The following is a 72,089-nucleotide window of genomic DNA, read 5'->3' as shown; positions in this document are numbered from 1 at the left end:
CGTGCTTTTTCCTGAGCCTCATACTGTAGTTTGGCCAGACGCAACTTAAATCTGCTGTCTGCCATTGAATCGGACGAGGCAGGCGATATCGGATCAAAGGGCGGTAGTGCAACCTTAGGTTCAACCTCCGCTTTCACCCTCAGCTGTATCACTATCCTGCCCTGTATCTGTCCGCTCAGAAGCACACGGTCTTTCAGTCACACTGAGAGGATTCAACTCTTTCTGAGTCACATTACCCACAGCAAAACCCCAGTTCGACTACCAACCGATCATAAATAACATTCGAATTTCTCTTTTTAAGGTTTTGTTTGCTTATTACAACTTGATAATGTTCAGCAATTTGAATTAAGTCATCTTTGCGACATTTATCAAATTCCCCAAGAGTCGGACTCCTAATAAATGAATCCAAATTAAACATGGCCACACCTAATACAAGGAAGCGTACTGAACTAGAAACAAATTTGCCTTAAGCAATAGACAACGCCCCCTCTACGAACCCTATAACTAGCTCTACAAATGAAATCGCTTTGTCAACCGTGTTGAGCCCAACCAAACCAATGCCCACAAAGAAAAAACTCGGACTTTTAATATCCCGGACGAGCCCCCAAAATGTTCACGATCCCACGATGGACTAGGGGTGTGTGGGTCGCACACTTAAATTTAAGGGACGTTGGTAGGCTGAATATCCAACACTGGTTACAACCAAAGCGATGACACGAGACAAACGAGATGCTGAATGAGGTGATTTATTTACAATGAATATGAAAGTGCAAAAGAAATAGTACTAATTAAAGAAATATTTACATAAAGAAAACATTTCAAGTGAAAAGCAGAACAGATAGAGAGACTGGCTATTGGTGCGGCTGAAAATAAACCAAAAACCACTCTAACTACAACCAAGTTCCCTTTAAAACTGACCTAAGAAAAACAAAAGAAAAGGAAAAGAAAATCTTCAACGTCCAGGACGTCCTAAACTACTCTTCTTAAGAAATACATAGGTTGGCACACACCACCTTACCTAGTGTATCTCTAGACAAAGAATCACCTATATGTTGCGATGTAAACCACGTGGCTTGCTTTCCTTAGCCAGTCTTTCTGCCACCAACAATGACAACCATTTACAAAATGAGTCTCAAACAAAAGCCTTCCCCCATCAGTCTCTAAACTAGGCTTTTAAAACCCAGTTGAGAATGGCGATTGGTTGAAGCCTGAGCAATGGACCACTATCTGCACAAATCAGGAGAGCAGACTGACAGGATTGGTTGAAATGCTGGCATGTGAAGCAACCAATCAGGGAAGCAGGACGACAGGATTGGTTGGACGACGGGATGAAAGGCAACCAATCAGCAGCGACAAGGGATAAACTGAAATAAAGCAGAAAACAACATACAAGAAAACCCAATAACGTTCCGTAACGTAACAAAGATAAACATGGCATTGAGTGTGAGGGCGGTATTCCTTTAATTAGCATGGAGATTTGAGAATTAGAAATTTCGGTTAAAGGAGCCCCATACAACTTGTGAAAAAACTGTAAACCGCTTAGGTAACCTTTAATGCACCCAACTGGGAAGCCCTTGGCATGGTCAAGAAAGAGATAAATGAGGTAATTGAGAGGAAGGAAATGTCTGGAAACTTCACATAATGAGAGATATAAAATTATTTAAAACACTTCCATGCGGTGACGTAAGATTGGAGGGTTCTGGGTGAAACTGGAGAGGTTTTAATGGATGATTTATGGCAGTGGTTTTCAACCTGTGGGCCGCGGCCCCCCAGTGGGCCGCAACGGTATTAATAATAATATTGCTAATGTACGTAAAAATGTGTAGTAATAATTAAATATCATAATTAATTAAAAATTAATGACCTATTATGCACATTTTCTGGTTATTCAACATTACCCGTTTATTCAATAAAGACAGTTAAAAGTCATGCTTCTGCGTACTCAGTTACTAACCCGACACAAATAACAGGTTCATTAAAATTTTTTTGCAGTGGGCCGCGGAAACATATGTGTTTGGTTGTGTGGGCTGTGAGTTAAAAAAGGTTGGGAACCACTGATTTATTGGAATATTCCAAATTCTAAATAATGACGTATTGGGGTTGGGAATTGTTCCGCCTCTGGAGCCAGCGTCCTGAATTTCTGAAACAGAAAGCGAGACAGAAAAGCAGCTATTTAATTTTCAGCAATGGGAACATGTTTGGCAGTCATTACGAATTGGTCACAAGCTGAGACCCATATTAAGCATCTCAAGAATGCCGTGAGGTTGGGAGAACGGGAGCGGTCATTATTAATGCACTAAACGACTGCTTCGTTCTCACAATGCACTAAGATGCCTTTAGAATACTACTCGTTCCTCCACAGAAAGGCTGCTACCACAATAGGGTACAACTCAAAATGAGCAAGGTGAGCATTTCTGATTCTCTTGCAGCAGGGGCAGGGTTTTTCTGTCGCGAAGAAGGATCTCTGTGACCTTGCATTGATTACAAAGGATTGAACGGTAAAGAATACTTATCCTTTGCCTTTGATGTCTTCAGCTTTCAAGAGGTTGCAGGGAGCATCCGTCTTCACCAAGTTGGATTTGCGTAATGCTTACCATTTCGTTCACATTAAGAAGGGGATGAGTGGACAACCGCTATTAATACTAATACTGGGCACGTGAAAATATTCTAATGCTGTTCGGATTATCAAATGTCTGCGGTTTTACAGGAACTTGTTAATGACGTGAGAGATATGATCGATCAATTCATATATGTCTACCTGGACGACATATTGATATTTTCTACTTTCCAGAAAGTCAGGCGAGTGCTCCAGAGGCTGCTAAAGACTGGGCTTTTTGTCTAGGCGGAGAAGTGTGCGTTTCATGCTCAATCTGATCCTTTTTTGGTTTATGTCATGTCGCTTGAGGGGTGCACATGGATCTTGATAAGATAAGATAAGGCTGTGGTAAATTGTCCAAGTCCCGCAAGGCCCTGCAGAGGTTTCCCAATTTTCGCCAGCGTTTCCCAATTTTTGCCAGCATTTAATTCGCAATTTCAGCCAACTAGCCCCACGTCTGACTGCCTTAACCTTCACTTAGATGTGAACTCTGAGTAAATCAGGGCTGCGAGCAAGAACCCCCCAGTCTGTTATTGACATAACTCATAGTGAACGGCAGACAGGGAACTGGTGCAACAGTAGCATTACAAAGTAGCATACACGTTATTGTAACTGTAGCAGGGAGGCAATAGTTTAAGCGACAACAAATTTGAATATCTACTTTTTAAATGTGCTTTTAATGATACACTTAAATTCATTTGTCCAGAATCAAATAATGGTTTGAATTTAAATAATAAAAAATAAAAATAATAGTGCTTTATTATTGTAAAAATAAACAAATACAATGAATTCAGCTGACAATGCTTTTTTATTATTATTTATTCTTTTTATTAATTTTTATGGATTCAAGATTTACAATTTACAAAAAGCAAAAATTTTGGCATTTAAATAAAGGCATAAAACGTTAACAATTTAACATTTTAAAATACATTTTTTCAAAATAAAAATAAAATAAAATCTAAATAACTTTCAAAAACTTTTCAAAACAAAAGCTTTTTTTTTTAATTGAAAATTTGATTATTTGTGCTTATCATAAAATTATGAAAACAAAAATCTCTCTATATATTTTATATAATAAATATATATAAAAATTTATATAATTATTTCTCCCGTTTGTTAAAATTTGGTTCAAATATGTGATTATGGCACCGTTTTAAATTGAGGTATGCAAAAATCTCAAAAATGCTGCTGAGCTCAAAGGGTTAAGTATTATTTTAGGGGAATCTGAGGTAGCAAAGTTGTGTTTTCTTCCCAAAAGATGAACTATTCTTTCTGTTTAACAGAGACATTACCTGTGCACTACATTGGCTGAATGCACAAGATTAAACATTTGATTAACATTTAAATCTAATTAATATTTTTGTGGGAATTATTGTTTTTTAAATAAATCTTAGTAAGTCTCAAAAAAAGTGTACATTGTTGATGCTCTTACCAAGTTGTCACAAGTGGACTTTTTTTTTTTTGTATGCCATGTGACCTACTTTTAGTTAATGTCTTATTGTGTTCAGCTGTGTCTCGTTTACTAAGTATTTACGTTGTGTATTTAAGTCCTGTGGTTTCAGTTCTGTTTGTCCCATCTCGTTGATGTTTTAATGTGGTTTAGTTTATCTGCCTGTCTGCCTACCTGCATGAGGTATTATTTCTGTATATGTGCATAATTAACTTTATATTCTCGTTGAGTGCTCCTTTTCTCCAAACCACACCGTGACACAGGTAGTGGATAAGTTGAATTAATAATATGTCACTATATAACTTAATTCTTATAATTAGTTGCAAATAATTATGTGGCAATATTTGCTGAGAAAAAGCTCAAATAAGATTAATCATCCTTTTAGACAGTGATGTAGACAAAACACAATAAAAGTGGCCTTTCAAAACATTTTAATTCTATGACATTCGATGCATTCTGATTGGAACATGTTTCTAACCTTTGCATCACATCGTTATTAAAAGTGATAGTTCCCTCAAAAATTAAGATGTCGTCCCAGACTTTCTTTCTACAGATAAACACAAGCAAACATTTTTTAGTCTGTTAATGCAAGTGGCAGGACCACTACAAAGCACACAAAGTAAACACAACAGTCAAGTTTAAAATATAAGTATTTGTAATCATCTTATATATGCCTATTGTGTCATATTCACTTTGTAGTTTTTGAAGTGTCATTTTTGGATATTGTTTTACAAAGAAAGATGATTTAGTTTAGATGATTTAGATCTTAGTTTGTGTTCATCTGATAAAAATAAAAGTTGTTTAATTTTGATTGCTGCACTCCATTTACATCTGTGTTTGACCTCTGCCATTGCTTACTGCTGTATGCCTGTCAGAAAAAAATACTACTTTTTTAATACTTTAGTATAATTTTAAGTTTTTTTAATCAAGTAAATTTGACTTTTTACACTGATTTTCTTCACACTGATATTCTCCTTTTGTCCAATATTTTGAATTAACAACGCAGCATTTCCACATTGTTTTTTTTAACGACGTTCGGGAGGAGCAAGATCAGACGATCTGTCAATTAGGCACAGGTGTAGCTCGTTTAGCTAATCATCCTAACTAGCTCATTTGATCTCAGTCATTACATCGGCCCTAGTTTTCTTGCATTCCTTAGCCATTACATCGGCCTTAGGTTCACTCCTTCACTCAACTCAACCGTGCTTGCCAACATCCTCCAATTGGAAAGTGGAGAGTATTTTTAGGTTAAATTGAACACTCCTAAATCCAGTCCAGTCGCCAGGGCAGCCATTAGATCTACAAAGCCTTGAGCTCACCCTCACTCAATATCTCAGTTATCCCGCACAAGACCCGGCTCACTTCCAGCGTAGGGTCGCAGCAACAGGCATCAAACAAGCCCCAGTTCTCACTACACAGTAAAGCCTCATTCACTTTTCCAGCTCTTCCGGCCACAAAGCTGCATGTAGTCGGGTCTCTAGCTCTCGTAGCAGTCACTAGCGGAATAAGGTGTGCTGTAAATTACATTTTAAACAAAAAAGCAGGCTGTTTGTTGCTTAAATTACATTTATTATTATTTCCTGTATTCTAAATTGCATTGTACTCAGACAAAGATAAGATAAAGTCGAGAAAATAAGTCCAATAAAATGAACAACTAAAGTGTATCATAATAAACTATTACAGAACAATAGGAACTAGCAACCTAATTCTCACGTGCTGCTTGATAGCTGATTCAAAACATTCTTCCTTTCATGGTTAAATCTCTCCATTTTTAATTCACTGTTTATTAAAAGTTATTAAAAAATGTTTAAATACTATTATGGCTAAACTCATTGCTAGCACTATAAATAAACAGCATAACCTGTTTTGAAAACCTATAAAATTCATACTGACAGCTGAAGTTCCTTCCACAAGACCATTTTACTGATCTAAAACAACCAATCACAGTTGTTCCTTTTTCTTTCCAGTAGCCTCCAGCTCCCACAGCAGACTCTAGCCCAGAAGATGATTTAACCCTTTTGCGTGAGGCTGCCTCCACAAATGGTTATGGCTCTACAATATAATTAAACTTTTCTTTCCAATCTAAACTTCAGTACACTTTTCACAGCGGTTTGACCGAATGCCACTCTTGAACCAATCCCTGTGATTAATATCATCTAATAATTTAATACATTTTTTTTTTCAAGCTTAAATATTTATTTTCTGCCCTTGTATTTTTGAGGCATACATCATTTTTTAGATTATTATTTTTATTGTGGTTTTTGCAGACAAGAGAAACAAACAATAACAGACAGACAAACTCTTCATAACAAGAGAAACATCGGGAAATATGTAAAATGAAGCACAAAAATAAGACAAAAAGGAGAATGGCGTGTACAAGACCAGCATATCCTACCAAAAATAAACTGCAAAAATCGTATAAAAATTAAAAAAAAAAATTAAAACATCATTGGTCCTTGTAGCTCAAAAGAAAAGTAAACACTGGTTTCCACATTTTATCAAATTCCCAGAGATAGAATATTGGATTCTTTCAAGATGTAGAGTAGAAGTAAGTCCAGTTAACCAGTCAGAGAAGAGAGGCCTAACATTTTTCTTCCAAAAAGCTAAATAATTTTTTAGCTACAATCATACCATATTGGATAGGTGACCGTACCTTTGGACTGAGCAACTCAAGCAAATCTGACCAACCAAAAATTGCTATCACTGGGTCAGGAGTAAAACACAGTTATAGACTTTGTCAAAAACTGAAATATTTCTACCCAAAAACTCAGATGTGCCACGGTACCCTCAGCAACTTTACGCTTATCACAGATTGGAGAAACCAAGGATAGAATTTGCTGAGCTTTGTTTTAGAATAGTGAAGTCTGTGTAAAACCTTGTATTGAATACTTCTTACAGCTTTGATGCCTCGAATTTATAAAACATGAATAAACAGATAAAAGACATTTATCCCAATCAAACTCTGTAATCTGAATTCCTAGGTCTTCTTCCCAAGCAGTTTTCAAATGAAAGGAGGAAAAGTTAATTACATCTTTAAAAGCATTAACAAACAAAGAGGGGAATTTGAAAATAAATCAAAACTTTTGTTTACTAAAGGCAAAACTACAAAATCAGAAAAATGTAAACGAACATAATTCCGGACCTGAAGATATCTGAAAAATTAGAAGAAGAAAGATTGAAATTTCTCACTGAGCGGTGAGAAAGAGGCAAAAGAATTACTAATGTACTTTAACACTGAGAATTCCTTTATCTTGCCATTCCTAAAAACTTTATATGTAAGAGAGGGTTTAAATGCATGATTGTAACAGATAGGAGAAAATAAGGAAGTATTTGGTAAGTTAGTCACCTTTCTAATTTGATACCAGATTCTAATTGAGTTATTAAGGATTAAATTATTTTTGGGAACCTCTTTATTAGACAGGGAGCTGAAAAAGCAAAGCAGAAAGAGAAGAATGGAAGGAACTTTGTTCTATTGCTAACCCGGGTGAGTGTCTGCTTAAAAATGCCTGGAAAAGAATCCTGCCAATACATTAAAGCTCTGCAATTTGCTGCCCAGTAATACTGGTGAAAATTAGGCAAACCCAAACCGCTCAAATGCTTAGGTTTCTGCAAATGAATCTTACATATACAAGCATTTTTAAAACCCCATATGAAAGGCATAATAATGTAGTCAAGAGTTTTAAAAAATGATTTGGGTAGAAAAACGGGTACATTTTGAAAAAGATATAAGAATCTTGGAAGGCTCACCATTTTAACTGCATTGATACGGCCGATCATTCATATGGGGAGTGATCTCCATTTTTCTATATCCTGCTTCAAGCTGTCTAATAGCTGTGAATCTGTGGATGATTTCTGATAGCAATTGCTAAAGGTTCTATGGCAATAGCAAACAGCAGGGGTGAAAGTGGACACCCCTGTCATGTGCCCCTATGCAGCTCGAATCGTGGCGATCTATCAAGGTTAGTTAAAACAGATGCACATGGATGATGATACAACATATTGACCCAAGAGGAAAACCTATCTCCTAACTTAAATTCTTTAATAGTAGTTAGGCAAGGCAAGGCAAGTTTATTTATATAGCACATTTCATACACAATGGTAATTCAAAGTGCTTTACATGAGAGGAAGTAGGTGACGAATCACACGACAGCAGCATTGACAGTATGCCATGTAATGTAAATGTTAGACCCGAGAGTATGATTACCCACATAGAAACTGTGTCTGTCCTGCGAAAAATCAGATATATCAGTAAATCCCGCACAGGCCTTAGAAATAACCTGATCACGATCAAAACAAAAGCTAAAACCGGTCAACAGCAGCAATATTTAAGGTTTGGTCTCCTAAACATCCGATCATTGGCGCCGAAATCTCTCATTGTAAATGAATTAATTACAGACAAAAGTTTTGACGCGCTCTGCCTGACTGAAACATGGCTGAAACCTAACGATTACATCACTTTAAATGAGTCGACTCCATCAGGGTACTTATATAAGCACGAGCCCCGCCGGTCAGGTCGAGGTGGAGGTGTTGGAACTATCTATCGTCAGGAGCTAAATGTTACTCAGAGAACTGGAATTAGCTATAACTCTTTTGAACTGCTTGATCTTAATGTTACGCTTATGGATGCAACAAAGAAATCTCTGTTATCTCTTTCTCTTATCTCTGTGTATAGACCACCAGGACCTTATGTAGATTTTCTTAAGGAATTTGCTGATTTTATTTCAGACTTAATAATTAATAAAGACAGAGCACTTATTATCAGTGATTTCAACATTCATGTAGACGACCCAAATAATACAGTAGGAGCTACTTTCACAAATTTATTAACATCTTTTGGGCTAAAGCAAAATGTAATCGGCCCAACTCACTGCTGTAAGCATACATTAGATTTAATTATTTCGCATGGCATCGATGTTTTAGACCTAGATATCTTACCTCTAAGTGACGATATCACTGATCATTTCCTTATATCTTATAAACTTTCTGTAAGTGAGATTAACCAAGCCACACCTCGTTACCAACTGGGTAGAACCATTATCCCAACCACTGTAGATAAATTCACAAACAACCTACCAGATCTATCTGACCTGCTCCGCAAACCTGAGAAAGCAGATGATCTTGAGCAAATGACCAGCAGTATGTGCAGTATCTTCACTCGCACATTAGATACTGTCGCTCCCATCAAGCTAAAAAAAATTAGAGAGAATAAAAGTGTACCATGGTACAATAGTCATACACACGCTCTAAAAACAGCTACTCGTTCACTCGAACGTAAGTGGAGAAAGACTACACTAGAGGTTTTTAGAGTTGCCTACAAGGACATTATGTGCACTTATAGACAGTCACTAAAAGCAGCCAGAGCCAAGTACCTCCGTAAACTCATTGAAGGCAACCAAAACAATCCTAGATTTTTATTCAGCAATAACTTCATGACTTCATACAATTCTTCACTAATAAAATAGATAATATCAGACTTAAAATAACAGAAAATCAACCCTTAACTTTGTCCTATAGTCCAGCCCTACTCAGTACCCAGCAAATTCAGTTACAGTGTTTGGCAACCATAGGACAGGAAGAGTTACATAAACTAATCACTAAGTCTAAATTTCTAAATAACTAAATTTCTGAAAGATATATTACCAGCCGCTGGTGAACCTCTTCTAAATATTATTAACTCCTCCCTATCATTAGGTCACGTTCCCAACCCATTCAAATTAGCAATTATTAAGCCTCTGATCAAAAAACCACAACTTGATCCTAATGAACTAACTACAGACCGATATCAAATCTCCCATTTATATCAAAAATATTAGAAAAAGTTGTGTCAGCGCAGTTATGCTCCTTCTTAAAGATGAATGACGTCTATGAGGAGTTTCAGTCAGGTTTTAGACCGCACCATAGCACAGAAACCACATTAGTTAAAATCACTAATGACCTGCTCTTATCCTCCGACCGAGGCTGCGTCTCGCTACTAGTTTTATTGAATCTCACTGCTGCATTTGACACTATAGATCATAATATTCTCCTAGAGCATTTAAACACCGCTGGTGTACAGGGACAGGCTTTAAAGTGGTTTAAATCATACGTATCAGACGGTTATCAATTTGTAGATATAAACGGAGACCACTCTAGTATAATGCCTGTAAAGTGTGGTGTGCCTCAAGGATCAGTTTTAGGCCCCTTACTGTTCTCGATATACATGCTGCCCCTGGGGAACATTATTAGAAAGCACAGGGTTAATTTCCACTGTTATGCAGATGACACACAGCTATACATTTCATCTGAGCCTGATAAGTTATCAGAAATGTCTAAATTAACAGAGTGTGTTAAAGACATAAAAGACTGGATGACTAGAAATTTTCTTCTATTAAACTCTAATAAAACAGAGGTGCTTCTTATCGGCCCAAAAACATGTTTACAGCAAATTTCTGAGCTCAAACTACAATTAGATGGATGTGATATAAACGTTACTCCGACAGTTAAAGACTTGGGTGTGATATTGGACAGCAACCTGTCCTTCGAACACCATATAACTCATGTTACAAAATCTGCCTACTTTAATCTTAGAAATATTGCTAAACTCAGACACATGCTCTCTCTCTCAGATGCAGAAAAGCTAGTTCATGCGTTCATGACATCTAGACTGGATTATTGTAATGCGCTGCTCGCTGGTTGTCCAGCATCTTCAATAAACAAGCTTCAGTTAGTGCAGAACGCAGCCGCTCGGGTTCTTACCAGGACAAGAAAATATGATCATATAACCCCAGTTTTATCCTCCCTGCACTGGCTGCCTGTTAATTTCTGAATTGATTATAAAGTACTGTTATTGACCTACAAGGCCCTAAATGGCTTAGCCCCCATTTATCTGACCAGCCTTCTGTCTCGCTACAACCCGTCATGCTCTTTAAGATCTCAAAACTCAGGGCTCCTGGTAGTTCCTCGAATAGCAAAGTCCACTAAAGGTGGTCAAGCATTTTCACATTTGGCACCCAAACTCTGGAATAACCTTCCTGCTAATGTTCGGGGATCAGACACACTCTCTCAGTTTAAGTCTAGGCTAAAGACATATCTTTTTAGCCAAGCATACTCATAAAGATTCACATAAACCTATGCTACAGTACATTGTGATTCCCAATAGTATGAATGGCCGCTACGCTAGTTATTCTTTTGTCTCTACCTCGGGATGCACATCCCGAGGCATCTAGGTACCGAGCCTCTCCAGTGGACCCCGTGAGGAGATGACCTTCCTGCGATGACGTCGAGGAAAACTTAACCTTCCGTCTGGATTAATTCTATCTTGAATTTTCTTGTATTGTAATTCATCCTGTTGTGTAATGATTTGCTTTTGTGCAGCTGCTTTGGAACAATAGCCATTGTAAAAAGCGCTATACAAATAAACTTGAATTGAATTGAATTGAAGTCTACCTGGAAAATGCAACAGCCCCGAGACATCGTGCTAGTGATGTTTGCATACCCATAAACAAATCTATTGCTTCCTCTTCCCCTTCTAATAAAAGAAATTCTGTATTTTCAACCATCAAGCCCTGATTCAAATACCTTTTAAATCTGTACATCCTTACATGCATCTCAAACCTCTTCAGAGGGTACTATTCGCTTTCTTCAAATTTTAAAAATATAAAGAGCCATTGCAATACAGTGTGCATATTAGTATTATATTTTATTGTTCAAATTCAAATTATTTTGTGACATACACATACATACATGGTACAACATGCAGTGAAATGTTTTTACAACCGTCCAGCATCGGAATGGAAAACAAAATATATAATATAATATATATATATATATATATATATATATATATATATATATATATATATATATATATATATATATATATATATATATAGAAGAAGTGTACACAAAGTATTATAAAATAAAAATAAAATAAAGTATAAAATATAAAGTGTAAAGTGGCTGTGTGAATGTCCAATGTAAAGTGACTAGTGCAATATTGTCCAGTGTAATTGTTCTTGTTTAATTATAATAGATAATCTTTATTACTGAAGAGTTGGTTGGTATCTGCCTTCCCTCAAGCAGTTACACTTCCTGCCTCTTGAGCCTATGCCTTTCTTCTGTCCTGCTTAAACCAAGGATGTTCTAAAATGTTCTCCAACGTTAGTCTCTTGGTTTGATGCCTGGCCAGACACTGCTCTATTAGATCTCTGAACTCTGTACAGTTTTTTAAAGAGGAAAAAGCTGGTTAGTCATGCACTCTCTTTAATGACAGCACAGCACCTGAATGTAATGTAGGAAAATGTATAAAAAAACATAGTGTTTAGTATTGTATTCAGTTTTAAATAAGGACAATCTCCTGTGTGTTACACTTTGTTAATTTGTCATTGGTACTGTAAACACTCTGATATTGTACCAAGACTTAATGTGTGTATTATTGATGTGTGCTGTAGACTCACCACTGGAAGTATTTGGCATCGAAGGATGATGTGCATTGGAGAGAACACTTCTGGACCGGCTTCCACTTACTACTTCCAAAAGTGTTGTAGCCAAAGACCAGACTGTTGATCTGACTGCATATTTATGATCTGTATTGGAAGCAAGAGATAAAAAAGAGAGTTCTGTCAATTTATTTGTTAAAGTCTTGCATGAGCCATTAGTCTCCTTTGAGATAATAAGCTTTGAATCATGTACAATATTTGACATATTATGGGTCGGGTCAACTCACCTTCAGAACAAGACATGTTAATACGTTGACTACAGCTAAAGTCTATTAGTTTGAGCTGCAGTGTCTCTGTGTTGACCAGCATGTTGTCCATCTTGATGTCATTGTGGACAATACCGCGTTCAATGCAGTGTTTGGCTGCAAGCACCGCTTGCCGCATTAAGCCACGTGCCACAGATTCATCTAGGCGATTTCCATGGCGCACGGTAAATGCTTGCAAGGTCTCACATGGATGCGGATATTCCATAACTATGGCGAACTGACTTGGCTGATCAAACCATTCGATCATTTGCACAATGTAGGGGCTTTTTGGAGGTTCATGCACGATCGCATTTATAGCCACTTCTGACAGTAGTTTTGTAGATCCAGGCTAGAGAAATACAAAAGTAATACTGACATTGAGATACATCAAGAACAATATTGGAAACTTTGGAACCCAAATGTGCGTTGAATGTAAATTTACAATACTTATTGTGTATAATGTATTGTTTTGCTAACTTACCACATTAATAAATTTGTTCCTGGACTCCTTAGGTAGAAATTTGATAGCAACCTGCAAAGAGACAACAGTTTTAAACATGTTTGATAAAAAATAATCTGCACAAAAAAAGGGAAAATGTATGTAATACTACTGAGAACAAAACAAAGATAAAATAAAAGCGACAAAATGTTTTGCATGAGTAGCATACCTTCTGGCCACTGGATTTGTGAGTCCCCTCATACACAGAACCAAAGCCTCCTTCTCCCAGCTTCACTCCCACATCATAATAAGACAAAAGTGATGCTGAAAAACATACAAACAAATGAGCGCTACTTTCTACACACCAGCAACATAAATTATATGTAGGGAAAAATAAGAAAAAACTATTTACAAAAAACCCTAAGACTAATAATAGAAACAAACTCACCTGCAGTTGGCCAAAAACCAGTTAGTATTGGGACAGGTTTTTGTTGAGAACTGTCCAGATCAGTCTCAGGTGTCAGCCTGCAGCTGGATGATGGCTGAAGATCAGTCAAATCCACAGCAGGTTTCAGAACAAGAATGGAACCTGGAATGGCCTCAGGAACATCCAGACCCATGTCAGTCAGTCCAAAACTGAATGAAAATGGGATGGCTTTTGGCTCTGAAACATTCAAACCCATGTCAGCTTGAGACTGTGTAGACTTGAGACAGACATCATCTCCTCACTAGATGGTCCTGTGACAGTCATCAACTCCACTCTGCTGGACCTGGGTCATGTGTTAAGTGTGAATTGAGGCTGAACGTACCTTGCTGGGAATCAGGTGGGTCCTGGTTAGCTGTGACTGTCACCTCAAAACAAGATGGAGGTGGATCATGTAAAAACACCCTCAAAGGACGAGAGAGACCTGGCTGGATGTCCACTGGTTCAACCCGACATGAATCTGGGGCCAAGGAGGGAAACTTAACAGTCCTCCATATTGGCTGGAAGAATGCTTGGATGTCTTTCTTCTTCCTTTTTTTTTCTAAAAAGAAACAAATAAAGAGAAAAAGAAAATAAGTCAAATACTGAGGCTAGACATCATGAACAAAGAAGAACACTGGGTGAATACAATTCGGCAGGACAATTGCTAAAGTGGTACACTTAAGCTCAAGCATCTTGCTAAAGATGACATTTAAATTAATTCTAAACTTTTATATGGAATGTTTTAGCTCTAACATTGGGGACATGTCAGGCCATGTTTTTGTATTTTGTCCCTTAGTAAAATATTGTATATTAATTAAATTATAAAAGTAGCTCCTGACATGCTATATGTAAATACTGATAAATTTCAGGAACATAAATGCAAACTCGACACAAACGTAAATAAACAGCCAAAAGGAGAAGTAAAATTACAACTATGATAAAAGTGGTGACAGTACAATAATAATGACGTAAACTTACCAACAGGCTCACAACCAAACTGATGTGGGGCAGGCATTGGCTTTTTACTCAGTCTGGATGGGCCTGGGTCATGACGATGATGGGTCAGGTGATAGTTCAGGTGATGGGTCAGATGATGGGTTAAATGACAGGTCAGATGACGGGTCAGGAGCCAGGAGCCACTTTGTTGTCCCTTTGGCAGCAGAGGGCAGCACACTTAACAGCCCTCCATGTTCTGCAGAAGAATGCAGAGATGCCTATCTTCTTCCTCTTTGCAATTGTTCTACAAAAAGCAAGAATTAGAAACTGTAAGTCAAATACTGAGTCTAGACATCATGAAGAAAGAAGAACACTGGGTGAATACGGATGTTAGATGAGACAACAGGTTAAATGGGACACGTATGTTTAATCATCTTGTGGATTTCTCATAATGAAAGAATATACATAAAGTTCATTCTAAACTACAAGGCTTGATGCAAAGAAAAATTGTGTTTACATTTTTGATTCAGTCTTCACACTACTTTTTCCTTGTCCTTTAAAAAACTAAATACAAAATAAATATACAAGAAAAAATCCTAAAATATTAGAACTATCAATTCCTCATGCTAAATGAAGAATGTTATAAAAGGAATTAGACAGAAGCATAACATTAATTAGGCATAAGTGTAAAAGAGCAGACAATTACGTAAAATTAAAGTCCCAAAAGTAGATAATAATTACAGTAGACTTACCAACAGCTGCCTCAAAATCAGATGAACCTGGGACAGGTGTTATCTCAGAATCCAGTGTGAATGGACCTAAGACAGATGACGGCTTGGACTCGGTTGGATCCACATCTGAGTTCATCTCGATACTGGATAGACTTGGTAAGGTGTTACATCAAGAGTTAACTTTAAATCAAAGCTGGATGGACCTGGGACAAGCAATGGCTCCGGATCAGCCTGATCACTGTCAGATGTCACTTCAAGACTGGATGGTCCAGAGACCGATGTCACCTCAGGATCAGCCGGATTGGTGCTAACTGTCAGCTCAATACCAGATGGACATGGATCGATTGATAACGCCCATTCAAGGCCAGATAAACCTGGCTGGAGATCTGCTGGATCATCGCATGGAAATGGGGGCAATATGTTGTCCCGCAGCAACATAGGGTGCAAAGCTTTATAGCCTTCCCCTATTCGCCGGAAGAATGCACACATGCCTTTTTTTGCTCTTATTGATTTGTTTTTCTAAGAAAAGGACAAACAAAGAAATAAAAAGGTAAAAGAAATTACTAACACGAAATGTATGTCAAATTCTGAGGCAGAAACCATGAAGAACAATACAAAAAGGTTTCATGACACAGATGTACTGCATTAGATTAAATTATCTTCAAAAAAGTTGCATATAGTTAATGTTGTATGCTAATTGTTCTAACCTGTTGGGCTGTTCTCCATAGCGGCTGCTGCAGGAGAAGCCTCTTCTTTTTCTGAAGCGCTTTTTTCTCTAGCTGTCTGTGGAAAGTCACTCAACATCAGCTGATCATCTGCTGACACCAAATTGCTGGAGTTGAGCTCCATGGACTCAAACGCGGGAGAAACGCGTGTTGACTTGCTGTATCGCTTCGCTATCAAACTTGCGAAAAAAATTGTCGACTGTCTGAACAGACTTCGAAACTCTGCTCACGCGATCGTCTTCGCTCGGATTTTCACTGAACTAAAGTGATCTTTAGAGCGCGCGGGAGTAGTTTTTACATTGTGACGTCATAATGCACCGACATTCTCCCTGGGGGGGAGGGGCGCTTCACGTGTATTACTCACGTGTAACACTGTTTTAGCGTCTCAGCCGGAAGCCCGTACCAAATATGGATTGGTGGCGATTACTATGACTGACTGAAATATTTGATTTTGACAACTTTTTAACAATTTTTACATATATTGTATTGGAAATATTTAAATAAACATATTTCCCTTGTATGTATTAGACTATGCAAATATATTAAATTGCAACATTGTTTAATATTTGTTAACACATTACATTTCCGTAAATATTTTAATTATTCTGAATATAACTTAATTCATTCAGATATTTAATCAGTGCAAAATTTATTTTACGTAATTTGCAAATACACTTAAACATGTTTTATAAAATATATTTACTCAATCTTTATGCAAATAAATAAAATATCCATGTGTTTTCATTTCATAGATTATAATTTGCCCCTTCCCAATCAAACAGAAATTGGACACTGAAGACAGAAAAATGCAATTTAAAAAAAAGTTACAATTTAAATGTACTTAATATAAAGAATACATTTATTAAGACCAGTTGAACACGAACCAACAAAAATTATAAATGCTCATGATATTTCTGACACAAAAAATCTTGTTACACCGAAGGTTCTGACTGCCTTAAAACAAGTAAAAAATCTAATTAAATAAATTGAAATACTTCAACTAGATTCAAGTAGTACGTATGTTCTAAAAACAATGCAAAATTAGTCAAACCTTTAGTTGGTATTAAACGTGCTTTATTAACTCTTAACTGTACGAGTAACAAAAATGACTGTCCAAAACTGCAATCCATTGCATTAAATATAAATAATTATAAGGCCTAGAAACAAAGCCTTGTTGATGTAAAGATACATCAGTGAGATGAACTGAGATGAACCACAATGAACTTTTTCCACTCAGAAATTGCATCATGTTGATATTTTGCATCACGGCCATGGATTGCATCTGAAATCACTTCTGTCTGAAGCACAAACAGGAGAGTTGTAACACGCTTTGGGTAAATCAAATGAAATGCATAATAGTAAGCCATAAGGTAGAGCACACCCTCATGGAGGTCTTCTTTAGGAAAAGCTATAGCAGGCGTTGCACCAATGGCCAGCATGGAGTTGTTATCAGACACAGAACGAGACAGGAGAGGGGTCTTTTCTTAAAGGACAAGGTTTCAGTTGGCTACAAACACAAAGATAAATAAGCATTGCATAACCACTCCTCTATGTACTCCCTCTGTTTTAGATGCATAAAGTTAATACACGTCTTACTTCAAGGATGTGCAGCATTGCTTCACTTGCTTGTTCCCATCTTTTTTAGTGGAGCTACAGGTGAGGGGAACATCTCTGGAAGAGTGTGGAGTGTTTCATTATTAAGGAAAACAAACAGTCATATATATAATTTACTTGAATGAGCATGCCTGTTGGCAAGAGATTCACTTTCCACCTATTCTTGATTAATTCATATACAATTTTGCATTAAAAATAATAAATGTAATTTTTTTTTTCCCAATATATTTTATTGGGTTTTTCTCAACATTAGAACAAGACATCTAACCATCTGAACATCACATCAAAACAGAACTCAAGGGCAACAAACAAAATTGACAAAAAATAAATTACTTAATTTAAAAAAATCAATAATAATAATAAAATAAATAAATACAAAATAAAATAAAAATAAATTAAATTAATTAAATTACACATATACACACACACAGACAGAAAAAAGGGTTAATACAGGTTATAGTTATTTACACACAATATCAACAGTAATTCACAATTTAACCTTGATATTTTAAGTTCTATTCTGGTGTCAGGTCCACTTGGTCGCAGAAGTGTAGAAAGGGATTTCAAATGCTATAAAAGTCTTTTAACTTCCCTTTGATGATGTATGTCAGTTTTTCCAGAGCAAGATTACAGGACATTTCCTTGATCCATTGATTAGAAGAGGGTCTTTGAGTTTCTTTCCATTTTAATGCAATGATGCGTTTGGCCTGCAGCAAACTAAAATCTATTAGTTTGCGCTTCTTTGTATTCACAACCAGAGTACTTGGGTACATATGAAATAAACACAGTTTGGGGTCAAGAGGAACATTTTCCTCTGTTAATTGACAAATCAAACAAAGAGTCTCCTTCCAGAATTTCTGCATCTCTTTACATTCCCACATACAACGATAGAGTGTACCGATTTCTTCTCTGCATTTTGTACAACAGTCAGGAATATTTGGATTGAATTTATTTAGCTTTACTGGGGTAATGTATGTTCTAAAAGGCCATTTATACTGCAGTAGTCTGCATCTTGTATTGATGCTATGGGTTTGGGCAAATAAACATGATTCTTCCCATTCTTCTTTTGAGATATTTTCCTGGAGATCATTTTCCCATGCAGATAGGTAAGATAGAGAATTTTCTTTTGACCCCTCAAGAAGTAAATTATAAAATGAGGATAAGTTACCCCTGTTGTTCAAATGCTTTAAAGTGTCATTTTCAATGGTTGACAGTGGAGGTTCTGTATAGGTTTTCATTTGGGAGTACACAAAGCTCCTAACCTGTAAGTATTTAAAGACGTGTTTCTGAGGAAGGCCATCATGTTTCACCATTAACTGAAAGGACATCAATGAACCTTCTTCATACAAGTCTTTAATTTGACTAATGCCTTTGAGCATCCAGTTTTTAAATCCAATATCTTTTCTGACAGGTATGAATACTGAATTACCCCAAATTGGTGAAAGACCCCACAATTTAATTCCTTCGTTTAAAAAAGTATGCGCTTCGTACCATACAGATATGGTATTTCTAAGAAAAGGGTTTTTGGTATATTTTTTTAGAGTTTTTATTGGGGAAGAATAAAGATAAAGATCTGTAATGAGAGTGTTGTTTCATGGTTTTCCAGATCAATCCATGCCGGGGAGGTGTCCGTATTCTTGAAATAATACATGGCTGTACAAAGTTGGGCTGCCCAATAATAAAGTTTAACATTTGGTACTCTAAGTCCTCCCCGGTCATATAGCAGATAAAGAAGGGACAAGCGCAATCTAGGTCGTTTATTATTCCATATGAATTTTGTAAATGTTTTATTAAGTGTGGAAAAAAAAGAGGCTGGTAGCGGAAGTGGGATTGACTGGAAAAGATACAAAAACTTGGGCAGAAATGACATCTTTATAATATGTATGCGTCCAATAATAGAAATGGGTAATGCATTCCACCTCTCAAGTGAGTCTATGATTTTCTTTACTAATGGGTCATAATTAGTCGCAATAATCTTATTTATATTGGGAGTTATCTTATTACCTAAATACATAAATCCTTCAGGCGTATTAGTAAATTGTCTGTTATACATAGAATTTCTGCTTTCAGCTTCATTTAAGATTAACAGGGCACTTTTATTATTGCTAATTTTATAACCTGAAAAACCTTTAAATTCTGATAGTATGTTGCTAAGTGTTGGAATAGATGTCTTCAAATTTGAAAGAAAAACTATAATATCATCAGCAAACAAAGATAGACAGTGTTCCTTTTCTCCTACTGTTATATCTTTGATACCCGGACTATTACGAATCGTCATTGCAAGAGGTTCAACTGCAAATAAAAATAATATGGGGGACAAAGGACATCCTTGGCGTGTGCCTCTACTTAAAGTAAATGGCTTTGAAATTTGGTTATTTGTTCCTACTTCTGCCTGAGGTTCTGTATGAATTAATTTGATCCATTTAAGGTATCCATCTCCCAGTCCAAATCTTTTAAGCGTTTCAAATAGATAGTCCCACTCAATCCTGTCGAAGGCCTTTTCGGCATCCAACGACAGGATTGCGTGGTCTTTGGCATTCTGTTTTTGTGTATTATGTTCAAAACCCTGCGGGTGTTATGAAAGGCTCTGCCTTCCAATCACAAACCCATTTTGGTCATTCATGATGAGGTTGGGCACCAGTGTTTCGATTCTATTAGACAGCACTTTGCAAAGTATTTTCGTGTCGCAAGACATTAAAGATATTGGCCTATAAGATGATTTATCCTTTGGAGGTTTTCCTGGTTTTAATACAAGAGTTATTAGTGCAGATCTTAATGAAGGTGGTAGAACGACTCGTTAAATACTTGTGGGGCATAAGTTTCACTGCAAATTGTTTTGAAATTTCTACACCATCAGGCCCAGGAGCCTTTCCGCTATTCATACATTGTAATGCTTCTTGCAGCTCTTCAATACTTAAATTTCCCTCCAGTTTATATCTATCCTCATTTGATAAAGTAGGGAAATTAAGTTTATCCAAAAAGGAATCTTGTCTTTCTGAGATGTTTGTGCATTCCGATTTATATAGATTCTCATATAATATGCCTTCAAAACATTATTAATTTCTTGTGGATCTACAATATTCTCTCCATTTTTATCTATAATTGAATTAATTGCTCTATCAGTTTGAATCTTTTTAATTCTCCAGGCGAGTAATTTCCCAGTTTTTTCGCCCTGATCATAATAAGATTGTACTATCCTGCTACTAGTTAATTCATTATATTGGGCTTTTAGGAATAATATTTCTTTTTGTTTCAGGGGATCATATCTGTTAAATAGTTGTTGCTCTACTACTTTAATTTGCTTTTCTAGATTTTCAACTTGATTAAAATATAATTTGGTTTCATGCCTTTGTATAGCTTAGAATCTCCCCTCTTATAAAGGCTTTAAAGGCCTCCCATTTCACAGATGCATTTGTCTGGTCCGTATTCACTAGAAAATACTGATCTATTTTAGTGTCCATGAAATTTACCAAATCGGGATCTTGAAGCCATCTTGCTTGAAATCCGAATCTAAAAGGGGAGAATGAGAGGTTATTAATTTTGATTGTTACTGTAATTGGGGCATGGTCCGAAAGTATAATACTATCATAATGACAATTAACAACTTTTGAAATTAGGCTGTTGGAAATAAAAAAATAATCTATTCTAGAAAATGTTTTATAGGTACTGGAGAAGCATGAGAATTCTTTTTGTTAGGTTAAGGTACCTCCAGATTTCAAAGATGAAGTTACTCCTTCCAGTTCTTTAACTATGTGCTGAAGAGCTGTGACGTCTTCCTCGGTATGCGAAAAATTCTCTCCTCAGTTTCCCCTATTCTTTTCGACTGAGCCACCAAATCGGATTGCATGCTTTTATGGCATCTAGCATTTCGGTAGATTGCTTAGAAAAATCCGCCCTCAAAGAGTTAATTGCACTTAAAATTACTTTGTTTCCGCCGCGTTAGCCGCGCTCTGTACCTCATCGCCCTGTTTGCTAGTATGCTCTCGGCTATCTCCTTCAACTTGAGTCGGTGACTTTCGGTGGCATTTTGTCCCGTGTATGTTTTAATATTATTTAAATCGGTTACATACAGGTTTGGGTGTATTACAAGAATTTATTCAGAGATTTGGCAGCGAGCTCTCCTCGTGCGTCCTACCAGCGGCGTGCCATAACCGGAAGTCCAGTAAATGTATTAATTAATTAATAATTCAAAAGTACTGGACTTGTTTTTAGCAATGACTTGTTGATAATCATGGCGTATTTCTGTGGACAGCTATTAAAATTAACTACCTTGAATCACTAAAGGAAACATGAATTACACTCTTTCATTGATTTCATAAGCCTGCCCCTGAAACTGCTGCTGTTTTGGGTGACACTGTAAAAAGATGACAGGAACGTTAACATTATAGAAACTGCAGAAAAGTTTATGGCAATGGGGCATAACGTCTCCGTTCCCTCTACCCACTCTGACTGTGGGGAGTGCTGAAGGATGCTCGACCAGGGTTCGCTATCAGAAAGGCATGGTGGTAACCTTCAGCACGTATCCAGGCTGGGGTCTCAAGACAATGTGAAAGTAGACTGGCCGAAAACACTTGCAGGTGTGCTACCGGAGGGAACGGCCAACCACTGCATTGTGATGTGCTGCAATAGCAGCAACATACACTTTCAAAGGGAAAGGTGACAGCCTATGCTCCAACTTCTCCTGCAGGAAAGAAAGCACTACTTCAATTCAGCATCTTCGGAGGGGGTCCTCCACTTCAGTGCATAGGCCTGCCTCGTAGAAGGGGCGCTAGCCTGAGCTCAAGTCTGCCGAGTCCCATCCAGGAGCCACAAGTGGAGGTTCCACAGATTGCCAGAGGGTGCCGTACCCCTGAGAGAGGAGGTTCTTCCTCAGAGGTATGCACCAGTGAGGGGTTGTCGTGAGGAGCATGACTTCCGAAACCAGGTCCGGTGAGCCAGTATGGGACTACTTTGTACTGCCAAGCTCGACCCTCAAATACAAACTGAAGAAACGGTCTGTATCAAGGAAGAATCAAGACATGGAAGTAAACGTCCTTCAGGTTGACCACTACAAACCAATCCTGGGGCTGAACACATTTGGTAATGTGTTTCTGTGTTAAAATTTAAGGTTAAGAACTGTGTTAACATTACATAAAATCTGTGAGGTGTAGGAGCGCCTGGCCAGAAAGGCTCTAACCTTTAATTTTCCAGTGTGCTACACTGCTTCGGGCCGATGGAGGAGCAGCAGTGTGAAGTGGCGGAGGAATAGACCTGAGATGCTATTTTCGGCCTTGCCCGTCGCCCGATTTATGGGACTATTCCTAATTCTAAATAATGAGGTATTGGGGTTGGGAATTGTTCCACCTCTGGAGCCAGCGTCCTAAATTTCTGAAACAGAAAGCGAGACAGAGAATCAGCTATTTGATTTTCAGCAACATGTTTGGCAGTTACTACGAACTGGTCACACGCTGAGACACTCACACTCAAGAATGCCATGAGGGTGGGAGAATGGGAGCGGCCATTATTAAGTGAGAAGGATGTGCATATAATTGATGATCTCATGAACATGATGACGACAAGATGTTCAGATGGTGTGATATGTATGATCGTTACAGCTCTGTAAAGGTGAAATTGTTCCAACTTGAACCCAAATGGAATATTTGTTCCATTGCTCCCAAGACCCAAAACCAGCTCTTATCTCCACCCACATATTACAACCATTAAACAGCCTGCAGAGATTGGAACGTTTACTACATTGATTTTGGCCATGTATATATATACAAATTATTTCTCCCGTTTGTTAAAATTTGGTTAAAATATGTTTTATGATTATGGCACAGTTTTAAATTGAGGTATGCAAAAATCTCAAAAATGCTGCTGGGGTTAAGTATTATTTTAGGAGAATCTGAGGTAGCAAAGTTGTGTTTTCCTCCCTTAAAGATGAACTATTCTTTCTGTTTAACAGAGACATTACCTGTGCACTACATTGGCTGAATGCACAAGACTAAATGCAAATAAAATCGGTGATTTAAATCTAATTAATTTTTTTTGTGGGACTCATATATTTTTTTAAATAAATCTTAGTAAATCTCAAAAAAAGTGTACATTGATTGCTTAATTGTAATTTATGTTTGTTGATATTCTAACCAGGTTGTCACACGTGGACTCCTTTTTGTTGTTGTTTTTGTGTGCCCTGTGACCTACTTTTAGTTAAATGTCTTATCGTGTTCAGCTGTGTCTCGTTTATTAAGTATTTACGTTGTGTATTTAAGTCCTGTGGTTTCAGTTCTGTTTGTCCTCGTGCGCTCCCTCAGTGCCCGTGCCTCGTGCGCTCCCTCCAGTGCCCGTGCCTCGTGCGCTCCCTCCAGTGCCTGCGCCTCGTGCGCTCTCTCCAGTGCCCACGCCACGTGCGCTCCCTCCAGTGCCCACGCCACATGCGCTCCCTCCAGTGCTCGCGCCTTGTCCTGGACTCCACCTCGGCTCGTGACCCTGTCGGATCCCCTTGGCTCTTAGCTTCCTCCTCTCCACAATGGTCCATCAGTCCACCAGCTCCGCAAGGCTCCATCGTCCCTCCGGCTCCACCTTGGTCTGTCGTTGACCATCCGTCGCCTCAGGACTCCTCTCCTCTGGCTTCACCTCGTCCCTCCATCCTCTGGCTCTGTCAAGCACCTCCATTCTTCCGGCTCCACCTCCGTCCTCTGTCGCTTTGGCTCCGCCGCATCCTTCTTCGTCCCCCGTCTCCGCATCGGTCACCGAAGCCCGCTGCGTCGCCTAGATGTTTGAGTGCCTCTGTGTCACCCTGGCTCTTCGGTCTCTGCCTCCTTCACCACCTGGTCCGTCGCCGTTGGCCGGCCGCATGGAGTCGATGGCCATTCCTCCTCCATGGCTTCTCCCTCTGTAGGCTTCATCTTCTGGATCTCCTCCTGCTCCGGACTCCTCCAGTCTTCTCCCTCTGTCTGCACCTCCCTGGACTCTGTCTGCCTACCCCTTCTGGGGCCCGTCCTCCACCTCGTTTTGTTTTTTTTCGGCGAGAAGGCAGGCACCTTCCAGGGCGATATGTCACATATGGACTCCTTTTTGTTATTGTTTTTGTTGTGTGCCTGTGTGACCTACTTTTAGTTAATGTCTTATTGTGTTCAGTTGTGTCTCGTTTACTAAGTATTTACGTTGTGTATTTAAGTCCTGTGGTTTTAGTTCTGTTTATCCCATCTCGTTGATGTTTTAATGTGGTTTCGTTTATCTGCCTGTCTGCCTACCTGCTTGAGGTATTATTTCTGTATATGTGCATAATTAAAATTGTTAACTTTATATTCTCGCTGAGTGCTCCTTTTCTCTAAACCACACCGTGACACAGGTAGTGGATAAGTTGTATTAATAATATGTCACTATATAACACATTGAGTAGGAATTTGGACTCTCAATTAATATGTACATGGTTTTCTCATTAATTCTTATAATTAGTCGCAATTAATTATGTGGCAATATTTGCTGAGAAAAAGCTCAAATAAGATTAATTATCCTTTTAGACAGTGATGTAGACAAAGCACAATAAAAGTGGCCTTTCAAAATATTTTATTTCTATGACATTCCATGCATTCTGATTGGAACATGTTTCTAACATTTGCATCACATCGTTATTAAAAGTGATAGTTCACTCCTGTTCATTTGTTCCTCACGCTGCGTTAAGCTCCGTTTTCACAAGCTCATCAAAACAAGAGTGGTAAGTGAATCTCACGGTGAGTAAATGGCTTCTCCTGCATCGTCACTTGCATCGTCTGTCACATGTATAGCTTATCCTTCTCTGTTAGCGATCAGGGATTTACGTGTGATAAATGCAGGGAAATTGCTAGGCTGACAGAGAAGGTTTTAGAATTAGAGGCACGCATCCAAACTTTAATTGAGGACAGTAAGAATGCGAGGGCTGTAGATACTGCTTTGGATGCGACTAGTACAGTGAATCATGAACATTGTTCGGTTCCAGCTTCAGAGCCCCTGCAGCAGGGCAATTGGGTGACCGTAAGGCGGGCTAGTCGCGGGTCAAAACACCACTCATCCGTTCCGATCAGAACATCAAACAGGTTCTCCCCACTCAGTGATGCACCCACTGAGAAACCTGATCAAAGTGCCCTAGTAATTGGCGATTCTATTGTACGGAACGTGAAAATAGAGACACCAGCCACCGTAGTCCAATGCTTACCGGGAGCCAGAGCGTCTGACATCTTGTCAAATTTAAAAGTGCTGGCTAATGCTAAACGAAATTTCGTAAGATTGTTATTCACATCGGCGCTAATGATGTTCGACTTTGCCAGTCGGAGATCACTAAAAATAAAAATAAAGAGGTGCGTGAATTTGCAAGCACGATGTCGGACAATGTAATATGCTCTGGTCCCCTCCCTGCTTACCGGGGTGATGAGATTTACAGCAGACTGCTGGGTCTCAATGGCTGGATGTCTAAGTGGTGCCCGCAGAACAACATAGGCTTTATAGACAATTGGATGAGTTTCTGGGGCAGACCTGACCTGTTGAAAAGAGATGGTCTTCATCCCTCCTGGGGTGGTGCCGCTCTTCTATCTAGAAATATGGCATATAGTCTTATAGCTCCAACATGACCAATTAGTGCCCAGGTCCGGAAGCAGACAGACCGGCTAAACCGACCGTCTGCTAGCTGCCTCACGTCACAGAAGGCAGTTAATTCTCAGCACATAGAGACTCTTTCACCTAGATATCACACTATAGAGACTGTGTCTGTTCCCCGAATTAGAATATGCAGAGAACGTCCAAACCAAATCAAAAGCAATAATTTAATTAATGTCCAACAAATTAAAACTACCTATAATTCAAATAAGCAAACGCTAAAACTTGGCTCGCTAAATATTAGATCACTTTTCACAAAAGCACTTTATATATATGATTTGATCAAAGATCAGAAGCTAGATTTGCTTTGTTTGACAGAAACCTGGCTAAAACCAGACAAATATATTACTCTAAATGAATATACCCCCCAAAAATATTTCTATAAAAATGAGCCACGTTTAAAAGGTAAAGGGGGAGGTGTTGCTACAAGGCAAGGCAAGGCAAGTTTATTTACATAGCGCATTTCATACACAATGGTAATTCAAAGTGCTTTACATGAGAGGAAATAAAATAATTACAAGATTTAAATAACAATAAAAGAAATTAAAATAAAATAAAAACACTGATTTAAGATAAATTGAATTTAAGCAAAAGGAGATTGATTTAAAACAGTTTAAAATAAAAGAAGCAAACAGTTCGGACGCAGCACAGTGCTCATTCTGTAAATGCACATCTAAACAGATGAGTTTTGAGTCTGGATTTAAAAGTGACTAATGTTTCAGCACATCTGATCTCTTCAGGAAGCTGGTTCCAGATGCGAGCAGCATAATAACTAAAAGCAGATTCTCCTTGTTTGGTGTGAACCTTTGGTATTTCTAACTGACTTGATCCTAGTGATCTGAGTGGTCTGTTAGGTGTATAAATAGTGATCATATCTGCAATGTATTTAGGTCCTAGTCCATTGAGTGATTTATAGATGAGTAAAAGTGCTTTAAAATCAATTCTAAATGTCACTGGAAGCCAGTGTAAGGACCTGAGGACTGGTGTGATGTGCTCTGATTTTCTGGTTCGAGTCAGGATCCTGGCAGCAGCGTTCTGGATGAGCTGCAGCTGTCTGATGGTCTTTTGGGAAGGCCAGTGAGGAGACCATTACAATAGTCCACCCTGCTGGTGATGAAGGCATGGACTAGTTTCTCCAGGTCTTGCCTGGGCACAAAGCATCTGATTCTTGCAATATTTTTAGGTGGTAGTACGCTGATTTTGTCACTGCTTTGACATGACAGCTGAAACTAAGGTCGGTCTCTAGAATCACACCAAGATTCTTGACTTGCCTTTTGGTTGTTTGACCCCTTGAGTCAAGGTATGCATTCACCTTGTGAACTTCATCTTTATTTCCAAACGCACTTACCTCAGTTTTCTCCTTGTTTAACTGAAGAAAATTTTGGCACATCCAACTGTTGATTTCATCAATGCATTGGCAGAGTGAGTCAATGGGGCTGTAGTCATTTGGTGATAAAGCTAGGTAAATCTGCGTGTCGTCAGCATAGCTGTGATAGGCAATTTGATTCTTTCTCATTATTTGACTTAGTGGGAGCATATACAGGCTAAACAAGCGGCGCAAGAATTGAGCCTTGTGGGACTCCGCATGTCATGGACGTCCACTTAGACTTATGCTCTCCTATACTCACATAATAACCCCTCCCCTCTAAATATGACCTGAACCAGTTTAGAGCCATTCCAGAAAGCCCGACCCAGTTTTCCAGTCTGTCTAGAAGAATGTTATGATCGACAGTGTCAAACGCAGCACTAAGATCTAGTAGTACCAGCACTGATATTTTACCAGAATCAGAGTTTAGACGAATATCATTTATTATCTTAACTAACGCTGTCTCTGTGCTGTGGTGCGGTCTGAAACCAGATTGAAAATTATCCAGATAACCATTTGAGTTCAAGTAGCTGTTCAGCTGATTCAGAACTACCTTTTCAATGATCTTGCCTATGACCGGAAGATTTGATATCGGTCTATAGTTACTCAATATGGTGTTATCAAGATTTCTCTTTTCAGGAGGGCTTAACAACCGCAGTTTTCAGGGAGTTTGGAAAAGTCCCAGAAAGAAGTGATGTGTTCACCACTTCTAAGATGTCAGTTTTTAAACAGTTAAACACACTTTTGAGAAAGGATGTGGGAAGTGTGTCAAGACAGCAGGTTGAGGATTTTAGGTGCTGTACTACTTCCTTCAAAGTTTTGCTATCAATTGCTTCAAAAACACACATAGTGACTCCTTTTTGAAATTGTGGTTGAATCTGACATCTCTACATCATCTGATGTTTTAATCGCCTTTCTGATATTTTCGATCTTCTCAGAAAAGAATGAGGCAAACTCATTGCATTTGCTGTCAGAAAGCATTTCACTGGGAATCTGACTTGGGGGGTTTGTCAGTCTCTCAACCGTAGCAAAAAGAGTGCGGGTGTTGTTCAGGTTACTATTCATAAGGTTTGAGAAAAACTTCTGTCGTGCTGTGGCTAATTCCACATTAAAAGCATGCAGGCTGTCTTTATAGATGCTATAGTGGATTTCAAGTTTTGTCTTCCGCCACATCCGCTCAGCCTTTCTGCATTGCCTTTCTATGATCTGCACTGCTGTTGATTTTCTCCAACATGACTTTTGTCTGCCAGTCTTCTTACTGACTTTCACAGGTGCAATGTCATCCATGACATTCTTAACTTTTTGAGTCAAAGGACTCCAGGAGAAGATCAGCGCAGTCGGCAGAAATGCTTGGCATTGAAGAAACAGCCTTCATAAATAGCACACTTGTGTTCTCATTAATGGATCTCTTTCTGACAGTGACAGATCTGGATTCAGTGGTAGCAGAGATCAATACATCAAAGAAAATACAGAAGTGATCAGACAGTGCTACATCCTTGATAACAATGGACGAAAGCTGTAAACCCTTACTGATGAGTAAATCTAGCGTGTGCCCATGGTGATGTGTAGGTCCATGCACATGCTGAATCAGCTCAAAAGTGTTTAAAACAGTTACAAATTCTTTTGTAGTTTTGATTTCTGCATTTTCTATGTGGATATTAAAATCCCCTGCAATCACAAAACAGTCAAACTCTGAACAAATCATTGATAACAATTCTGTGAACTCTTCAACAAAGGCTGGAGAATATTTTGGAGGCCTGTAAATAATGATAAACAGGATGCGTGGAGCACCTTTCAACACAATCCCTAGATATTCAAATGACAAGTACTGACCAAATGACACTTGTCTGCACTGAAAGACATCTTTAAAGAGAGCAGTAACCCCGCCCCCTCTCTTGTCAACTCTGCAAACATTCATATAAGTGAAGTTGGGAGGGGCTGTTTCATTGAGCACTGTTGCACTGCAGCTTTCTTCAAGCCATGTTTCATTTAGAAACATAAAATCAGATTGTTTGTAATTATTAAATCATTGATCACAAATGATTTGGTTTTTAGTGATCGAACATTTAATAGTGCTAGCTTGATGGTAGTACTTTTTGTTTCTATAGCAGTCTGAGTTTGTTGTCTAATGGGCATAGATTAGATTTGTCAGCTGTACGGCTTGAGAAGGCCTTAGACTTTCTATCCTGTAATAAGACGGAGATAGTGAGAGACACACTGGGTTCCCACTTGTTTTCTAAACATCCCTGAAAGTTTTTGCTGTAGTCGCGGGGACCCGAAACACATCACTGAGAGCTGTTATCAGTTGTTTTTGCTTTACCAGCTGCAGATGGAGGAGGGATGGCCTGGCGTTGTCGCAGCGGCCGAAGAGCTCTTGCTGGAGGAGGGGGAGCTGGGCCCAGCGGCCTTGGAGGTGGTGGTGCCCGCCGTTTTGTAGTTGATAACTGGGGGCTCGCAGCAAAGGAGTGGGAGAGTCTGGTTTTAGCGTACACCAATTCCTCCATTTTTTGTGAGAAGCTGAGAAGTGGCGATGCTGGAGAGAGGGATAATGTCTCTGGTAAACAGAGCATTGGTGTTTCCGGTGGCAGAATTATGCTGTCCTGGCTTCCCTGGCTGATTACCAGAGAGTCGTCCTTCGGCTCTGAGTCCTGGAGCCGTTGTTGTGCGTCACATTGTGTCTGTGATGGGCTCTGCGGGCGGGGCTCAACCGTGATAGTGTCCACAAACAGTGCTTGTTGTGGCTCTGTGGTGTTTTCAGTGTCCTTGTGGGATGTGTCGACCAGATGATGACTCCGAGGCTGATATGAAGTCCTGTCGTCATCCATACTTTGTCCAGGTGTGTGTGTGCCATTCATGTTGAGTGGACTGGCACACTCTGCTGATGGATGACGGAGTGAAAAATAGATGTTGTCCTTTAACACTCTCGCACCAAGTTTGTTTGGGTGAAGGCCATCCAGTTTAAACAGTTGTCTGTGTCCCCAGAACAGATTGAAGTTGTCGATGAAGTTGACTCCTTTTTGGCTGCAGGTTCTTTGTAGCCAAGTATTCAGTCCAAGCAACCGTGAAAACATGTTTGTTCCCCTTGCTGGGAGTGGTCCACTGATGAACGACTGGACTTCAACTCTTTGAAGTGTTTCGATGAGTTCACTGAAGTCCCTCTTCAGGAGTTCTGACTGCTCCTTACGAATGTCATTCTTCCCACATGGATGATGATTCGTTTTGCAGTCTTGTGCTTCATTAGAACGTTCTGAAGTCCATTGTTTACATCAGAGACGGTCGCTTGAGGAAAGCAGCATGTAGTTGTCGTTTTGCTCCTGACATTTCTGATAATGGAGTCTCCGACTATCAGAGTTCTGTGCTCGGCTGCTCCGTGATCTGAATGCCGCTGTCTGCTCGACCTTGAGCGCCTGTTTGTAGCGGTGTTAGCTACTCGCTAATATGACTCCTGTTCAGTCACTTTCGGGGATTCCTCACCCAAATTCGTTAAAGATTCAAATCTGTTCTCGAGCTGTACAGGGGGTGGTAAAATACCAGTTTTTCAAGCCTTCTCATGGCCATGTCTGGGGAAGATGATGCCACGGCAATATGAGATACTCGTGACAGTCTGATGTCTCGAGTGCCTTTGGGTCTCGCTCCCTCTCTTTGCCACTGATTTGTGTGTTGATCAGCTTTAGCTTGATCCGCTACATTTGTATACTGTCGAGATTGATTATATTCACAGGACTCACCGGCTGTAGGTTGAGGGGGTCCGTGATGATCTGCTGTGTGATCTGCTTTTTTAGGAGTCCAGCAAGTAACTTTGTTTCAAGAGCCACAATCCTTTGTAGAAGTCTGTGGCAGTTTGAGCAGCAAGTAGAATCCAGAAGAGGCATTTTCTTTCTTGTTTGTTGAAGATAGGAAGCTGTGTTTTCCCGTCTCCGGAATGTAAGCTGCTAGCAGCGGGAGGCAAATAATCTAGTTCTTCTTAGTAGCTATTATTGCAATCCTGAAAGTTTTTGCCCAATATGATTTATTTTTTTAGCACTGTGCTATATGCTGAAGTTAAAACTTAGTAAAATCTGAAAAAAAAGTAGATAAAAGTAGATAAAAAGAAGCAAAGCGCGGAGCAGTAAGCAAGAGCGTCCGAACAGTCGCAAGCCGGAAGCCAACAACTTATAACAATATTCTTAGTACTTCTCAGAGGGCAGGCGTCAAGTATAACTAATTTGAAGTTTTGGTGCTGCATATAACATTATCTAGAGAATCATGTGCTAGTGATAAATCTTCTGTCATGTTTGTACTGGCTACTGTATACAGGCCACCAGGGCACAGCACAGATTTCATTAAAGAATTTGCTGATTTTCTAACCGAGTTAGTACTGGCCGCAGATAAAGTCTTAATTGTTGGCGATTTTAATATCCATGTTGATAATGAAAAAGACGCATTAGGATCTGCTTTCTTAGACATTCTGAACTCTGTTGGGGTTAGAGAACACGTCTCTGGACCTACTCATTGTCGAAATCATACTCTAGACCTAATACTGTCACATGGAATGGATGTTAAAATGGTTGAAGTTCTGCGGCAAAGTGATGACATTTCAGATCACTATCTGGTCTTGTGTGAACTCTGTATAGTTAAACCTGTAAACTCTGCACCTTATTACAAGTATGATAGAACCATCACTTCCACCACAAAAGAAAGCTTTCTAAGTAAAATTGTAACTATGCAGCCGTCAACTACAGTTTCACACCAGATAGTGAGCTTTAGATCCCCTGAGGAAAAATTACACTCTTTCTCCACTATAGGAGAAGAAGACTTGTACAAACTTGTTAAATCATCTAAACCAGCAACATGTATGTTAGACCCTATTCCATCTAAACTATTAAAAGATTTGCTTCCAGAAGTCATAGATCCTATTTTGAACATTATTAATTCATCATTGTCATTAGGATATGTTCCCAAAACCTTCAAACTGGCAGGAGTTAAGCCTCTTATTAAGAAACCACATCTTGATCCCAAAGATTTAGTAAATTACGACCTATGCTTTCAACCTCTAATGCAGAAATATTAATTCATGCGTTTATGACCTCGAGGTTAGATTATTGTAATGCTATATTGGGTGGTTGTTCTGCACGCTTAATAAACAAACTTCAACTAGTCCAAAACGCAGCAGCCAGAGTCCTTACTAGAACTAGGAAGTATGATCACATTAGCCCGGTTCTGTCAACACTGCACTGGCTCCCTATCAAACATCGGATAGATTTTAAAAATCTTATTAATTACCTATAAAGCCCTGAATGGTTTAGCTCCTCAATACTTGAGCGAGCTCTTATCACATTATAGTCCAGCCCGTCCGCTGCATTCTCAAAACTCTGGCCATTTGATAATATCTAGAATATCAAAATCAACTGCGAGCGGCAGATAATTTTCCTATCTAGCACCTAAACTCTGGAACAATCTCCTAACTCTGTTCGGGAAGCAGACACACTGTCAGTTTAAATCTAGATTAAAGACACATCTTTTAACTTAGCCTACACATAACACCCCAACATACTTTTTATTATTCAAATCCATTAAAGGATTTTTTTAGGCTGCATTACTTAGATTTGCTGGAACCGGAACACTACTCGTAAAATCACGATGTACTTGTGACATCGTAAACAGAATGGCATCTACGCTAATATTAGTCCTGTCTGTTTTCACAGTTTGTATCCAGACTAGATGGTGGATCAGCACCTAGAGATTATGTTCATCAGAGACCAGAAAACCTAGATGCGCCGTGGACAGATCACCAGATCTGATGCACACACACACACACACACACACACACACACACACACACACACACACACACACACACACACACACACACACTCACTCTCTCACTAGTCATTTACACTATCTGACACAGCTGCGTTTAAAATTGAACTAGAAGTTAAGTGCTGGCGTCCGTCAGAGAGAGAACTGACCCCAACTGAGTCTGGTTTCTCCCAAGGTTTTTTTTTTCTCCATTTTGTATGGATGGGGTTTTGTTTCCTTGCCGCTGTCGCCTCTGGCTTGCTTTGTTGGGGACACTTAACTTCTAGTGATTATCGTCGAATTGATTACAGAGACCGCATTTAATAACAAATTGGTCACTTCGCCATTATTCATCCCTGTCATTGTACTCTTCTACCTTATACTGTACAGTGCTTTGATGCAACCTGTGTTAAAAAAGCGCTATATAAATAAAAATGATTGATTGATGAAATTTTTGTTTTAGTGGAAGGATGTTCATATAATTGATGATGTTTTCTCATGAACATGATGACAAGATGTTCAGATGGTGTGATATGTATGATCGTTAAAGCTCTGAAATTGTTCCAACTGGAACCCAAATGGAATATTTGTTCCATTGTTCCCAAGACCCAAAACCAGCTCTTATCTCCATTCACATTAAAAAGCCTGCAGAGATCGGAACGTTGTTCCTATGGAGACCATGTCTTCTATGTTTGATGATTACCCTACGCCTATAGATATAACACCGACAATGGATAATGCTTGTTCCAATCTTATGGAGCCCCACCCACAAACCTATGAGAACAAATGGCTAGATAAGTTCCGCATGGAACTGGGCTACCACAATCTGATTTCTCCCAAAACCATACAACACTAGCAGTACAATAGCTGGAGCCTGTGCTGGTGTTAATGGCAGCAGATAGGTGTATCCCAAGTGATGCGTTTAAAATGATGAAAGCAACTATCGTGATCATTCTGGAGCATCAAGAAAGGGATGATTTTTGGTCGCAATACACTTCAGGGCTTTGTTGTCACACTTCTTGGGTTCATTATCTCATCTATGCATTGTGTGTGTGTTGTACTAATTAGCGGAGTGTGTCTGAGCTGAGCGTGGATGGGCTAATTGAGGTCAACTACAGCTCATTGCGCTCGCTACTTGTGTCTGCGTCTTGTTTTTATCAGTTCTCTCAGGCCATAGTGCTCTGTTTCCGGGCTCTTGATCTCCTCTCCTTCGCAATGCCACATCGCGGATGCCATTGCAGTCCTTGCGCTACAAATCCAGAACCCACTTGCCTCTTAAAAGCCTGATCAATGTTTCACCTTGAATCCTCTAGCGCCATGACATTAGGAACAGACCATTTTGGAATTGCTCCGAAGCCACAGACTGCAAAACTTCACAGTTAATTCCACGGTTTGCATGGTTCAACAGGACGGACAGATCCTGGCTACAGGGTGGAGCAATTGAGGATTTGGTGGTCATGGAGTGTCAAGCTCTTTCATAAATACAACAACTAAGAATGCCACTGCGCCACCACGGTGCTAGTACCCATGAAGACTGCAGTTGGACTGAGCATGTGGTAGATGGGCGACATGTGACCAAACCCTTATCCAGCACTCTTCTCCTGTGGTAATGGTGGCCCCCAGAACTATAGGGCAGCACTCTCATCGATTCTGAGGCGAAAGTAATTTTGGACACTGCACTCATGAACACAGCCACATTCCCATGCACTTCCTGAATTCGACAGATCTCTGTCAGAGCACTCAATGGACAGTGTCTACCCAGGCGAGTGCTCCAGAGGCTACTAAAGACTGGGCTTTTATTCGCATTTTTGTTAAGTGTCGTTTCATGCTCAATCTGATCCTTTTTTGGGTTATATCATGTAAGCAGGGTGAACATGGATCTTGATAAGATAAGATAAAAGATAAGATAAAGCTGTAGTAAATTAGCTAAGTCCATAAGGCCTGCAGAGGTTCCCAATTTTTAGCGTTTCCCAATTTTTGCCAGCATTTCATTATAATTTCAGCCAATAGCCGTCTGACTGCCTTAACCTTCACTTAGATGTGAACTCTGGAGTAAATCAGAATGAGCAGAGACCCCAGTCTGTTATTGACATAACTCATAGTGAGCGGCAGACGAGAACTAGTGCAACAATGAAGTAGCATTACAAAGTAGCATACACGTTATTGTAACTGTAGCAGAGGAGCAATAGTTTAAGCGACAAACAATTTGAATATCTACTTTTAAATGTGCTTAATGATACACACTTAAATTCATTTTTGTCAGAATCAAATAATGGTTAAATTTAAATAATAAAAAAATGTAAATAATAGTGCTTTATAATTGTAAAAATAAAAAGAAATGCAATGAATTTAGTTGGCAGTGTTTTTTTTTTTACTATTATTTATTCTTTTATTTACTTTTTATGGATTCAAGATTTACAACAAATGTATCCTTAAAATTGTGACATTTAAAGGCATAAAACATTAACAATTTAATATTTTAAATACATTTTCCAAATAAAATAAAATAAAATCATTTAAAAAAATAGCTTTTAAATTTAAGATTTGATTATTTGTGCTTATCATAAAATTATGAAAACAAAAAATCTCTAAATATTTTATATAATAAATAATATTTTATAGATACACATTTATACAATTATAATTAAGTTAAAATATGTGGTTATGGCACCCGTTTTTAAATTGAGGTATACAAAAAAATCTCAAAATGCAGCTGAGCTCAAAGGGTTAGAAGTATTATTTAGGGAATCTGAGGTAGCAAAGTTGTGTTTCCTCCCAAAGATGAACTATTCTTTCTGTTTAACAGAGACATTACCTGTGCACTACATTGGCTGAATGCACAAAGATTAAACATTTGATTAACATTTAAATCTAATTAATATTTTTGTAGGAATTATTGTTTTAAATAAATCTTAGTTAATCTCAAAAAAAGTGTACATTGTTTGTAATTATAATTCATGTTTGTTGATGTTCTTACCAAGTTGTCCCACGTGGTTTTCCTTTTTTTGTTGTTTTAGCCGTGTGATTGGTTGCAAATAATTATGTAGCAATGTTGTGAAAAGCTCAAATAAGATTAATTAATGAGCAGTGGTATAGACAAAACACAATAAAGTGGCCTTTCAAAACATTTTGAATTCTATGACATTCGATGCATTCTGATTGGAACATGTTTCTAACCTTTGCATCACATCGTTATTAAAGTGATAGTTCCCTCAAAAATTAAGATGTCGTCCAGACTTTCTTTCTGCAGATAAACACAAGCAAACATTTTTAGTCTGTTAATGCAGAGTGGCAGGACCACCACAAAGCTTTTACAAATGCAAACCACGACAGTCAAGTTTGGGGTACAGTATTTGTAATCATCTTATATGTACCTGTTATTGTCATATTCACTTTGTAGTTTTGATGTCATTTTTGGATGTCCCATATTTGTTATACAAAGAAAGATGATTTAGATCTTGGTTGTGTTCATCTGATAAAAATAAAAGTTATTTAATTTTGATTGCTGCCTCCATTTACATATGTGTTTGACCTCTGCCATTGCTTACTGCTGTATGCTACATCAGAAAAAAAATACTACTTTTAATACTTTAGTATAATTTTAAGTTTTTAATCAAGTACATTTGACTTTTTACACCAGTTTTCTTCACACAGTGTTCTCCTTTGTCAATATTTTGAATTAACTTTAGCATTTCCACATTATGTTTTATTAGCAGCGTTGGGAGGAGCAAGATCAGACGATCTGTCAATTGGGCTGAGTGTAAGCTCGTTTAGCTAATCATCTAACTAGCTCATTACATGTGTATAAATAGTCACAGTCGGCGTGCCCGTGTTTTCTTGCATTCGATCTTAGCCATTACATCGACCTTAGGTTCCACTCCTTCATTGTGTCCTCAGCACACTTGCCAACATCTTCCAATCGGAAAGTATTTTTAGGTTAAATTAAACACTGTTTTAATTCTGACGATCATTCTCGTGGAGGATCCTGCATGTTATCAACCTCACTCCTAAATCCAGTCCAGTCAGCCAGGAGCAGCCATTAGATCTACAAAGCCTCAGAGCTCACCCTCCTCAACATCTCAGTTATCCGCTGAACCTGCTCACTTCCAGCGTGGTCGCCTTAACAGACATCAAACAAGCCCAGCTCTCACCACAGCAAAGCCTGTGTGCTGCAAATTACATTTTAAACAAAAAAGCGAAGCTGTTTGTTGTAAATTATCGATATCATCTTGTAACTATGCCATAAAACTACGTGAAACATAGTACATTATTATTATTATGCTGTATTCCTAAATTACATTGTACTCAGGCCGAATTGCTTCAACAACTATGAGTATCATAATAAACTATTACAGAACAATAGGAACTAGTAACCTAATTCTCGTGCTGTGATAGCTGATTCAAAACTATAAATAAATAGGATATTCCTGAGATTTTATTTTGAAATCCTATAAAATTCCTCACTGACAGCTCAAGTTCCTTCCACAAGACCATTTTACTGATCTAAAACAATCACAGTTGTTCCTTTTTTCTTTCAGTAACCTCCAGCTCCATAACAGACTCTAGCCCAGAAGATGATTTAACCCTTTGCGTGAGGCTGCCTTCACAAATAGTTGTGGCTCTACAATATAATTAAACTTTTCTTTCAATCTAAACCTCAGTGCATTTTCACAGCCCGGTCTGACCGAATGCCATTCAGACCAATCCCTGTGATTAATATCATCTAGTCTTATTTAATTTTACAGGAATTTCAAAGTGCAGTTTCTGAAGGAGGACCATTGCTGACCCCAGTATTTCTGTTTGCAACTCATCCCTTAAAACCTCTCCTCGACATGTCACTATGTTCTGTCCTCTAAAGCAGTTTCACTCTGTACTACCTTTTATATCTAAAAAGTGTGGTGACACATTTCAGTGACTTTGTCATTTGCAAATCATTCATAGTTCCATTTAAAATTGAACTGGAAATTAGAAAGTGCTGGGTGTCCAGCCAGAGAACTGGCCCCCAACTGAGCCTGAGTTCTCTCAAAGTGTTTATCTCCATTCTGTTACTGATTCGTTTTGGATCCTTGCACATGTCACCTCTGGCTTGCTTAGTTGAGGTCACTTAATTTCTAAGGATTATTGTTGATTTGATTACAGAGACGTCTCTGAATTTAGTGAAAAATGCTGAAATACAAATTATAATAAATGAGCATTTAATCTTGTCATTATACATTATATCACTCTATTTGATGCAGTTTATTGCTTTGACACAGTCCATTATCATTAAAACACTACAAATAACTGACTGAAATTAGTAGTGCTCATATTTATTCAATGACATCATTGCCTTTTAAAAGTTTAGACTGTATTGCGGTTTTGTCTTTTTGTCCCCAATCTGAAAAATTGCAGATTTGTCTTATATAAAAACAAAGCCGTAAATATTTTTAAGCAGTGAAAGTAAATCAAGAGTTTTAAAGATGACACATATTTAAGTCACGGCCTGTCAGGAAGGACATTGGTACATTTTGATAGCCCACCTGAAATTGCAACGGCCCGGGACATCATGCTAGTGATGTTTGCATACTATAAACAAATCTATGGCTTCCTCTCCCCTTCTAATCAAAGAAATTCAGTATTTTCAACCATCAAGCCTGGTTAAATACCTTTTAAATCTGGACATACTGGACATTACATGCATCTCAAACCTCTTCAGAGGTAGATTCTCTCTCTCTCCTATATATATATATATATTGTCACGGGAGGAGCCAACGACAGACACAGTGAAGTGGCGTCCAGGCCTGGAGAGGCTTTTTGTCTAAAATAAATACAAAATAAAGAGTGTCCAGGAAAGTGTCCAAATAAAAGTAGGAACTGGTGCCTCGTTGTGCTGCAGGATAGTGAAAGGTCAGGTAGTGTTCAGGGGGGCAGGGTCCAGGAGTAAGGGCGAGTCCGATGGCATATAGCATCCCCTCTCTGGTCTGGAGGCGCGGCGAAAGCAACTCTTCACGGCATCTCCGTCCCATCTCCTCGGTCGTCAGAGATTAAGGGGATCAGCGGCTCGGCATCCTGGCCCGTCAACCCGTGCAGATGCGGTCAAATCGCCTGGACTCACGTGGTCCCGCAGCGCTTCACTCTAGCGGCGGGGCAGGCTCACGCACCCTTCCTGGACCCACGAGGACACCAAGCGTGCATGGGGAAGAGACCGGTCTCGAGGAGAGGCGCATGCGGCACATTTAACGGCGGCGGTGAGCTAAATCACACTTCAGGTGTGCCTCATCACACGCCGCCAGACCTGAACAATACCACGCCCTCCTCTGAACACACCCACTTGTCCGAGCCTGGTGAAGGCGGCGAATAAGGGCGAAGTGAAGATGACAATAACGAGGAGAGGCAGCCAACTTCGTCTGTATATGTATATTATCACGTATGAAGGGTCTGGCGTGCGGATCCGTAATGCAGGCTTTATTAAATGAAGGCATGGTCAAAACAGGCAGGCGTCAAACTGGGGCGGACAGGAATATCAGGCAAGACAATAGCAAAATCCAGAGACAGGCGGTGGTCAGGTCAGGCAGCAAACAATCACGAATCAGAAGACAGGCAGGGTCAAACCAGAAACAATAATCCACGAGCGATATAACTACACAATAGAACAGAAGCGAAACAATGCAACCTGCAGTTGTTGGCTTGCGTGTTATAGTCTCTGACAGGAAGTAGCAGCAGAGGAGTGATCGCAGATCACCCAGAGTCAAGACTCCCCTCTGCTGGCTTGGTGACCTCAGCCCCCTCCTAGGGCGACTCCTGGCGCTCCACAACCTAAACATAACTGTGAGCTTAGGGAGGTTCGGGAAGAGAGTCAGCACACTGAGACCAGGAGGAAGGGCAGTGGGAAGAGCCAGAAATTGAAGGCAGGAGGAGTCTGGGGCGGGGAGGCGATCAGAGCCCAGCCATGATGGTCAGTGGTGGAGGCCGGCCAGAGGAGGAGCCATGGAGAGTAACGGTCATCAACCCCATGGAGCCGACCCGTGGAGCAGTGATCGAGGAGACTGGCGGGCGAAGCGGCCCAGCGACACAGCGGCGCTGGAGGTCTAGGCGATACCGCAGACTTCGGCGACTGATGCGGGGCAGACGAGAAGGGCCTTGGCGAGCCAGGCGGCTGAGACTGAGGTGGGCGGGAAGGGAGGAGCCTGACAGAGCCGGAGGGATGAGGGCGAAGCTGGAGGAGTGGAATCACCAGGCGACGGATGATGCGACGACCCGACCAAGGCGTGGCGGGGCGATGGAGCCTGGGTGGCTGGTGGAATGGCCAGACACGGTAGAGAGGAGGGAGCTAGGAGCCTAAGGGAAGCGTGCGTCTGGCCAGGTGGAGTCTGCAGGACTCGAGGCGGGACGGTGAAGCGAGGATCCTTCACCGCGCGGCGATGGAACTGGCAGACGTGGCGGCTCCAGGTGGAGGGAGGAGGATGAGTGCAGGGGCTGCTGGGATCCATTGACGGCGATGTAACAGAGATGGCAGGGGCTTTGCAGGCGCGGGCACTGGAGGCTTGCAGCGCGGGCACTGGAGGCTTGGCGCGGGCACTGGAGGCGCCCAGCACGGGCGCGGGCACTGGAAGCTTAGCCGCGAGCGCGGGCACTGGAGGCTTAGCGCAGCGCGGGCACTGGAGGCTTGGCACGGCGCCCAGGCTGCTGGAGGCTTAGCACGAGGCGGGCACTGGAGGCTTGGCACGGCGCGGGCACTGGAGGGCAGCACGGCGCGGGCACTGGAGGCTTAGCCTGGCGCGGGCACTGGAGGCAACCGCGGCGGGCACTGGAGGCTTGGCACGGCGCGGGCACTGGAGGCTTAGCCGCGGCCCGCGGGCACTGGAGGAAGCAGCCTGGCGGAGCACTGGAAACTGCCCGACGGCCATGTTAGGCGGCGCCAGGGCAGGCGGCCATGTTGGAAGCGGCGCCAGGGCAGGCGGCGACCATCTTGAGGCGGCTCTGGGCAGGCGACCATCTTCAGAGCGGCTCTGGGCGGGCGGCGGCCATCTTGGGGCCGGCTCTGGGCGAGCGACCATCTTTGACGGCTCTGGGCAGGCGGCATCCATCTTGAGAGCGTCTGGGCAGGCGGCATCCATCTTGGGAGCTGACTCTGGGCAGGCGGCGACCATCTTGGGAAGCGACTCTGAAAAGCCGGCGACCATCTTGGGAAGCGGCTCTGGGCAGGCGGCCGACCATCTTGAAGCGGCTCTGGGCAGGCGCGACCATCTTGGGAAACGGCTCTGGGCGAAGCGGCATCCATCTTGGGAAATGACTCTGGGCAGGCGGCATCCATCTTGAAGCGGCTCTGGGCAGGCGGCATCCATCTTGAGCGACTCTGGGCAGCGGCATCCATCTTGGGAAACGGCTCTGGGCAGGGCGGCATCCATCTTGAGCGGCTCTGGGCAGGCGGCATCCATCTTAGAGAGCGGCTCTGGGCAGGCATCCATCTTAGAGCGGCTCTGGGCAGCGGCATCCATCTTGGGAGCGGCTCTGGGCGAGGCGGCGGCCATCTTGGGAAGCGGCTCTGGGCAGGCGACCATCTTGAGAGCGGCTCTGGGCAGGCGAGCCATCTTGAAACTGACTCTGGGCAAGCGGCATCCATCTTGAGGCGGCTCTGGGCGAGCGGCGCCATCTTGAGGCGGCTTTCTGGGCAGGCGGCATCCTGGGAAGGCGCTCCATCTTGGGCAGCGGCTGGGAAGGCGGCCATCTTGGGGCAGCGGCTGGGAAAGGCGGCCATCTTGGGCAGCCCGGCTCGGGCGGCCATCTTGGGCAGCGGCTGGGAAAGCTGACCATCTTGAGCAGCCCGGCTCGGGAAGGCTGACCATCTTGGGCAGCGGCTCGGGGAAGGCGGCCATCTTGGGCGGCTGAGGGAGCGGCCATCTTGGGCAATGGCACAAAGGAAGCGACCATCTTGGGAATAAATGCAGTGTCTTCTTCCTCCACCAATACCCAACGTGAGAGCTGACCCCACAGTCACTAAACCAAACTCAATAAAGTGTGCCAGTGATTGCGTGGACCCTCTCCGAACAGTTGTGTTTTGAGTGGCTGATTTATTCCCTCGTGAAAAAATTCAATTAGCAAACAGTCCGGTAAAATCAGAAGTAAATGAGTCCAGAAATTCTGAAGTATAATCCTCTCAAGTGATGGTGCCTGCTTGAGGGTTAGCAAAGAAGACATTGCAAGGTGCCTGGCCATGGTTGAATTAACCCGCTGGATCTGGTGTGGTGCATTCTATCACGTGTGAAGGGTCTGAGTGATGCGGATCCATGTGCAGGCTTTTATTAAATGAAAGCATGGTCAAAACAGGCAGGGGCGTCAAACAGGAGCGGACAGGAATATCAGAGGCAAGACAATGGCAAAATCCAGAGACGGTGGTCAGGTCAGGTAGCAAGCAATCACGGAATCAGAAGACAGGCAGGAGTCAAAACCAGGGGAAACAAATAATCCACGAGCGATATAACTACAATAGAACAAGTGAAACAATGCAACCTGCAGTTGAGTGGCTTGCTGCTGTGTTATAGTCCTCTGACAGGAAGTAGCAGCAGAGGTGATCGCAGATCACCAAGTCAAATCCTCTGCTGGCTTGTATTTATATATATGTATAGGTTTGTGAATCCAAAATATTTAAGGTAATGACTGTACTGGGTGGGTAGGTGGCCTGTTGTAATACAATTGCAGACTCCACGTAATGTAGTACTTAAACTAAAATATTGTGGCCAGGAATGAAGACTATAAACTTTTCCTCTAAATTATGTTTCGTTCATCTATGCCTTATTATTTTATCTGTAGCAAACACCTAAAAATGAATCCTATCTTCAGTATTGTTTCTCTCTAAATTACTATATTCATTTAGTTCATTTTATTTAGTGCATTTATTATCTAGGATTTTTGAGAAAATATTCTAGAATCTTGACAAATTTGTCTTGGCAAATGTTGCTTCCATGAAGTAGGTGTAATATTCAATGCCACAGGTGAAAGGTCCTTTAGTCCATTTACAGTGAAGTGCTGTCTGCTGAATGATCTGCTTTTCTTACTGAAGAGTTGGTTGGTATCTGCCTTCCCTCCAGCAGTTACACTACCTGCCTCTGAGTCTATGCCTTCCTTCAGTCCTGCTTAAACCAGGATGTTCTAAAGTGTCCTCTAAGGTTAGTCTCTTGGTTTGATGCCTGTCCAGACACTGCTCTATTAGATCTCTGAACTCTGTACAGTTTTTAAGAGAAAAAAGCTAGTTAGTCATACCTCTCTTTAATGACAGCACAGTACATGAATGTCATATAGGAAAATGTATAAAAAAACCCATAGTGTTTAGTATTGTATTCAGTTTTTAAATGGGGCAATCTCCTGTGTGTTACCTTTGTTAATTTATCATTAGTACTATTAAACACTCTGATATTGTACCACGACTTAATGTGTGTATTATTGATGTGTGTAAACTCACCAGTGGAAGTATTTGGAATCAAAGGATGATGTGCATTGTAGAAAATCACATATGGGCGTTCTCCGCATACTATTTCAAAAGTGTTGTAAAGACCAGACTGTTGAACGACTGCATATTGATAGTCTGTATTGAAACAAGAGATAAGCGGAGTTCTGTCAATTCATTTCTTCAAGTCTTGCATGAGCCATTGATCTCCTTTGAGATAAATAAGCTTTCCGTCATACAATATTAGACATATGTATGGGTCAGGTCAACTCACCTTCAGAACAAGACGTATTAATCGTTGACTACAGCAAAAGTCTATTAGTTTGAGCTGCAGTGTCTCTGTGTTGACCAGCAAATTGTCCGTCTTGATGTCATTGTGGAAAATACCCGTTCAATGCAGTGTTTAGCTGCAAGCACACGCTTACGCGGTAAGCCGATGCCACAGATTCATCTGGGCGATTCCTTGGCGCATGGAAAAGTCTAGCAAGATCTCGCGCATGGATGCGGATATTCCCATAACTATGGCAGACTGGCTTGGCTGATCAAACCATTCGATCATTTGCACAATGTAGGGCTTTTTGGAGGTTCATGCCACGATCACATTTATAGCCACTTCTGATGATTTTGTAGATCAGGCTAGAAAGTACAAAGGTTAGCTCTTTTACTGTTTATTTCTATGTGTAATACTGACATTGAGATGAATGTAAATACACAATACTTACTAATATATTATTTTCTTTAACACCATTAATAAATTTGTTCCAGAACTTCTTAGGTAGAAATTTGATAGCAACCTGCAAAAGAGAAAATAGTTTAAACATGTTTGATAAAATAAAATCAAAATTTCAAAAGGGAAAAAGTATGTAACACAGCTGAGGACAAAACAAAGATAAAATAAAAGTGACAAAATGTTTTTGCAAATAAAGCACAAGTAGTTTACCTTCTGGCCACTGGATTTGTGTTCCCCTCCCTTACACAGAACCAAGGCCTCCTTCTCCCAACCATTCCACATCATAATGAGACAGAAGTGATGCTGAAAAATGAAAACATGCAAACAGATGAGCACTACTTTCTTTTAGTGCTTACCTGAACTCCAAAAGGTGAACAAAACGTTATTTACATAATATCAGGGAACCAGAAAAATTATTTATATGTCAGGAAAAATATGAAAAGTAATTTACAAAAAACCACAAGACTAAGACTCACCTGCAGTTGGCCAAAAACCAGTTAGGATTGGGACAGGTTTTGTTGAGAACTGTCCAGATCAGTCTCAGGTGTCAGCCTGCAGCTGGATGGCTGCAAGGATCAGTCAAATCCACAGCGGAGTGTCTGAACAGAAACGGAACCTGGGATGGTCTCAGGAACATCCAGACCCCTTAGCTTGCAGTCAGTCAAACTGAATGAACCTGGGATATTTTTGGCTCTGAAACATTCAAACCATGTCGGCTGTCAGCTTGAGACTGTGTAGACTTGAGACAGGCATCATCTCCTCACTAGATGGTCCTGCTTGACGATCATCAACTCCTCTGCTGGACCTGGGTCATGTGTTAAGTGTGAATTGAGGCTGAACGTACCTTGCTGGGAATCAGGTGGATCTGGTTGGCAAGTGACTGCCACCTCAAAACAAGATGGAGGTGGATCATGTAATAACACCCTCCAGGGGACCAGAGAGACCTGGCTGGATGTCCACTGGTTCAACCTGTTGTGAATCTGGGGCCAAGGAAACTTAACGATTTTGTATTTTGTCCCTTGGTAAAATATAGTATATTAATTAAATTACACAAGTAGTACTAGCTCTGACATGCTACATGTAAATGCAGTAAATTTCAGGCACATAAATGCAAACTCGACACAAATGTAAATCAGCAGCCAAAAGGAGAAGTAATGCAAATATAATAAAAAAATTTGACAGTACAATAAAATGGCGTAGACTTACCAACAGGCTCTAGCCAAACTGATGTGGGGCAGGCATTGGCTTTTTACTCGGTCTGGATGGGCCTGGGTCAGATGGCGGGTCAGGTGATAGTTCAGGTGATGGGTCAGATGACGGGTCAGATGATCGTTCAGGTGATGGGTCAGATGATGGGTCAAATGGCCAGGTCAGATGACCAGGTCAGGAACCACTTTGTTGTCCCTTTGGCGGCAGAGGGCAGCATAACAGCCCTCCATGTTCTGCGAAAGAATGCAGAATGCCTATCTTCTTCCTCTTTAGTGGTGTTCTTACAAAAAAGCAAGAGAATCAGAAACTGTAAATCAAATAGTCTAGACATCATGAAGAAGAAGAACACAGATATACAGATGTTAGATGAGACAACAGGTTAAATGGGACAGTATGTTTAATTATCTTGTGGATTTCTCGCAATGAAAGAATATACATTAAGATTACATAAGGCTTGATACAAAGAAAGACTTGTGTTTTTGAATTTTTTGATTCAGTCTTCACACTACCATTTTACTTGTCCTTTAAAAAATTAAATACAAAATAAATATACAAAAAAAAAAAAAAAATCCTAAAATATTAGAACTGTAATTCCTCATGCTAAATGAAGAATGTTATAAAAATTAGACAAACATAATATTAATTAGGCATAAGTGTAAAGAGCAGACAATTACATGGAATTAAAGTCCCAAGAAGTAGATAAAAAATTACAGTAGACTTACCAACAGCTGCCTCAGAATCAGATGAACCTGGGACAGGTGTTATCTCAAGAATCCAGTGTGGATGGACCAAGACAGTGTGGCTTGGACTGGGTTGAATCCACATCTGAGTTCATCCTCGATGCTGGATAGACTTGAAATATAGGTGTTACATCAAGAGTTAACTTTAAATCAAAGCTGGATATGGACCTGGGATTAAACAGCCTGGCTCCGGATCAGCCTGATCACTGTCAGATGTCACTTCAAGACTGGATGGTCCAGAGACCGATGTCACCTCAGGATCAGCCGGATTGAACAACTGTCAGCTCAATACCAGATGGACATGGTCGATTGATAATGCCCATTCAGGCCAGAATAAACCTGGCTGGAGATCTGGATCATCGCATGGAAATGGGGGCAATATGTTGTCGGCAGCAACTTATAAGGGTGCAAAGCTTTATAGCCAGCCACTTATTCGCGGTGAATGCAAGCATGCCTTTTTCTTACTCTTATTGATTTGTTTCTAAGAAAAGGACAAACGAAATAAAAGGTAAAAGTGCCCAACACGAAATGTATGTCAAATTCTGAGGCAGAAACAGAAGAATAATACAATAGAGTGTCATGACACAGATGTGCATTAGATTAAATTATCTTCAAAAAGATGCATATAGATTAATGTTGTATATGGTGTTCTAACCTGTTGGGCTGTTCTCCATAGCGGCTGCTGCAGAGACCTCTTCTTTTCCTGAAGCGCTTTTTCTCCCTAGCTGTCTGTGAAAGTCACTCAACATCAATGATCATCTGCTGTCACCGAATTGCTGGAGTTGAGCTCCATGGACTCAAACGGAGAAAGCAGCGTGTTGACTTGCTGTATCGCTCGCTATCAAACTTACTTGAAAAAATTATGCGACTGTCTGAACAGACTTGAAACTCTACTCACACTGATCGTCTTGTTTCAGTTTTCACTGAACTAAAGTGATCTTTGGCCTTGCGAGAGATGGATTTTTACATTGTGACGTCATGCACCCGACATTCTCCCTGGGGAGGGCGCTTCACGTATTACTCACGTGTAACTTACTGTTTTAATCTCGGCGGAAGCCCGTACCAAATATGGATTGGTGTGATTACTATGACTGACTGAAATAATTTGATTTGACAACTTTTTAACAATTTTTACATTTGTTGTGGAAATATTTTAAAATAAACATATTTCCTTGTATGTATTAATTCATACCAAATATATTAAATTGCAACATTGTTTAATATTTGTTAACGTTACATTTCCGTAAATATTTTAATTATTCTGAATATAGCAATTCATTCAGATGTTATTCAGTGCAAAATTTATTTCGTAATTTTCATCTGCTTAAACATGTTTTATAAAATATATTTATAAATCTTTATGCAAATAAATAAAATATCCATGTGTTTTCATTTCATAGATTATAATTTGCCTTCCCAATCAAACCTTAGAAATTGGACACTGAAGACAAGAAAAATGCAATTTAAAAATTTATAATTTAAATGTACTTAATATAAAGAATACATTTATTAAGACCAGTGAACACGAACCAACAAAAATGATAAATGCTCATGATATTTCTGACACAAAAATCGTATTTACACCGAAGAGTTCTGACTGCCTTAAAACAAGTAAAAATCTAATTAAATAAGTTTAAATACTGTCATGTTGATATTTTGCATCACGGCCATGGATTGCATCTGAAATCACTTCTGTCTGGAAACTGCGACAGGAGAGTTGCAGCATGCTTTGGGTAAATCAAATGAGAATGCATAATAGTAAGCCATAAGGTAGAGCACCCTCATGGAGGTCTTCTTTAGGAAAAGCTAACAGGCGTTGCATCAATAAAGCAGCATGGAGTTGTTATCAGACACAGAGAGCGAGACAGGAGAGGGAGTCTTTTCTTAAGGACAAAGGTTTCAGTTATTTCTAAACACAAAGATAAATAAGCATTACTGCTCCTCCTCTATGTACTCCCTCTGTTTTAGATGCATAAAGTTAATACCGTCTTACTTCAAGGATGTACAGCATTACTTCCTTGCTTGTTCCCATCTTTTTAGTGGAGCTAAATTATTATTAAGGAAAACAAACAGTCATTTATATCATTTACTTGAATGAGCATGCCTGTTGTAGAAATTCACTGCACCTCTTCTTGATTAATTCATATACAATTTTGCATTAGAAATAATAAATGTAATTTTTTCCCCAATATATTTTATTAGGTTTCTCAACATTAACAAAGACATCTAACCATCTGAACATCACATATCAAAAACAAGAACTCCAAGGACAACAAACAAAAAATTGACAAAAAAATAATAATAATTACTTAATTAAAAAAAACAATAATAATAATAATAATAAAATAAATAAATACAAAATAAAATAAAAATAAATTAATTAAATTAATGAAATTACACATATACACACACAGAGAAAAGGAGTTAATACAGGTTATAGTTATTTACACACAATATCAACAGTAATTCACAATTTAACCTTGATATTTTTAAGTTCTATTCTGGTGTCAGGTCACTTGGTCATAGAAGTGTAGAAAGGGATTTCAAATGCTATAAAAATCTTTTAACTTCCTTTGATGATGTATGTCAGTTTTCAGGCAAGATTACAGGACATTTCAGCAGTCCATTGATTAGAGAGGTCTTTGAGTTTCTTTCCATTTTAATGCAATGATGCGTTTGGCCTGCAGCAAACTAAAATCTATTAGTTGCGCTTCTTTATTCTAACCAGAGTACTTGGTACATAGCAAATAAACACAGTTGGGGTCAGAGATTTTCCTCTGTTAATTGACAAATCAAAAGTCTCCTTCCAGAATTTCTGCATCTCTTTACATTCCACATGCAATGATAGGAGTGTACGATTTCTTCTCTGCATTTGTACAACAGTCAGGAATATTTGGATTAGTTGTTAGCTTTACTGGGAGTAATGTATGTTCTAAAGGCCATTTATGCTGCAGTAGTCTGCATCTTGTATTGATGCTATGGGTTTGAACCCAAATAAACATGATTCTTCCCATTCTTCTTTTGAGATATTTTCCTGGAGATCATTTTTCCCATGCAGATAGAGTAAGATAGAAATTTTCTTTTGACCCTCAAAGTAAATTATAAAATGAGGATAAATTACCTGTTGTTCAAATGCTTTAAGTGTCATTTCAAAGGTAGTACTAAAGCTCTAACCTGTAAATGTTAAAGGCGTGTTTCTGAGAAGGCCATCATGTTTCACCATTAACTGAAAGGACATCAATAGACCTTCTTCATGCAAGTCTTTAATTTGACTAATACCTTTGAGCATCAGTTTTTAAATCAATATCTTTTCTGGCCAGGTATGAATACTGAATTACCCAAATTGGTAGAAAGACCAAACAATTTAATTCCTTAGTTTAAAAAGTAATAAACCCGTACCCTTCCAGATATGAGTATTTCTAAGAAAAGATTTTGGTATATTTTTAGAGTTTTTGTGAGGAAGAATAAAGATAAAGATCTGTAATGAGAGTGTTGTTTTCACATGATTTTCCAAGATCAATCCATGCCGGGGAGAAGTGTCCGTATTCTTGAAATAATACATGGCTGCTACAAAGTTGGGCTGCCCAATAATAAATTTAACATTTAGTACTCTAAGTCCTCCCGGTCATATAGCAGATAAAGAAGGGACAAGCGCAATCCTAGGTCATTTATTATTCCATGTGAATTTTCTTCAAATGTTTTATTAAGTGTGGAAAAAAGGGCTATTTAGTGGCGGAGTGGGATTGACTGGAAAAGATACAAAAACTTGCCAGGCAGAAATGACATCTTTATAATGTGTACCGTCCAATAATAGGAAATGGGTAATGCATTCCACCTCTCAGTGAGTCTATGATTTTCTTGTGGGTCATAATTAGTCACCAATAATCTTATTTATATTGGGAATTATCTTATTACCTAAATACATAAATCCTTCAGTGTATTAGTAAATTGTCTGTTATCACATTAGAATTTCTGCTTTCAGCTTCATTTAAGATTAACAGAACTTTTATTATTACTAATTTTATAACCGAAAAAACCTTTAAATTCTGATAGTATGTTGCTAAGTGTTGGACAGATGTCTTCAAATTTGAAGAAAAACTATAATATCATCCAGCAAACAAAGATAGGCAGTGTTCCTTTTCTCCTACTGTTATATCTTTGATACCAGGACTAATACGAATTGTCATTGCAAGAGAGTTCAACTGCAAATAAAATAATATGAGGACAAAAAGACATCCTTAGCGTGTGCCTCTACTTAAAGTAAATGGCTTTGAAATTGGGTTATTTGTTACTACTTCTGCCTGAGGTTCTGCTTATGAAGTAATTTGATCCATTTAAGGTATCCATCTCCCAGTCAAATCTTTTAAGCACTTCAAATAGATAGTCCCACTCAATCCTGTCAGAAGGCCTTTTGGCGTCAACGACAGGATTGCGTGGTGCTTTAACATTCTGTTTATTGTGTGTATATTTCAAAACCCTGCGGGTGTTATGAAGAGCTCGATCTTCCAATCACAAACCCATTTTGGTCATTCATGATGAGGTTAGGCACCAGTGTTGATTCTATTAGACAGCACTTTTGCAAAGTATTTTTGATGTCGCAAGACATTAAAGATATTAGCCTATAAGATGATTTATCCTTTGGAGGTTTCCTGGTTTAATACAAAGGTTATCAATTGCAGATCTTAATGAAGAGTGGTAGAAACTGACTAGTTAAATACTTGGCCAAGACATAAGTTTCACTGCAAATTGTTTGAAATTTCTACACCATCAGGCTTGGAAGCCTTTCGCTATTCATACATTGTAATGCTTCTTTGACTCTTCAATACTTAAATTTCCCTCCAGTTTATCTATCACTCATTTGATAAGTAGGGAAATTAAGTTTATCAAAAAAGGAATCTTGTCTTTCTGAGATGTTTGTGCATTCCGATTTATATAGATTCTCATATAATATGCCTTCAAAACATTATTAATTTCTTGTGGATCACAATATTCTCTCCATTTTTATCTATGTTGGAATTAATTGCTCTATCCAGTTTGAATCTTTTTAATTCTCCGGGCGAGTAATTTCCCAGTTTTTTCCTTCTGATCATAATAAGATTGTACTATCCTGCTACCTAGTTAATTCATTATATTGGGCTTTTGAATAATATTTCTTTTTGTTTCAGGATCATATCTGTTAAATAGTTGTTGCTCTACTACTTTACAATTTTGCTTTTCTAGATTTTCAACCAGTTAAAATGGTGGTTTCATGCCTTTGCATAGCTTAGAATCTCCCCTCTTATAAAGGCTTTAAGGCCTCCCATTTCACAGATGCATTTGTCTGGTCGTATTCTAGAAAATGCTGATCTATTTTTGGTGTCATGATTTGCAAATCGGGATCTTGAAGCCATCTTTGTGAAATCCGAATCTAAAGGGAGAATGAGAGTTATTAATTTTGATTATTACTGTAATTGGGCATGGTCCGAAAGTATAATACTATCATAATGACAGTGCGCTTTTGAAATTAGGCTGTTGGAAATAAAATAATCTATTCTAGAAAATGTTTTATAGGTACTGGAGAAGCATGAGAATTCTTTTTATTTAGGGTTAAAGTGCCTCCAGATTTCAAAGATGAAGTTCTCCTTCCAGTTCTTTAACTATGTGCTGAAGAGCTGTAGCGTCTTCTCATTGTCTGAAAATTCTCTCCTCAGTTTCCCTATTCTTTCATTTAGACCACCGTCGGATTGCATGCTTTTTATGGCATCTAGCATTTGATAGATGCTTGAAAAATCCGCCCTCAAGAGTTAGTACTTAAAATTACTTTGTTTCGCAGCGTTAAGCGCTCTGCTACCTCATCGCCTGTTGCTAGTATGCTCTGCGGCTATCTCCTTCAACCAATTAAATTTGACTTTCCGGTGGCATTTTGTCCGTGTATGTTTAATATTATTTAAATCAGTTACATACAGGTTTGGGTGTATTACAAGAATTTATTCAGAGATTTGGCAGCGAGCTCTCCTCGTCACGTCCTACCAGCGGCGTCACCATAACCGGAAGTCAGTAGTATTAATTGGTAATAATTCAAAGTACTGGACTTGTTTTTATGACAACATTGATAATCATGGCGTATTCTGTGGACAGCTATTAAAATTAACTACCTTGAATCTAAAGGAAACATAAGATTACACTCTTTCATTGATTTCTCAAGCCTGCCCTGAAACTCTGCTGTTTTGGGTGACACTGTAAAATGACAGGAACGTTAACATTGGCTTGCAGAAAAGTTTGCCAGCAATGGGGCATAACGTCTCGTTCCCTCTACCCACTCTGACTGTGGGGAGTGCTGAGATCTTTCGACCAGGGTTCGCTATCAGAAGGCATGGTGGTAACCTTCAGCACGCTTCAGGCTGGGGTCTCAAGACAATGTGAAAGTAGACTGGCGGAAACGCACGGGTGTGTACCACCGGAGAGAACGGCCAACCACTGCATTGTGATGTGCTGCATTAGCAGCAACATGCCACTTTCAAAGGAAAGGTGACAGCCTATGCTCCAACTTCTCCTGCAGGAAAGAAAGCACTACTTCAATTCAGCATCTTGGAGGGTCCTCCACTTCAGTGCATAGGCCTGCCTCGTAGAGGGGCGCTAGCCTGAGCTCAAGTCTGCGAGTCCCATCCAGGAGCCACAAGTGGAGGTTCCACAGATTGCCAGAGGTGCCGTCGACCCTGAGAGAGGAGGTTCTTCCTCAGAGGTATGCACCAGTGAGGGGTTGTCGTGAGGAGCATGACTTCCGAAAACCAGGTCGGGTGAGCTAGTATGGGACTACTTTGTACTGCCAAGCCTCGACCCTCAAATACAAACTGAAGAAAGCGGTCTGTATCAAGGAAGAATCAAGACATGAAGTAAACGTCCTTCAGGTTGACCACTACAAACCAATCCTGGGGCTGAACACATTTGGTATGTGTTTCTGTGTTAAAATTTAAGGTTAAGAACTGTGTTAACATTACATAAAATCTGTGAGGTGTAGGAGCGCCTGGCCAGAAAGGCTCTAACCTTTAATTTTCCAGTGTGCTACACTGCTTCGGGTCGATGGAGGAGCAGCAGTGTGAAGTGGCGGAGAATAGACCTGAGATGCTATTTTCGGCCTTGCCCGTCGCCCGATTTATGGGACTATTCTAATTCTAAATAATGAGGTATTGGGGTTGGGAATTGTTCCACCTCTGGAGCCAGCGTCCTAAATTTCTGAAACAGAAAGCTGAGACAGAGAATCAGCTATTTGATTTTCAGCAACATGTTTGGCAGTTACTAGAACTGGTCACACGCTGAGACACTCACACTCAAGAATGCCATGAGGGTGGGAGAATGGGGCGAAGCCATTATTAAGTGAGAAGGATGTGCATATAATTGATGATCTCATGAACATGATGGCGACAAGATGTTCAGATGGTGTGATATGTATGATCGTTACAGCTCTGTAAAAGGTGAAATTGTTCCAACTTGAACCCAAATGGAATATTTGTTCCATTGCTCCCAAGACCCAAAACCAGCTCTTATCTCCACCCACATATTACAACCATTAAACAGCCTGCAGAGATTGGAGCGTTTACTACATTGATTTTGGCCATGTATATATATACAAATTATTTCTCCCGTTTGTTAAAAATTTGGTTAAAAATATGTTTTTATGATTATGGCACAGTTTTAAATTGAGGTATGCAAAAATCTCAAAAATGCTGCTGGGGTTAAGTATTATTTTAGGAGAATCTGAGGTAGCAAAGTTGTGTTTTCCTCCCTTAAAGATGAACTATTCTTTCTGTTTAACAGAGACATTACCTGTGCACTACATTGGCTGAATGCACAAGACTAAATGCAAATAAAATCGGTGATTTAAATCTAATTAATTTTTTGTGGGACTCATATATTTTTTAAATAAATCTTAGTAAATCTCAAAAAAGTGTACATTGATTGCTTAATTGTAATTTATGTTTGTTGATATTCTAACCAGGTTGTCACACGTGGACTCCTTTTTGTTGTTGTTTTTGTGTGCCCTGTGACCTACTTTTAGTTAAATGTCTTATCGTGTTCAGCTGTGTCTCGTTTATTAAGTATTTACGTTGTGTGTATTTAAGTCCTGTGGTTTCAGTTCTGTTTGTCCTCGTGCGCTCCTCCAGTGCCCGTGCCTCGTCGCGGCTCCCTCCAGTGCCACGTGCCTGCGTGCGCTCCCCTCCAGTGCCTGCGCCGCGTGCGCTCTCTCTCCAGTGCCACGCCACGTGCGCTCCCTCCAGTGCCCACGCCACATAAGCGCTCCTCAGTGCTCGCGCCTTGTCCTGGACTCCACCTCGGCTCGTGGGCCTGTCGGATCCCCCTTGGCTCTTAGCTTCCTCCTCTCCACAATGGTCCATCAGTCCACCAGCTCCGCAAGGCTCCATCGTCCCTCCGGCTCCACCTTGGTCTGTCGTTGACCATCCGTCGCCTCAGGACTCCTCTCCTCTGGCTTCCTCGTCCCTCCATCCCTCTGGCTCTGTCAAGCCTCCATTCTTCCGGCTCCACCTCCGTCCTCTGTCGCTTTGGCTCCGCCGCATCGCTTCTCGTCCCCCGTCTCGCATCGGTCACCGGCCCGCTGCGTCGCCCTTAGATGTTTGAGTGCCTCTGTGTCACCTGGCTCTTGGTCTCTGCCCTCCTTCACCACTGGTCCGTCGCCGTTGGCCGACTTGCGCATGGAGTCGATGGCCATTCCTCTCCATGGCTTCTCCTCTGTAAGCTTCCATCTTCTGGATCTCCTCCTGCTCGGACTCCTCCAGTCTTCTCCTCTGTCTGCACCTCCTGGACTCTGTCTGCCTAACCCCTTCTGGGGCCCGTCCTCCACCTCGTTTTGTTTTCGGTATAGAAGGCACCTTCAGAGGCGATATGTCACATATGGACTCCTTTTTGTTATTGTTTTTGTTGTGTGCCTGTGTGACCTACTTTTAGTTAATGTTTTATTGTGTTCAGTTGTGTCTCGTTTACTTTAAGTATTTCGTTGTGTATTTAAGTCCTGTGGTTTTAGTTCTGTTTATCCCATCTCGTTGATGTTTTAATGTGGTTTAGTTTATCTGCCTGTCTGCCTACCTGCTTGAGGTATTATTTCTGTATATGTGCATAATTAAAATTGTTAACTTTATATTCTGCTGAGTGCTCCTTTTCTCTAAACCACACCGTGACACAGGTAGTGGATAAGTTGTATTAATAATATGTCACTATATATAACACATTGAGTAGGAATTTGGAATTTGGACTCTCAATTAATATGTACATGGTTTTCTCATTAATTCTTATAATTGTCGCAATTAATTATGTGGCAATATTTGCTGAGGAAAAAGCTCAAATAAGATTAATTATCCTTTTAGACAGTGATGTAGACAAAGCACAATAAAAGTGGCCTTTCAAAATATTTTATTTCTGTTGGAAACTTTTTTGTAGCTTCTTTTTAAGAAGAGACCAGGAGATTCTTGGTAAAGCAGGAGTTCGTTTTTATTTATTTCGTTGCTGTAGTCATCTGCAAGAAGTCTTCAAGAAATCTTTAAGAAAGTCGTCAAGCAATCTCCAAGAAAATCTTCAAGAAATCTCCCAAGAAACAAATCTAACTTGAAACATGTTAGGTTGAAGTATATATGTTTCAAAGGGGAGGAGTACACAGAGGTGGGAGACCAGTAAAACAAGAGTATGCAAATGCGATCAGGAACTTAGCCCAGAACAGGAACTTTCCCGATCCTTGATCTATTTAGTATCCAGGTGTCATTCAAATGCATAGGTGAAACAAAGGCACAGTTGTACCTTAGGGATTAGCATTCACACTTGATTTAGGACACCTACCAGATGTTCAAGAACTGAAAGACAAAGATAACTGTCTAGGAGCTTGGGCTTCCTGCTCTTAGAATGTAAATCACAATACACATTCAGCATATACTGTTATATTGGCGTCTGTGTTTAACCTTTTATAAATTTGTAATACAACAATCCCCATTTGAGAGTTTTAATGACTCTCACATAACACAAATTTAATCCTTCTAAAATCCATTCTATAGCCTATGTTTAATAACATATGCTCCATCTTGCAGTCATGCAACTTGAAAAAGTTACAGGCACATATCTTATGTGTCTTTGCCTAGAATTACTTAGGTTGTAATAGTTCTTTTTCAGAACCATAACTCTTGACAAAATACGACATGGGTGGTAATATGTGCATGTACAAAACTACATGATGACACAATCATGTAGCATAAAGTGGAAGTCCTGAAGTCCATGCCGTCTGAATAACTGTAGCGTCTGTTTCCTGTAGTCCATTTCCCTGTAGAATCATTCGGATGACTCTTTGTCCTCATGAAGCTTGTTCATGGATGTCTGAGGTGTAAATCAGGGTGCTGCATATGAGATGACCTTGCATATACACGGACCTGAAACACAAGAAAACAGAGAAACAGCAGACCAGCAGTATTCATGCATAGACATTTTTTAGACTTCTGGTGATCGTATAGTGGTTTAAATTTTGATGATCGTATAGTGGTTTTGTTGACCTAGTCTTAAGTCATTTGACACCTATGGACCAGTGAGGTAAGGATAGACTAGTGGATGGGGAAAGGCCTATGAGGAAAATCTTCACCGCAGGGTTGGCCCCGAGGCCTGTTGCGCTCGGTTCTTCCCTGGGCTCCTCACTGGTCTATGTGTCCTAGTCTGTCCCTGTAGGTGATTTGTAAACCATTATTGTAAAAACATCTTCATCCTCCAATGAAACATCAGTCATGGCAAACATCATAAAATAGAGGATAGGTGTAATTTGGAGTGTGCTGTAGTATAACTTTGAAGGCTGTGAGTGTAATTAACTAGCATTCTCTCAATGGAAGGAGACACCTTAAATTAAGTACTCACAGCCCTAACAGCTAACACCTGAGCAAACTGCTCCAACAGTTGGGTAAAGTGGGGAGGGGCTGCTTCAGAGTAGCTAGCAGACTAAGTAGGAGCTGGGTAAAGCTGTTAATTTCTCCTAAAGTCTTTTTTTTTTTCCTGCACTCTTTCATCCAGTGTCCAGATTTTCCACAGTAATGGCAATTGCCCTCCCTCTTAGGACATTTACCTTTCTGCCTGTTCTCAGTGTTGACCTTAAAGGATGCTGCTGCAATCCTTACTCTGGCTTTAACATCAGAGTCTCTTTCCATGTAGCTAGTGTGTTAAGGTTAGTTCTGAGAGTTTTGTTAGACCAAATTAGATCTAGAAAAGGCAAGGCTTTTCTGTCCTCTAATAAAGGCCATCAACCCACGTGCGAACAGAGTGGTCCTTTATGATCCAATACCTTCTCTGAAGTGTCAGCTATTCCACTATATGCTGCAGCTGACTGACAAAACCTTTCAGTGTACTCACTTACAGTTTCATCTTTCTTCTGCATACAACTAGTGACCTTTTGACCAATCCATTTTGGTCCAACAATGTTCTTTAACTCTTTCAGAACTCCCTCTCTAAGTTCATCTTTACTGGCATGTTGTAGCTCAGAAGCAACAGCTGACTCAAAACTATTGAATTCAGATTCAGTTAGAATTTGTGACATCAGCTGTGTGATTTCTGCTAACGACATGTCGTAGAGACGCATTTTGCAAATTAAGGCTCTTCTAAATTCAGGAAAATTTGTGTGGGCTGAGGGTAAGCTCTGGGATATTCTCTCTATATCTTTAGGTCCAAGCATTTTTGCAATGCTTTGGACCTGGACAACAGAAGAGTTGGGAAGAACACTTTCAACTGACTCAATTCCCTGAGATCTTCTCCTAGCACCACATACCTTCACTGAATCTACAGGCACCTCAGTTTCAAAGAAGGCTTGCAAGTCAGGATATGTGCTATCAGGCTGACTAATTTCCACCTCAGTTTTTTCTGAAACTTTGTTGTGGTTTAAATTTTTGTCAAAGCTTAGATATTCTAGCACATAGCTCTTGGTTCTGTTCCTCTAGTTCTGAGATGCGCTGAGATTGTTGTGTAGCTAGTGCTAAGCCAAATTCCCTGTGGCAGCAGATAATGCCTTTCAAATTGTTCTTACGTAAACATGCTCCTAAAACCTTTTTACACTCCTCTACAGACCAAGTCTTGTCTGGATGGATCTTGTATTTTTGAGTTAGCTTTTGTCTAACTTTCTCAGTTATTATAAGGTTCATTTGCATGCCTAAAAGTGATTTGAATTCACTATCTGACCACAAAGGAGTTGCAAGACCACCTTTCTCAGTTGTGGAAATTAGTCTAGCATTCTTTTTGAACATTGTAGATTTTGTTTTGTTCCTTACAAAGAAAACACTTAACGTCTCTCAACAGAGGGTACACTTGTTAACACAGATCAACTATGGTTAACCTTCTCTAACAAAGTAGAGGATAAAACAAACAATTAGCAAGTAATGCCAATCTTCCCTGCCTAAAACAGAGGATAAAGTCTTCCCTGCCTAAAACAGAGGATAAAGTCTTCCCTGCCTAAAACAGAGGATAAAGTCTTCCCTGCCTAAAACAGAGGATACACAAATATTAGCAAGTAATGCCAATCTTCCCTGCCTAAAACAGAGGATAACGTCTTCCCTGCCTAAAACAGAGGATAAAGTCTTCCCTAAAATGAATTTTTAGAGGATAACCTAGTTAACCAAACCCTACAGCTGTCTGTTAACTCTTCTCTGACGGCGCAGAGGTTTAAATGTGCTGGTCTGTAATGGTTCTTTGGATGAGTTACACTCACCAACCCTTGGTTGTACTGAAAGATTCAGTCTGGATCGAAGTCAGATCTTTGTTGAGCTTGAAGTTTCAGTCTGGATTCAGATGAGTAGCTCTATCCGGGTCACGGCACCAAAACTGTTGGAAACTTTTTAGCTTCTTTTAAGAAGAGACCAGGAGATTCTTGGTAAAGCAGGAGTTCGTTTTTTATTTCGTTGCTGTAGTCATCTGCAAGAAGTCTTCAAGAAATCTTTAAGAAAGTCGTCAAGCAATCTCAAGAAAATCTTCAAGAAATCTCCAAGAAACAAATCTAACGAAACATGTTAGGTTGAAGTATATATGTTTCAAAGGGGGAGGAGTACACAGAGGTGGAGACCAGTAAAACAAGAGTATGCAAATGCGATCAGGAACTTAGCCCAGAACAGGAACTTTCCCGATCCTTGATCTATTTAGTATCCAGGTGTCATTCAAATGCATAGGTGAAACAAAAGGCACAGTTGTACCTTAGGATTAGCATTCACACTTGATTTAGGACACCTACCAGATGTTCAAGAACTGAAAGACAAAAGATAACTGTCTCGGAGCTTGGGCTTCCTGCTCTTAGAATGTAAATCACAATACACATTCAGCATATACTGTTATATTGGCGTCTGTGTTTAACCTTTTATAAATTTGTAATACAACATTTCTATGACATTCCATGCATTCTGATTGAAACATGTTTCTAACATTTGCATCACATCGTTATTAAAAGTGATAGTTCACTCCTGTTCATTTGTTCCTCACATTTCGTTCGCTCCGCGTTTTCACAAGCTCATCAAAACAAGAGTGGTAAGTGAATCATACGGTGAGTAAATGGCTTCTCCTGCATCGTCACTTTGCATCGTCTGTCACATGTATAGCTTATCCTTCTCTGTTAGCGATCAGGGATTTACGTGTGATAAATGCAGGGAAATTGCTAGGCTGACAGAGAAGGTTTTAGAATTAGAGGCACGCATCCAAACTTTAATTGAGGACAGTAAGAATGCGAGGGCTGTAGATACTGCTTTGGATGCGACTAGTACAGTGAATCATGAACATTGTTCGGTTCCAGCTTCAGAGCCCCTGCAGCAGGGCAATTGGGTGACCGTAAGGCGGGCTAGTCGCGGGTCAAAACACCACTCATCCGTTCCGATCAGAACATCAAACAGGTTCTCCCCACTCAGTGATGCACCCACTGAGAAACCTGATCAAAGTGCCCTAGTAATTGGCGATTCTATTGTGCAGAGCGTAAAAATAGAGACACCAGCCACCCGTAGTCCAATGCTTACCGGGGAGCCAGAGCGTCTGACATCTTGTCAAATTTAAAAGTGCTGGCTAATGCTAAATGAAATTTCGTAAGATTGTTATTCACATCGAGCGCTAATGATGTTCGACTTTGCCAGAATGGAGATCACTAAAAAATAAAAATAAAGAAGGTGCGTGAATTTGCAAGCACGATGTCGGACAATGTAATATGCTCTGGTCCCCTCCCTGCTTACCGGGGTGATGAGATTTACAGCAGACCTGCTGAGTCTCAATGGCTGGATGTCTAAGTGGTGCCCATGAGAACAACATAGGCTTTATAGACAATTGGATGAGTTTCTGGGGCAGACCTGACCTGTTGAAAGAGATGGTCTTCATCCCTCCTGGGGTGGTGCCGCTCTTCTATCTAGAAATATGGCATATAGTCTTATAGCTCCAACATGACCAATTAGTGCCCAGGTCCGGAAGCAGACAGACCGGCTAAACCGACCGTCTGCTAGCTGCCTCACGTCACAGAGAGGCAGTTAATTCTCAGCACATAGAGACTCTTCACCTAGATATCACACTATAGAGACTGTGTCTGTTCCCAATTAGAATATGCAGAGAAACGTCCAAACCAAATCAAAAGCAATAATTTAATTAATGTCCAACAAATTAAAACTACCTATAATTCAAATAAGCAAACGCTAAAACTTGGCTCGCTAAATATTAGATCACTTTTCACAAAAGCACTTTATATATATGATTTGATCAAAGATCAGAAGCTAGATTTGCTTTGTTTGACAGAAAACCTGGCTAAACCAGACAAATATATTACTCTAAATGAATATACCCCCAAAAATATTTCTATAAAAATGAGCACGTTTAAAAGGTAAAGGGGAGGTGTTGCTACAAGGCAAGGCAAAGGGCAAGTTTATTTACATAGCGCATTTCATACACAATGGTAATTCAAAGTGCTTTACATGAGAGAAATAAAATAATTACAAGATTTAAATAACAATAAAAGAAATTAAAATAAAATAAAAACACTGATTTAAGATAAATTGAATTTAAGCAAAAGGAGATTGATTTAAAACAGTTTAAAATAAAAGAAGCAAACAGTTGGACGCCCAGCACAGTGCTCATTCTGTAAATGCACATCTAAACAGATGAGTTTTGAGTCTGGATTTAAAAGTGACTAATGTTTCAGCACATCTGATCTCTTCAGGAAGCTGGTTCCAGATCTGAGCAGCATAATAACTAAAAGCAGATTCTCCTTGTTTGGTGTGAACCTTTGGTATTTCTAACTGACTTGATCCTAGTGATCTGAGTGGTCTGTTAGGTGTATAAATAGTGATCATATCTGCAATGTATTTAGGTCCTAGTCCATTGAGTGATTTATAGATGAGTAAAGTGCTTTAAAATCAATTCCTAAATGTCACTGGAAGCCAGTGTAAAGGACCTGAGGACTGGTGTGATGTGCTCTGATTTTCTGGTTCGAGTCAGGATCCTGGCAGCAGCGTTCTGGATGAGCTGCAGCTGTCTGATGGTCTTTTGGGAAGGCCAGTGAGGAGACCATTACAATAGTCCACCCTGCTGGTGATGAAGGCATGGACTAGTTTCTCCAGGTCTTGCCTGGGCACAAAGCATCTGATTCTTACAATATTTTTAGGTGGTAGTCACGCTGATTTTGTCACTGCTTTGACATGACAGCTGAAACTAAAAGGTCGGTCTCTAGAATCACACCAAGATTCTTGACTTGCCTTTTGGTTGTTTGACCCTTGAGTCAAGGTATGCATTCACCTTGTGAACTTCATCTTTATTTCCAAACGCAATTACCTCAGTTTTCTCCTTGTTTAACTGAAGAAAATTTTGGCACATCCAACTGTTGATTTCATCAATGCATTGGCAGAGTGAGTCAATGGGGCTGTAGTCATTTGGTGATAAAGCTAGGTAAATCTGCGTGTCGTCAGCATAGCTGTGATAGGCAATTTGATTCTTTCTCATTATTTGACTTGGTGGGAGCATATACAGGCTAAACAAGCGGCAAGAATTGAGCCTTGTGGGACTCGCATGTCATGGAGCGTCCACTTAGACTTATGCTCTCTATACTCACATAATAACCCCTCCCCTCTAAATATGACCTGAACCAGTTTAGAGCCATTCCAGAAAGCCCGACCCAGTTTTCCAGTCTGTCTAGAAGAATGTTATGATCGACAGTGTCAAGCGCAGCACTAAGATCTAGTAGTACCAGCACTGATATTTTACCAGAATCAGAGTTTGAAGCGATATCATTTATTATCTTAACTAACGCTGTCTCTGTGCTGTGGTGCGGTCTGAAACCAGATTGAAAATTATCAGATAACCATTTGAGTTCAAGTAGCTGTTCAGCTGATTCAGAACTACCTTTTCAATGATCTTGCCTATGACCGGAAGATTTGATATCGGTCTATAGTTACTCAATATGGTGTTATCAAGATTTCTCTTTTTCAGGAGGGCTTAACAACACGCAGATTTTCAGGGAGTTTGGAAAGTCCCAGAAAGAAGTGATGTGTTCACCACTTCTAAGATGTCAGTTTTTAAACAGTTAAACACACTTTTGAGAAAGGATGTGGGAAGTGTGTCAAGACAGCAGGTTGAGGATTTTAGGTGCTGTACTACTTCCTTCAAAGTTTTGCTATCAATTGCTTCAAAAACACACATAGTGACTCCTTTTTGAAATTGTGGTTGAATCTGACATCTCTACATCATCTGATGTTTTAATCGCCTTTCTGATATTTTCGATCTTCTCAGAAAAGAATGAGGCAAACTCATTGCATTTGCGGTCAGAAAGCATTTCACTGGGAATCTGACTTGGGGGGGTTTGTCAGTCTCTCAACCGTAGCAAAAGAGTGCGGGTGTTGTTCAGGTTACTATTCATAAGGTTTGAGAAAAACTTCTGTCGTGCTGTGGCTAATTCCACATTAAAGCATGCAGGCTGTCTTTATAGATGCTATAGTGGATTTCAAGTTTTGTCTTCGCCACATCCGCATGGCCTTTCTGCATTGCCTTTCTATGATCTGCACTGCTGTTGATTTTCTCCAACATGACTTTTGTCTGCCAGTCTTCTTACTGACTTTCACAGGTGCAATGTCATCCATGACATTCTTAACTTTTGAGTCAAAGGACTCCAGGAGAAGATCAGCGCAGTCGGCAGAAATGCTTGGCATTGAAGAAACAGCCTTTCATAAATAGCACACTTGTGTTCTCATTAATGGATCTCTTTCTGACAGTGACAGATCTGGATTCAGTGGTAGCAGAGATCAATACATCAAAGAAAATACAGAAGTGACCAGACAGTGCTACATCCTTGATAACAATGGGACGAAAGCTGTAAACCCTTACTGATGAGTAAATCTAGCGTGGTGCCCATGGTGATGTGTAGGTCCATGCACATGCTGAATCAGCTCAAAAGTGTTTAAAACAGTTACAAATTCTTTTGTAGTTTTGATTTCTGCATTTTCTATGTGGATATTAAAATCCCCCTGCAATCACAAAACAGTCAAACTCTGAACAAATCATTGATAACAATTCTGTGAACTCTTCAACAAAGGCTGGAGAATATTTTGGAGGCCTGTAAATAATGATAAACAGGATGCGTGGAGCACCTTTCAACACAATCCCTAGATATTCAAATGACAAGTACTGACCAAATGACGCCTTGTCTGCACTGAAAGACATCTTTAAAGAGAGCAGTAACCCCGCCCCCTCTCTTGTCAACTCTGCAAACATTCATATAAGTGAAGTTGGGAGGGGCTGTTTCATTGAGCACTGTTGCACTGCAGCTTTCTTTCAAGCCATGTTTCATTTAGAAACATAAAATCCAGATTGTTTGTAATTATTAAATCATTGATCACAAATGATTTGGTTTTTAGTGATCAGACATTTAATAGTGCTAGCTTGATGGTAGTACTTTTGTTTCTATAGCAGTCTGAGTTTGTTGTCTAATGGGCATAGATTAGATTTGTCAGCAATGGCTGGCAGAAGGCCTTAGACTTTCTATCCTGTAATAAGACGGAGATAGTGAGAGACACACTGGGTTCCCACTTGTTTTCTAAACATCCCTGAAGTTTTGCTGTAGTCGCGGGGACCAGAAACACATCACTGAGAGCTGTTATCAGTTGTTTTGCTTTACCAGCTGCAGATGGAGGAGGGATGGCCTGGCGTTGTCGCAGCGGCCGAAGAGCTCTTGCTGGAGGAGGGGAGCTGGGCCCAGCTGACCTTGGAGGTGGTGGTGCCCGCCGTTTTGTAGTTGATAACTGGGGGCTCGTAGCAAAGGAGTGGGAGAGTCTGGTTTAGCGTACACCAATTCCTCCATTTTTTGTGAGAAGCTGAGAAGTGGCGATGCTGGAGAGAGGGATAATGTCTCTGGTAAACAGAGCATTGGTGTTTCGATGGCAGAATTATGCTGTCCTGGCCCTGGCTGATTACCAGAGAGTCGTCCTTCGGCTCTGAGTCCTGGAGCCGTTGTTGTGCGTCACATTGTGTCTGTGATGGGCTCTGCGGGCGGGGGCTCAACCGTGATAGTGTCCACAAACAGTGCTTGTTGTGGCTCTGTGGTGTTTTCAGTGTCCTTGTGGGATGTGTCGACCAGATGATGACTCCGAGGCTGATATGAAGTCCTGTCGTCATCCACTTTGTCCAGGTGTGTGTGTGCCATTCATGTTGAGTGGACTGGCACACTCTGCTGATGGATGACGGAGTGAAAAATAGATGTTGTCCTTTAACACTCTCGCACCAAGTTTGTTTGGGTGAAGGCCATCCAGTTTAAACAGTTGTCTGTGTCCCCAGAACAGATTGAAGTTGTCGATGAAGTTGACTCCTTTTTGGCTGCAGGTTCTTTGTAGCCAAGTATTAAGTCAAGCAACCGTGAAAACATGTTTGTTCCCCTTGCTGGGAGTGGTCCACTGATGAGCGACTGGACTTCAACTCTTTGAAGTGTTTCGATGAGTTCACTGGAAGTCCTCTTCAGGAGTTCTGACTGCTCCTTACGAATGTCATTCTTCCCCACATGGATGATGATTCGTTTTGCAGTCTTGTGCTTCATTAGAACGTTCTGAAGTCCATTGTTTACATCAGAGGCGGTCGGCAGAGGAAAGCAGCATGTAGTTGTCGTTCTGCTCCTGACATTTCTGATAATGGAGTCTCCGACTATCAGAGTTCTGTGCTCGGCTGCTCTGTGATCTGAATGCCGCTGTCTGCTCGACCTTGAGCGCCTGTTTGTGGCGGTGTTAGCTACTCGCTAATATGACTCCTGTTCAGTCACTTTTGAGGATTCCTCACCCAAATTCGTTAAAGATTCAAATCTGTTCTCCGGAGCTGTACAGGGGTGGTAAAATACCAGTTTTTCAAGCCTTCTCATGGCCATGTCTGGGGAAGATGATGCCACGGCAATATGAGATACTCGTGACAGTCTGATGTCTCTGGTGCCTTTGAGTCTCGCTCCCTCTCTTTGCCACTGATTTGTGTGTTGATCAGCTTTAGCTTGATCCGCTACATTTGTATACTGTCGAGATTGATTATATTCACCAGGACTCACCGGCTGTGGGTTGAGGGGTCCGTGATGATCTCACTGTGTGATCTGCTTTTTAGGAGTCCAGCTAAGTAACTTTGTTTCAGAGCCACAATCCTTTGTAGAAGTCTGCAACTTGGCAGTTTGAGCCAACAAGTAGAATCCAGAAGAGCATTTTCTTTCTTGTTTGTTGAAGATAGGAAGCTGTGTTTTCCCGTCTCGAATGATAAGCTGCTAGCAGCGGGAGGCTAAATAATCTAGTTCTTCTTAGTAGCTATTATTGCAATCACAGAAAGTTTTGCCCAATATGATTTATTTTTTTAGCACACTGTGCTATATGCTGAAGTTAAAACTTAGTAAAATCTGAAAAAAAGTAGATAAAAGTAGATAAAAAGAAATAAGCGCGGAGCAGTAAGCAGGCGTCGAACAGTCGCCAAGCCGAGAAGCGAACAACTTATAACAATATTCTTAGTACTTCTCAGAGGGCAGGCGTCAAGTATAACTAATTTGAAGTTTTGGTGCTGCATATAACATTATCTAGAGAATCATGTGCTAGTGATAAATCTTCTGTCATGTTTGTACTGGCTACACTGTATACACAGCCACAGGGCACAGCACAGATTTCATTAAAAAGATTTGCTGATTTTTCTAACCCGAGTTAGTACTGGCCGCAGATAAAGTCTTAATTGTTGGCGATTTTAATATCCATGTTGATAATGAAAAAAGAGCGCATTAGGATCTGCTTTCTTAGACATTCTGAACTCTGGTTGGGGTTAGAGAACACGTCTCTGGACCTACTCATTGTCGAAATCATACTCTAGACCTAATACTGTCACATGGAATGGATGTTAAAATGGTTGAAGTTCTGCGGCAAAGTGATGACATTTCAGATCACTATCTGGTCTTGTGTGAACTCTGTATAGTTAAACCTGTAAACTCTGCACCTTATTACAAGTGATGATAGAACCATCACTTTCCACCAAAAAGCTTTCTAAGTAAAATTGTAACTATGCAGCCCTCAACTACAGTTTCACACCAGATAGTGAGCTTTAGATCCCCTGAGGAAAAGAATTACACTCTTTCTCCACTATAGGAGAAGAAGACTTGTACAAACTTGTTAAATCATCTAAACCAGCAACATGTATGTTAGACCCTATTCCATCTAAACTATTAAAAGATTTGCTTCCAGAAGTCATAGATCTATTTTGAACATTATTAATTCATCATTGTCATTAGGATATGTTCCCCCAAAACCTTCAAACTGGCAGGAGTTAAGCCTCTTATTAAGAAACCACATCTTGATCCCAAAGATTTAGTAAATTACGACCTATGCTTTCAACCTCTAATGCAGAAATATTAATTCATCACGTTTTATGACCTCGAGTTAGATTATTGTCATGCTATATTGGGTGATTTGTTCTGCAGCTTAATAAACAAACTTCAGCTAGTCCAAAAACGCAGCAGCCAGAGTCCTTACTAGAACTAGGAAGTATGATCACATTAGCCGGTTCTGTCAACACTGCACTGGCTCCCTATCAAACATCGGATAGATTTTAAAAATCTTATTAATTACCTATAAAGCCTGAATGGTTTAGCTCCTCAATAATACTTGAGCGAGCTCTTATCACATTATAGTCCAGCCCGTCTTGCATTCTATCAAAACTCTGGCCATTTTGATAATATCTAGAATATCCAAAATCAACTGCGGGCGGCAGATAATTTTCTATCTAGCACCTAAACTCTGGAACAATCTCCCTAACTCTGTTAGGAAGCAGACACACTATCAGTTTAAATCTAGATTAAAGACACATCTTTTAACTTAGCCTACACATAACACCCCAACATACCTTTTTATTATTCAAATCCGTTAAAGGATTTTTAGGCTACGTACTTAGATTTGCTGGAACCAGGAACACTACTCGTAAAAGCACGATGTACTTGTGACATAAGTAAACAGAATGGCATCTCACGCTAATATTAGTCCTGTCTGTGTTTTCACAGTTTGTATCCAGACTAGATGGTGGATCAGCACCTAGTTATATGTTCATCAGAGACCAGAAAACCTAGATAAGCCCGTGGACAGATCACAGATCTGATGCACACACACACACACACACACACACACACACACACACACACTCCTCACTCTCTTAGTCATTTTACACTCTGACACAGCTGCGTTTAAAATTGAACTAGAAGTTAAGTGCTGGGCGTCAGTCAGAGAGAGCTGGCCCTAACTGAGGTCTGGTTTCTCCCAAGGTTTTTTCTCCATTTTTGTATGGATGGGGTTTTGTTTCCTTGCACGCTGTCGCCTCTGGCTTGCTTTGTTGGGGGACACTTAACTTCTAGTCTAAATTATCGTCGAATTGATTACAGGAACCTCCGCATTTAATAACAAATTGGTCACTTTCGTCATTATTCATCCCTGTCATTGTACTCTTCTACCTTATGCTGTACAGTGCTTTGATGCAACCTGTATTTGTTAAAAGCTTCAGCTATATAATAAAAATGATTGATTGATGAAATTTTTGTTTTAGTGGAAGGATGTTCATATAATTGATGATGTTTTCTCATGAACTTGTGATGACAAGATGTTCAGATGGTGTGATATGTATGATCGTTAAGCTCTGAAATTGTTCCAACTGGAACCCAAATGGAATATTTGTTCCATTGTTCCCAAGACCAAAACCAGCTCTTATCTCCATTCACATTAAAAGCCTGCAGAGATCGGAGGGCGTTGTTCTATGGAACCATGTCTTCTATGTTTGATGATTACCCTACGCCTATAGATATAACACCGACAATGGATAATGCATGTTCCAATCTTATGGAGCCCCACCACAAACCTATGAGAACAAATGGCTGAGATAAGTTCGCATGGAACTGGGCTACTACAATCAGCCTTTCTCCCAAAACCATACAACACTAGCAGTACAATAGCTGGAGCCTGTGCTAGTGTTAATGGCGCATGAATAGAGTGTATCCCAAGTGATCACGTTTAAAATGATCAAGAAAGCAACTATCGTGTGATCATTCTGGAGCATCAAAGAAGATGATTTTTGGTTCACCAATACATCAGGGCTTGTTGTCACACTTCTTGGGTTCATTGTCTCATCTATGCATTGTGTGTGTGTTGTACTAATTAGCGGCCAGTGTGTCTGAGGCTGAGCGTGGATGGGCTAATTGAGAGTCAACTACAGCTCATTTGCAGCCTCGCTACTTAGTGTGCGTCTTGTTTTTTTGTCAGTTCTCTCAGGCCATAGTGCTCTGTTTCCGGGCTCTTGATCTCCTCTCCTTCCTTAATACCACATCGCGGATGCCCATTTGGTCATGCGCTACAAATCAGAACACTTTTTCTTGAAGCCTGATCAATGTTTCCGCACTTGAATCCTCTGCTTCTTGCCATGACATTGGAACAGACCATTTTGCATTATCGGAAGACCACAGACTTTCAAAACTTCTGGTTAATTCCCACGGTTTGCATGGTTCAACAGGACGGACAGATCACTGGCTACAGGGTAAAGCAATTGATTTGGTGTTGTGTAGTGTCAAGCTCTTTTAGTGACTCACAACAACTGAAGCACTACTCTCGCCACCACGGTTGCTGATACCCATGAAGACTGCAGTTGGACTGAGCATGTGGTCGGGTAGAGCGACATGTGACAAACCATATCCAGCACTCTTCTCCTGGTAATAGGTGGCTAGAACTATGAGGGCAGCACTCTCATCGATTCTGAGGCGAAGGTATTTTTTGGACACTGCACTCGCCAGACACCTTCACATTCCATGCTTCCCCCTGAGTCGACAGATCTCTGTCAGAGCACTCAATGGACAGTGTCTGCAGCGATAGTCATTCCACGCCCGGCTGACTCTGTCACCTCAAGGCAATCACACCAAACTGGGCTGAGCATTTGAATATATTCTTGTGCACCATTCAGATCATTAAATTGTTTTTTCAAGTAGATATGTCGATCAGCGACATGCCGACATATTTTCTTCTTTCATGAAAGAAAGTCGAGCTGTTGAAGTTCTGCTAAAGACTGGGCTTTTTGATCCTTTTTAAGTGTCGTTTCATGCTCAATCTGATCCTTTTTGGGTTATATCATGTAAGCTTGGGGGTGAACATGGATCTTGATAAGATAAGATAAGATAAGATAAAGCTGTAGTAAATTGGCCAAGTCCATGCAAGGCCCTGCAGAATTTCCCATTTTTGCCAGCGTTTCCCAATTTTTGCCAGCATTTTCATTACTTAATTTCAGCCAACTAGTTACGTCTGACTGCCTTAACGCTTCACTTAGATGTGAACTCTGAGTAAATCAGGGCTGCGAGCAAGAACCCCCAGTCTGTTATTGACACAACTCATAGTGAGCGGCAGACAGGGAATTTGGTGCAACGTAAGTAGCATTACAAAGTAGCATACCGTTATTGTAACTGTAGCAGGGGAGCAATAGTTTAGCGACAACAAATTTGAATATCTACTTTTTAAATGTGCTTTTTAATGATACACTTAAATTCATTTGTCCAGAATCAAATAATGGTTTAAATTTAAATAATAAAAAAATGTAAATAATAGTGCTTTATAATTGTAAAAATAAAAAAGAAATACAATGAATTTAGTTGACAGTGTTTTTTTTTACTATATATTTATTCTTTTTATTTACTTTTTATGGATTCAAGATTTACAACAAATGTATCAGCAAAAATTGTGACATTTAAAGGCATAAAACATTAACAATTTAATATTTTAAAATACATTTTCAAAATAAAAATAAAAATAAAATCTAATTTTAAAAAATAGCTTTTTTTTTTAAATTTAAATTTAATTATTTGTGCTTATCATAAAATTATGAAAACAAAAATCTCTAAATATTTTATATAATAAATAATATTTTATAGATACATTTATACAATTATAATTAAGTTAAAATATGTGGTTATAACGTTTTAAATTGAGGTATGCAAAAAATCTCAAAAATGCAGCTGAGCTCAAAGGGTTAAGTATTATTTTAAGGGGAATCTGAGGTAGCAAAGTTGTGTTTTCCTCCCAAAAGATTAACTATTCTTTCTGTTTAACAGAGACATTACCTGTGCACTACATTGGCTGAATGCACAAGATTAAACATTTGAATTAACATTTAAATCTAATTAATATTTTTTATAGAATTATTGTTTTTTTAAATAAATCTTAGTTAATCTCAAAAAAAAATACATTGTTTGTAATTATAATTCATGTTTGTTGATGTTTCTTACCAAGGTTGTCCCACGTGGACTCCTTTTTTGTTGTTTTTGTCGTGTGATTAGTTGCAAATAATTATGTGGCAATATTTGCTGAAAAGCTCAAATAAGATTAATTAATAGACAGTGATGTAGACAAAACACAATAAAAGTGGCCTTTCAAAACATTTTAATTCTATGACATTCGATGCATTCTGATTGGAACATGTTTCTAACCTTTGCACATCACATCGTTATTAAAGTGATAGTTCCCTCAAAAATTAAGATGTAGTCCCAGACTTTCTTTCTACAGATAAACACAAGCAAACATTTTTAGTCTGTTAATGCAAATTGCTTAGGACCACTACAAAGCACACAAAGTAAACCACGACAGTCAAGTTTAAAATTTTAGTATTTGTAATCATCTTATATATGCCTATTGTGTCATATTCACTTTGTAGTTTTTGAAGTGTCATTTTTGGATGTCCCATATTTGTTATACAAAGAAAGATGATTTAGATCTTGGTTGTGTTCATCTGATAAAAATAAAGTTGTTTAATTTTGATTGCTGCACTCCATTTACATATGTGTTTGACCTCTGCCATTGCTTACTGCTGTATGCCTGTCAGAAAAAATACTACTTTTTAATGCTGTAGTATAATTTTAAGTTTTTAATCAAGTACATTTGACTTTTTTACACTGATTTTCTTCACACTGATATTCTCCTTTTGTCCAATATTTTGAATGCTGTACAGCATTTCCACATTATGTTTTATTAGCGGCGTTCGGAGGAGCAAGATCAGACGATCTGTCAATTAGGCACCAGGTGTAGCTCGTTT

Source organism: Puntigrus tetrazona, chromosome 16 (assembly GCF_018831695.1).
Source record: "Puntigrus tetrazona isolate hp1 chromosome 16, ASM1883169v1, whole genome shotgun sequence".
NCBI lineage: Eukaryota > Metazoa > Chordata > Actinopteri > Cypriniformes > Cyprinidae > Puntigrus > Puntigrus tetrazona.
This window is presented reverse-complemented; position numbering follows the sequence as displayed.